This window comes from Leptosomus discolor, chromosome 5 (genome assembly GCF_034619465.1).
Source record: "Leptosomus discolor isolate bLepDis1 chromosome 5, bLepDis1.hap2, whole genome shotgun sequence".
NCBI classification, from domain to species: domain Eukaryota; kingdom Metazoa; phylum Chordata; class Aves; order Leptosomiformes; family Leptosomidae; genus Leptosomus; species Leptosomus discolor.
In genome coordinates this window covers 23,307,695-23,379,160 of record NC_141395.1, presented here as the reverse complement: position 1 = coordinate 23,379,160, position 71,466 = coordinate 23,307,695, and the positions used below count along the sequence as shown (strand labels likewise).

At 45.4% G+C, this 71,466-nt stretch overlaps 3 protein-coding genes across 3 annotated transcripts; 1 reads left to right on the top strand and 2 right to left on the bottom strand.

Annotated features, from left to right (window-relative positions):
• Positions 1 to 21,017: 21,017 nt before the first annotated feature.
• On the top strand, positions 21,018 to 22,333 carry DLX2 (distal-less homeobox 2). Its single transcript, XM_086465903.1, has 3 exons — positions 21,018 to 21,342; positions 21,583 to 21,770; positions 22,022 to 22,333. The coding sequence occupies exons 1-3, from the start codon at positions 21,018 to 21,020 to the stop codon at positions 22,331 to 22,333; spliced, it is 825 nt and encodes a 274-aa protein (XP_086322029.1).
• Positions 22,334 to 30,936: 8,603 nt separating this feature from the next.
• DLX1 (distal-less homeobox 1) lies at positions 30,937 to 32,595 on the bottom strand. The gene is made up of 3 exons (XM_086465736.1): positions 32,283 to 32,595; positions 31,559 to 31,758; positions 30,937 to 31,191 (listed from the first exon to the last, which is right to left on the bottom strand). Exons 1-3 carry the CDS (start codon positions 32,593 to 32,595, stop codon positions 30,937 to 30,939), a joined length of 768 nt encoding a protein of 255 aa, XP_086321862.1.
• Positions 32,596 to 36,677: 4,082 nt separating this feature from the next.
• On the bottom strand, positions 36,678 to 59,161 carry METAP1D (methionyl aminopeptidase type 1D, mitochondrial). Its single transcript, XM_086465968.1, has 10 exons — positions 59,125 to 59,161; positions 58,313 to 58,479; positions 55,607 to 55,756; positions 52,046 to 52,194; positions 51,321 to 51,363; positions 47,393 to 47,556; positions 38,556 to 38,653; positions 37,891 to 37,938; positions 36,918 to 36,996; positions 36,678 to 36,756 (listed from the first exon to the last, which is right to left on the bottom strand). The coding sequence occupies exons 1-10, from the start codon at positions 59,159 to 59,161 to the stop codon at positions 36,678 to 36,680; spliced, it is 1,014 nt and encodes a 337-aa protein (XP_086322094.1).
• Between the last annotated feature and the right edge of the window lie 12,305 nt (positions 59,162 to 71,466).

Genomic DNA, 71,466 nt, shown 5'->3' with positions numbered 1-71,466 from the left:
TTGTACTGGAGAACACAATGATACTCCAACTGATACCAGACTGGACCACTCTCAGTCTGAACAGACAAATGGTCAAGCATAAGAAAAAGGAAGTATTCACCACATTTCACTTTTGGAGATTTGAGGCAAGGAAAAAGCAAGTGGCTTTTTTCAGACCATACTAAATACTTGCCTAACTCAGCTGCAAAATGGACAATCACAGTTCATCTACCCAGACCCCACTATGGCCTTAGCCACAAAATCGTACTTCTTATATGATGAAGGTTTCTTCCAGTATTCATTGTTGTTCAGTAGGATGAATCCTATGCTATCACTACTAAATGTAGCTATGTTAAACATTATGAACTTTTTAGTTATTAAAAGAAAACAAACAAACAAACAAAACCCAGAAAACAGAAAGAGGTGCTTAACATCATTATAAATCAAAGGTCTTTCAGTTGCAATTCAGAGTGTAGGTACCGAGAAATGCAATTAATGTTAACATTGAAGGTCAGAACAATGTGCTTGTGTTAGAAACACTTCCATTTTTAAGCAAGTGCAGGTACATAAGAATGCACTCATTAAATGTAGCCTGTTAGATACACTTAGTGCTGTTAGCTATAGTAAATAGGTTGCACTGAGTTCATACCATGTAGAGATTTTCTTCCTCTTTCCAAACTAGTCTCTCCTACATCCAAAAGTAAACAGACGTGAAAGCCAACTCTTACCCAGCTGGTGGTCTATTGTTATTATTCCTACATTAGTTTCCACCTTAAGCCTGTACAGCAGTTTTCTTTCAGTCTCAAATTCCGCTTTGTCACTGGTCAGCAAAATTGTTCTTTTAATGATTAACTGAATAAATTAGTACCAGAGTCACAGCTGAACATTGTGGAACAAGTCACTATCACAAAGGCTTTATTTTAAACTATGAAAGCAAACAGTTACTCACAGCTGAGGTGAACACTGGTTAAGAGATAAAAGTGCATGCAGTCCTTTTCTTTAAAAAAAAAAAAATCAGAAAACAAAAATTAAAAAGCTTTAATCAGCTTTGCTACTTAAAAATCAATCTTCCAGGGAAGAGACAGCAAGAGATTAAAGCATACCTAAAAATCCACATAACAACTCTAAAGATAATAATCTGCTAATATACAGTCCCGCGTCTTAAGGGCAGCTTTTTGCTACACACATCCATCAACATAGATTCTAAATGAGACCAGCCTGCACCAAAACAAGATCCACTAAGCAGCTTTTGAAAACAGAATAAATATAGCTGTCTATATAATATGAAACCTCTGATAAACTATTGCAAAAGGAAAAAAAAAAATTAAAATGGGCAATGCAGCTTTGCAAATCTGTTAAAGTAACCACATTCGTCAATAGCTATTTAGTGATGACCTACACCTCCTTGCATCTGTCCAGCACAATGCGACCACAGTCCCTAACTGATTCCAAGTTGTCCAGATAACACCATTTTTTAAAAGAAAATTATTACAAAGGAAGCAGACTTTTCTTGTCACAGAGATTTTATATTTCTGTGTTATATAAAACACAAAATAAAGCCTTCCTGGGAATACCCGAATTTCATCTGCAAGTCACTCAGTAGCTACCTGAACCTTGTTTTAGCTGCAGCTCCCAAATTGCTGTGTTTCATACCATGCTGCTGCTTCTGTTTCTTATTTTCTAATCCAGTACAATGTCAGAGTGTGGTTAAAAACTCTCAAACTCTAGACAAGGCAATTTAGCCTTGTTCAACTGGCTGCTGGTCTTAGGTGTCTCAAGGTGGTACATTTCTGTGCCAATAGCTTGCAGGTTGCTCTTCCTGGGTTAAGATGAAGACAGTGCTCAGTTGAAGAGCAATTTTCCTTCCTACATTTAAGCATGCCCAACCCACACATCTTGTCTTTCCTTTAATCTTGGTACAGATCTGGAAGATAAAGTTTAAACCAGAACTCTGTCACTCATTTTAGCTCCCACGCAGCTTTCCACAGATGGGTCAGACACTTCAACCATCCAGCAGAAGTTACCAGTTGGCAGCCACCTCCTGCCTTCACACACCATCACGGCAGGTGCTTCCCAGCTCCTCCCCAGCCTCCCTGGGCTTCAGAAGCATGCTGCTGGAAGTACACCACCCTGCAGTCACATGCAGCCCAAGTGAGACATTTTGGCAGCTAGAGACACTAAATGCTAATTTAGCGGTCTTTTCTCTCCTCTTCATGAATAGCTCCAAGATGGGGCGCTTTCTCTCCTTGCCAATTCTTATGCTGCTGGAGCAAAAAGGTGTCAGCCTCTCTCTGGACTGATTATCATTGCTGCATATCCAGCTCTGTCATTTGGTATGCTTCACACACTGTCCTCTGATCTGGCAACAGTCCTGAGTACAAGCTAATTTACACCTTCAGTATAATGGCTTTTGTGTCTTCTTCTACTCTGGAATATATTACATGCAGCTGAAACAGAAGTAGAGCAAGCCACTGTCTGCCATCATCTTGTAAAAAGAACAAAAAACAGGGAAGAGATCATTTGAATTTTCACACAGCTAGTTTTGTTCCCAGACCTTCTTGAGTCCATGACAGTCTCCTTGCTGTTAAATAGTTCTTTCCTGCACACCCCTGGAAACAACACAGGGAAGGGTACAAATATCAGAGATGCAAGAGATTCAGCATTTCAATTATAGAAAAATGCTTCTGGGTATTAAAATGTCTTCCCTGTTTAGAAAGACTTTGCACTTGCCTTACCGAAAGAAAAATCCATCCTCAGTTCTGTCACTCCAGAGACACAAAGTGCATAAAGAGTGACATTTAAGGAGCCTAGTGTTGAAAACTTAAAAACAACCCTTACAGCTCAAACCTGTGTTCCCAAGTCACAGGGAGAAGCAGCGGGGGAAAAAAAGGCCAATTCTCCCTTTTTCCCTGCCTCCCCTTGTAAAACTTTGCAACACATTTCTCAAAGCTAAGTCTTATGTCTCAGGCCACACAATTGCCTCACTCTGCTTCTTGGACACACCTGAAGTTCTACGTAACACCAACGTGCCAACCGCACAGAAGAATGTACTACTTAAGCGCACCTAGGCTGTCATTTCACTATTAAGTCACACCACTGTATGCACTGTTTACCACAAGTACACTTACACCAGCACACGAAGGTGTCAGTATGTTACCAAAATATTGGATCAATAACTCTCTAAGATCAATTTGTAGGTTTTAGAAAGCAAGGCATTCTTTTATTGCAGCGCTGGGCTCACACACAAATCATTTCGCAAAGGTGAGCATGCCTCTTGGTCTCATGGTTACAGCCTTTATAGACCTTTCTCATCATACAGTCATCATCTTTCCCCGAAAAGGCGGTGTTAGTCTAATGATTTCCCAGAAACGTTTTACAAAGGTTCCTTCCCACTTGCACATGCTCTATCAAGCAGAACTAAATGGGTTGGTGGTCTTTCGAGGGTCTCTAGTGGTTGTCCGTAGCCTTCCTCACTGTGTCCTCTAATTGAATCCTCCTTCCTGAGCACAAGCCAGGGCCCCTTTTCTGATGCAACCTCTTGTAACAGTCAGTCCTGTAGATGTTTGATAGGTGTCTCCTTAACATCTGGCGTGTGTAGATATCCTTGTCTCCTTGATGTCTCCTTCATGTCTCCTTGATATCTGGAGCTTTATCTCCTTGATGTCTACCTGGTATGTATAGCTTTGAGGGAGCTCCTGCTGTTCCTGGGTTCCTGCAGTTTCTGTACATTCCTCTTTCATCAGCAAACAGGCTATGCAGAGTTTCACGACCCAAAGTTTCACGTAGTTTTACAACCTCTAATTCAAATGTTAGCAAAACTAAAATTCGTACAAAAGTAGAAAACTTCACTTCATGAAGTACAGCTAAACACTCTAGGGGAGAGAAACCAGGGGCAGCAGGACCACATTTCTCAGCCACAGTGCCAGCCTCAGCCAGGCTAATGTGACCACAAACCTGAGGTGTTAGCGGGCAAGGGCAAGCTTGACCATGAGAGGAATAGAAAATAGCTGAATTATCTAACGCCCTCACATAACTTGACTTCCTTCAGGGATTTATTAAAGCTTTCTCAATATGCCCTGGAGCCAGTAGCATAGCCTCAGATATCAACAGAGACCCAGCCATGGGAAGAGTCCTGGGGAGAGTTCAGGGGTGAAAAGACTATAGCCAACCTGTGAGAGACCTCAAGTGTCCCTGGGTCTTGCGTTCAGGTATACAAGAAGCACGACATGAAGTGGAAATGAGCCATACAAGGCCAGAGGAACAGACGGGCTAATTGAGGCTGCCTGCCCCCCATGCAAGGGTGAGAAGCAGTGATGCTGGGAGGGTTATCGGTCACTACAAACAACCTGGGCTGAGCACCATGGCCTGGATCCATTTGCCTTTCCCTGCATCACCCCACCCTGCGCAGGAATGCCTCAGCATCGGTTCATTACTGATTCAAACAATCAGGATGACTTTATGGTTGCTTGGGCAGGTTTGCCCTTTGTAGCACAAATACAGCACTGCGATGTCTGCGGGATCCTGGCCAGCTTCAGGATATAGGGAAGTGCCTTGGCACTGCTAAGCGGCAGAAAATTAAAAAGGAAGAGAAATGCCACCTCCAGGGTTTCCATTGCTCTAACTCTCCACCCACACAGCAGACTAGCTGGGCTCAGTAACACAAGTTACTGGGTTTTAAGAGCAACAGGCCTGCTTCTTCCTGCAGAGGGAACATTCTGCCTGCTCTTGGTTTCCAGTGTCCCACCTCGCTTTTCTGAATGGCATAGTCAAGGCATGCGGACTGCAGTTTTTACAGACTGAGCTCTAATGAGGATTCTGTATACCACAACCAACTTTTAACAACATGCACGTGCAAAAACATTCCAAACCAGTAAATAGACCAGATCTTCACCATACTCAGCTCCACGGGCCTCCTCTATTCCTGAACAAAACTGGCAGTCACTGCAACAGAGCAGCTAATTTCCACAAGAAGTTCGATCACCCTGGGCTGGCTATTCATTTCCGCAAACCCACACAGACCAAACTTAGTGTAGCCAAGGATAAGCACGCATAGCTGCACAGCAATGCTGCAGCGAGACAAGCCAAATTCACAGGGCTGCGGGTTCCTTACTTTATTAAAGAACCTTAACTTTTTAATGCCAGGTTGTCAGGCACTGTGATGTGCCATTTAAGTGATGGTGCTTAAATAACAACAACAACATGAAATGAAGTTTCACTCTTCAGACTGAACACAGCAAGATACAGGATGGAAAATTAAGTGCTCTGACTGACAGCATTTAAGTTACTAATCCAGTTCTTTGAACCCAAAAGGAGGGCTGCCACTAATTGAAATAGAACCCAAATTACTGGACTCTATTAGATGTGTACTGCTACCAGGACTGTCAGAGACAGCTGGCTCTGGACAGGATATCTGCAATATTCGAGAAAGATTTTCAGTCATTTCCTGGTAAATACTCTCTGCCTACTGACCGTGTAGGAAGATACCAAATCTTAACAGGAAGCCTAGCTATGCTGTCATGCTCCTTTTTTAATAATGGAAAAGCACATCATTTTCAAACAGATAAATCTTGGGCAGAGATCTCAAAGAAAACAAGATTTTTCTCTTTCTTTTTTTTTTTTTTGTTATTCTTCTAAATGGTCACATTTTAGACACTGTCCCCTAATTACAATGTGACTCTCTAACTTTCCTATTGTTATGATTAATGCCTACACTAGTCCTGGGATTCCTTCTAATTATAGATTATTCCACATTTTGTCAGGCTTTTTTTGCTAAAGAAGTTGGTAGCTAGGCTAAGTGTCAGATAGTGACCAAGACAGATGATCTAATGGTTCCCTTTTGGTTTTTATCCTTAAAAAATCAGGGGTGGGGGTGGGAAGAGATATAAGGTCACTGAACTGAATTAGCTGAAATGGACTTCATGACACAGCCCTTCCAGCCTCTGAGACCTTCAAAAGACTTCAGTATTTGTCTCCACAGTTACATCTTTGTTCACAGCACAGACATCCTGGGACTCTCCTCTGTAACCCCATATGAGCCCAGGCACTGGCATGTAGGACAAGACAGAGCCTGCCAGTGGTTAAGCCTGAGAGGCAAGAGTGAGCTTGAATGAGTCTGTCCTGGAGTCAGCTCTAACATGCAGCACACCAGCTCCTGTTTCCATGACTCACTGCTTCACCCACTACTCCTGGGCAGGCTTTCTGAACAACACGGAGGGGCCCATCTAAACTATATACAGGTAAGGAGGAAGACAAAGAGGTGCTGCAACACTAACAATATGTTGTCTATGCTTCAGTCAGAGTCAGTAAGCACTAGCACAGCTAACTGGTAAGCAAAAGCAAGTAACTGCTGCTGTAACACAACAGAAGAAAGAAACTGCTGTAAGCAGTTTGAAAGCTGTGTTCCTGGGAACCGTTAGTTTACTAGACCCATAGTCCAGATTGTCAGTGGTGGTGGAGTACAATAAAAACAAAGCTAAGAAAAATCAGGCATTTCCTTAGAAGTAGGAAGGGGGCAAAATGTTAGCAAATATACAAGTCAGCAACCTTGGGTAATCAGGCAACACATGTATTTCCAAGTCCTTTCCTTTCACAGAGTAGGGAAAGAGGTTAGAGCTCCCAGATCAGCCCTACTCCACCAACCAGAACAACCCCAAAGAGACTGGGGAAGTAATGGTGTTCCAAATCTGTACATTGTACTCTCAAATATACAGTGATGTTCCAGAATGGTCAGTGATACACCCAAACAGCCAAGAATCTGGCCCATAAAAATCAACAGAGAAGGCAGTCATACGTGGCAGTCGCAAGAAATCACTAAAGACACTACTACATAACTCACCCAAATACCAAAGGAAAAAGAAAATGATTCCTAAAAATTAAATAGGGGAACCCTTCTTAAGGAATACATTCATCCAGCATCTCCCATCCTGTCCCAGAGGATACACTTCTCCCCGAGATGCAAGTTATTTCAAGTTAGTCAACTCTGATGTTTTTCCAGGCATAGCATTATCAGGAGTTACAGCAAAGGTGTCCAAGTTTCATTACACTTATAACACAATTCAGCTTTGCTGGCTATGAGTTTTTGTAGTCTCATGTTGCTGCTCCTCATTCTCTCCCAAAAAGCTTTGCTCTGCAATAGTTCTGACTTGACAAACAGCCCCCTCCGCTCTGCCTGATGTGTCACAGTGGAGCTTAGATGATCCATCCCTTATCTTGTCTTGAGGTGCATCTTCCCTCCTGCCAAAAATCTGCATTTAAACAAAACAATCAGGCCTTATTCACTTAATAAAGACTGTTTTGAGATGAATATACATTGTACAATGCGGATTGTTGCATTCTTGCAACATAAGCCACTTCTCTGAGTCTTCTGTGCTGCATCCATATGTGGGATGTTTATAGTACAATGGCCTCATTGTAATCACACAACTTTGGCCTTGTGTTGGAAAAAAATGAAGAGAGCTTCCAGAATTGCAGAAAGATCACAAGTTGAAGGCAGGCACTAATGACCTAATAGGCAGAGGTCTAAAAGTCAGCAACCCCGCTAACCCTGGAGCACAGCTCTTGGTACACTTGCTGCTGTTTTCAGGTTACTCTTGCATCTTTGTTTCTTCTCAGCTCTCATTCCACATTTTTGTAGCAGATCTACAGATTCCCTTGTTTCCTTAAAGCATAAAAATTAGAATCCTAGAACTTTATTACTGCTCACTCATTGCTCTTTTGCAGTCACACAGTGACCTCATCTGAGGCTTGCAGGAGCCTTCCAAAAAGCAATGTGAAACTGTGGTGTATTAGCCAACAGCAGCTGTTGCCTGACACTACTACCAGTCAGCCTTGAAAGCAAGCTTATCGACAGCTGAGTACTGCTCGTCAGTTTGAACACTATCGGCAACAAAAAAAAAAAAAACAACAAAGTCTTAGCAGCTAAACAAAGAAAAAAAATTCCCAAACAGCACATAACAAAATATACATGCTACCTCTATCTATTTTTAAGCTGTACAGGAAATAACAAGCTATTATTTCCTGCGGCATAGCTTTCTCTGTAATACTAAGATGATAATGTTCTCTGTCTAATATAAAAGATGTTAATGCTCACTGATAATAAGAACTGTGGGATGGAAGATAAAGTTGTCATAGACTCTGGTTGTTCTCAGGGTAGCACTAGAGTGTTTGAATGACCTCACCTGTAAGTTTCTTGAATGCTCCAGACTATTTTGTAAAACAGACTTCTCATTTTCCAGATAGAAGAATGTTTTGGAGAAATTGCTGGTTTAAGTTTTTATAGCTGAAGTCATTAATTATTTTATTGTTGCCTTTAAGTCAGGCCACTGTTTTGCCTAGACATATAGACACATGTTGTGACATCTTTGATCCCATTGCAATAACTAAGATGTATTTGAAGTAAACATCACTGATATGTACAAGAAAAAGGAGAAAAGTGCTATACATCTATATAATAGAGAAGTAGTAATTTAATTTTATAAAAGGAACTTTTTAATATTAAAATATTTGTCAAAAATGTCGCTCTCAAATCACAATCAAGCATATTTTGGAGATATAAATCCACGTAATCTATGTGTACTAGACAGCTGGAAGGATCAGGTAAGAAGGATAAAACTTCTTTTAAGGAATTTGGCAGATGTATCCCAGATAGCTAAGGAAGAGCAAGTTTAGAAAGTTTCTGCTCCTTGTTGTGACTGCTGCTTAGTCAAAATTGGCAGTAGCTAAACACAGCAAGTATTAGTGAAAGTACTCAGGCTCAACAGCTAAGACAATATTACACCAAGGAACACAAGAAAGAAGTTAAACATGCAGCCATCCACTCACACACACACACACATCAATCTCAATCTCTGATGACTCAGCCAGTACTTAGCACTTCATCTATGATAAGCAGCACATAATCTTGTTGCACAATGGTGTAGCCTGTTATTTCTATAAGTCTTCTTCTCTCAGAAGTTTTATACAACCGTGAAGCAGTGTTGTGGAAAGCACGCTGGCAGCAACACAAAGATCTCGCTGATGTGAAAGCCAAAGCCTTTATTATAAGCTGGGTGGTCAGGCTGCCAAGTAATGCTTGTTTGTTACTGCTATGCATTACTAAACATGTTCCTCTATGTATGATTTTTAAACCTAATACAGTGTTTGACGGAGCAATATGTAATAATAATAGATAATACTTGAATGAAGTAATCCATAAATTGATAGCTATGCTCTGCTGTCCTAAGAAGCGATTCTATTGAAACATATTCCCCAATTTACAATATTCAATGCTAGAGATACGAAACAAGTAGAACTGTTAGCACCTATCAAATCAAAACAATTTTCAAATCAGGTGGGATCCAGATCTTTGCCTAGGAACCCATCAGTAGAGATCATACTAGAGATCATGACAGTGCATTGCTCTTGTTTTAATTTTCCTGTGCCTCAGAAGAGGTTGTAACATTTTGAGGCTACTGGAGATCAGCTACATCTTACACAATCAGGAGATTTTGAAAAAAAACACCAAGGGAGAAGAAAAAGATGGAGACCAGAGAAATCTTGCACAACCATCACAAAGCAAACAGGTTTCTTCACCTCCTCGCACCCATCCTTAATGTCTCCGTAGTGCACAAGTCCCACTGGCTTTGCCCCACTTGTCCCCATAGGCCTAGTGCCCTACCAGGGTAGACACTGGAGCAGCTAGCCCTGCTGGGGAGCAGGGAGCATGGTGCAGAGCTCTCCTCTGACACTGCTTTGGCTGGGTTAGATGCTCTCCCGTGACTCCTGCCCAGCCTATGCATGCACCCAAGGGCCAGAGGTGGCATGCCAGGGAGGTGCCTGTGGCTGTACCGAGCTCACATACCCCCTACCCTAACTCCACAGCTGGTTTAGCACCAAAAAAAAAAACGCTTTTGCCCAGAAACTATGCTGAACACGACACATGGACAGACCAGCAAAACCCTTTAACTTCACATTTTCTGTATTCAACACCTTATATAAGAGCAGATACTAAAAACTGGCAGAGGATGTAAGCTGTGGTCCTTTATGCTATGTTCAGGATGGTTTTCCAAAGTCTTGTTCTCACAGAAGACCTGATGCCACAACTTTGGAAACATCCCAAGAAATTAAAAGTTTTTCGAGGTCAGGTGAAGTATTAATTTAGGAAATGAGCCAGGAGAGGAAGATTTTCAAGGTAACATTTATAAATCTACAGTGCAGCCAAGTGGATACATTTAGAAAGCACTTACCCATTAATCAGCTTGTCACAATAGTGATGTTTGTGCATGAGATGTTGCCATGCTCCAATGACAGAGAGAAAATACAAACGCACCAGATACATTTGGTAATAACTTGGTTTGAAGTTTCAGCTTCATGAAGAAGAAAGCTCAGGCATTGCTCTTCTCCTTGTAAGAAGAGTGCAAATACCTGATGCAGACAGGGAATTAGCCAGGGATGTTTCTCTTCATTAATGCAGTGTGCAGATTAAGTCCAAACACTACCTTCAGGCAACCTCCTGAAGGAACTGCATTAAGTCTGCAAGACGGTTGCTATTCCTTCCGCAAGTTCTGCATAGGATCACCTGAGATTTCCTGATATTACTCTTAAGCATAGTTCAAAGCTGCTTCGCAAAACTGTTAAAACTATTTTTCACATTTTTCATTAAGACTGTTGTAGTTTACACTGACTCAAATTTCAATCATCCATTTTCAATAGTGCATAATAGGAGGGAGTAAGGATGGAAGAGTATAACCACTGTTACTGCAAAAGAGGTTTTTCTGCCAGCTTTTGTAAATATACAGCTGTACTTTTCATCTTCAAATACCGTCACCAGGGAGAAAGCCCAATCTTCCAGAACCTCCTGTTAAAACTGCCAGTGCAAACCCCACATTTGTGTATGTGGATGAACTGAGTATTGTTATGTGTCATTGTGCAATTAAGCATCAGATAAGATGTACATTTGTTTTTAAAATAAAATGTCATTTTATATTTAACTGCTTCCTTAACAACTCCCATAAGAATGTGGCAAACCCTCACAGTAAAAAAAAAATAAAATTAAATAACAGTATAAGAAAGAATGGATACAGCAATGAGAATTTAAGACCAACAGAATTTCAAGGGATGATGCATCACTGACTTCCTGGCTTAACAGACACTAGATTCGTATTAAAGACACCACATTAACTCCATCAGGTGAGCTGCTGTCAAAAAAGAAAATGCATGAGAGGCAACAAGAAAACAGCTAGTTGTCAGACATGTCACCTGAAAAAAGGAAGGTCCAATTTATTTACCTCCCTATAATATGCTTAAGTAACTGCTGGGCCACACATCAGGCAAACAGGACAGAAGCTGGCACAGCAGCTTATTTACTTACCATTGCTATCAGTTCACTGAGCAAATCATCAATGGTAATACATTAATTGAAGCTTGGTATTTCTTTGAAGATCTGCTAATTACAATGCAAGGTTATCAATAACCTCTGCAGAGCTCTAAGAAACTTAACTAGTTAACTAGGTCATGCAAACCAGGGATCAACAGAAACACATTTTCAACTTAAAGACAGATACTTTTACAAACTGCTAAATCATCTCTATCCAATCCTCCCCAGAACAGTGAGGACACTTTTAGAATTCAAAAATATTTATTGTCTTCTTCAGACATAAAAAAATGAAGTAAATAAAAATAAAAACTTAACAGTGTTTATGCTTTATGTTTTATGCAATTAAAAGCAAATCTCTGGACTGCAAAACACATTGTTTCCCAACCCCGCTCGAGCAGTGACAGTGCTCTCTCCTTGCCATTCCACCTCCTGAGCCAGGTAAGTTTCACACTCAACAGTACTCTCTCTTCTCCCCTCGCCAGCTCCCCAACCATTGATACACAGTTACTTTTCCAGCACTAAGATCCATACAACGGGATTCTCGATTGGAAGCACTGCTGGCTCTTTACAAAACCTGACCACTCCGAGTTCAACAACCCAGTTGCCCATACATCACCTTTCCAGCTCACAGGTAGCTTGCACACACTGTACTGCAACTCCAGCCTTTCAATTCCAGAAGCACTGTAAAAGTTTTATCTACTTGGTCATCAGCTTTCATCATTGGATCACTTCACATCAGTCAATGTAAGAGCTGAAAGACTAGATCTGAGTCAAGATTTGCAGTCTCTGGATACATAAGAGTCCCATTGTTTTGAACAGTGCTGGCCCCACTAACAACTCCATCAGAGTTTTGTCTTTCATGCAAAACTACCTCTGATGTCAATGAGCCAACTGACTAAGCAGGCAGTGGCAGCAGTAGTATGAATCTAGTCTGGTGGGAATCCTGCACACACTAAAGTGGATGATAGCAGATGTCTTCTTTATAAAAATCCTTTCACACTGGTCAGGAAAAGCACAGATATGAAAAAGCTAACTTATATTTCCACATAAAACACCCAGAATGTATAGTTTGCTGGAAAAGATAAAACATTTGTCTCCCATGAGCCCTTTCAATAAAAAGCATATACAATCATACAGATTTGGCATGTCTTCATGGACAAGAATAGACCTAGTTTATACGTTAACTCAGTGCTGCACTCCAAGCTTACTTCTAGAGTAGTTCTTCTTAAGGAAGTGAGTTCACATTCACCAACTCCCAAGGAAACACCTCTAGGTGAAATGCCCATCATCTGTTGTTTGCAGCATAATTACTGTAGTTACTTAGACAAGTCTGGTCGACAGAGCTATTTAAAATAGGACGGACAATCCAAGCCTGGAAGCTACCAGATAAACAAGACTGCAGAATGCTGCTGATATTGCAGCATTCAATTCAGTAAGAAATATAATTCACAGCTCCTGCCCTGCAGAAGGGACAATCAAAAGCAACAAGTTGCTCGGGGAAGAAGAGTTTCCTATTCAAGCTTTCCCAGAAGGCTGAATAACCACATGCATGTAAAAAAAGTATGAATGTGGACATATGTCTGCCTGTACCCAGCATACAAAGCCTCACTGCATGGATTCCCAGGCAAAACAGGCTACCCAAAATGTTATAGTTCCTCATCTCCTCAAATGACTTCAAAGCACAGGCTATGATTTTCATACGTGCGGAAAATCTGAAGCAACTGGTTATAGTTGCTGTAGCTATAAAGAATTTCTAAGGAAAACATCACTGCCATAGCCTATATGTAACAGCATGGTCTTGAACTCGAGAGTCTGTTTTCACACAAAGTCCCAGTCGTAACATAGAGCTCCTTAGGCTCTGTACTTTTCCCTGCATGTATCCTCGTGCAGCATCACAGAATCACACAGAATCACAGAATGTTAGGGGTTGGAAGGGACTTTGAAAGACCACCTAGTCCAACCCCACTGCCAGAGCAGGACCACCTAGAGCAGATCACACAGGAACGTGTCCAGGTGGGTTTTGAATGTCTCCAGAGAAGGAGACTCCACAACCTCTCTGGGCAGCCTGTTCCAGTGCTCTTGTCACCCTCACAGTGAAAAAGTTTTTCCTTATGTTAATGTGGAACCTCCTATGCTCCAGCTTGCACCAGTTGCCCCTTGTCCTGTCATTGGACATCACTGAAAAGAGCCTGGCTGGACATGGCATCAGCCACAGTCTGGTCCATCACATATGGTACATAACAGAGTTTTGGGACACATATGTTATTCAGAAGCCAGGGTGTACGTTTTATCATGTATACATTTATTTTGCAGAATGCCTCCCTTCTGCTTAAATCAAACCACTTCCACAGTAAGTTACCCTAACAGCCCAACATTACTTTTACTTTCACACCTTAGTTAATTAGATGCTACCAGCCTTGTTCAGACAAGCCCTTAGATAAGTATGTTCCTTTGCTTTCTTAGTCAATCTGCAAACCAACTGCAGCAGGCAGTACTTAAACTGGGCAGAAATTACCTTTCTGAATAAATTCTCATTCTAATTTGAGTGATCAAATTGTAATCACATGGAATGAATAACTGTTACTTCAAAAAAATCAAGTCTTGTCCATTCCCAACCTTTGGAAGTTAAAAGATAACACAGACCTAAAGCAAGCAAGCCAAGCAAAGCATTCCCCTTTTTCCCTTCTCCCTCCATCAGACCAGATGTTAATTGCTTGCCCTGTCAATTAATAAGCATTGGAAATATGAAAATGAACGCTGAACCTCCAACATAAAAAGTATCAAGAAATGTGTCAAGCTTTGTACTACAGGATAAATGGCCTATCAGGATGCATCAGCATGGAACAGTGGGGACATCCTGTGGCCACTTAGATCCTTTACACTTGAATATTCCCATTATTTTTAATCCATTTGTTCAACCACTTTTGCAAATTAGATGCAAAGTCACTTAATAATGTAAGAGGGCCTAAAGGCAATAGAATTCACTTAGCTAACTTCCCACCTACCACTTTGTGTAATCCCTTCTCAGCAGTTGCTGTGCTCTACCTCAGTTTTCAATATCTTTTCTCCTGGGTTTATTTCCAAGTCAAAAAAAAAAAAAAAAAAAAAAAAAAAAGGAAAAATAATAATTTAAGGAGCTTGAGCTGGTCTAGGTGGCAACACTAACCCCTGACAGCCATGCGTACAAGTCAAAAGCAACATTCTAATTTAATTTACTTAGATTTATAGCAGTGTTCATAAAAGCATGTAATTCTCAGATCTAGGCATTCTGCCAACAGGAAAAATACTATCAGATGAAATACATGTGTAAAGCACCTGCCAAAACTGTAAGCTAAGCAACCACAAGAAAACGAAAGGCCAGTAACTCTTGTGAATCTGAACACAGTTCCTTTCATCTGCTTCTCTCCAAAGGAGGAATAATTTCAGCATAGAAACATGTGCATCGTATGAGGTTGAGTGCTCCTCATGGACAACTCACTGCCCAAAACTCCCTGGTTTTATACTTACACGATAGACTTCAGCTATACAAAAGGTCCCCCAGCCTGTTCACAGGACAGCTGTGGTTTCACAAGTCAAGATTCACAACTCACTCACTTCTGATCATGTTAACTTCATCACTTTTAAAAACAAAAAGCGAATAAACTTCAAGGACAACTATTTTTTTGTGGTTTGCACACTTTCTCACTACAGGAAAGAAGAAGATCTTCTTTTAAATTTACATCTTCAAGCAATTCACCTTCTCTACTTAAGCTGCCGACGAAGGCTGGGGATAGCCAGTGTCAAATCCCAGAGCATTGTCCAAGTGTTCCCATGAAGAGCCTCTGCAGTTTTCCATTTAGTTTGACATTCCAGATGGAAATACAGCCATCTAGGACTTGCCCCAAGGGTACTGCAGCTGGATAATCCACTTAGGAGGTCTGTTCTTGAGCATGTCTTCTTTAAAGCAAAACAAATATCCCATTCTTGCAAGAAAGACACTAATGTTTTCCAGCAGGAACAGATCTTGTTATTTGCCAGTCAGAGGAGGTGTCAGCTCAAGCAACATGCTGCAGGGGAAACTGCAGTCCATGCCTCAGGCAGTTCACTGGCACTACAAATCAAAACTTATCCAAGCACACTGAGGTGATACGGCATTTCTCAGCTCCAAATACCATTGTCCACTAAACAGAACCCTTAAAATAATCACACTTAAACTAAAACCAAAGCAGTCTAGATTATTCTCAGTGTTGAACGGTTTGCTTAAACTGCACAGGTAAAGGTTGTACAGATGTTACAATCAAGGAAAAAAAAAATTTGTTCTCCACTACCTGTACAAAACAGGAGTTCATAATAACACAAATGATCAACTCAGCCCAAATCTGCTCCCACAAAATAGAACTCTCAGCTTCTCTCACACTTGTCATCTACAGCAATATTAGGAATTATCTAATGATTCACCTTCAAAGTATTTTTCATGCATGCTCTTACTAAAGATTTTTTCCATCTAAACATTCACACACAAAACACTTTCAACAAAGATTTATCTGTGGGGTGAACCTGAGTTTGCTCAAATCCACTATAAAGTGGGCTCAGAACCACCTGCTCCAGAGTGTATGTGTACCTCTAGCCACAGTTGCCCAGCCTATGGCTGGTTAACATTCCCATATAACACCATTAAAAAAGATTACTTTCTAGCTGTTCTACCAGTCCCCTTCTACAGAAAAAAGCATACAGCTTTTCTCAGTGCTGTTACTTATGATAAAGAAAGAAAAAAAAAAAAAAAAAAAAAAAAGGAGTAAAAGAAAAAAAGTAAAGACAAGAAATATCTGGAAACACAAAAGCTGGTCAGAACAGCCTGAAGGGCCTTACTTAAGTACTGAGTGGGATTTCACAGCCATAAAGGAGACAAGAGAGACTGCTTCGGCGTGCTCTGCTTTATTCCCCAAACCCATGTGCCACACTTAGAGGATTGCTGCCCTACTGCCTTCACATTCTGCACACAGACCTTCCTTCCCCCCACATCTGTCCAATAATTAGACTCAAGAATGTGCTGATTCTAGACACTCGCACCAATGCATCAGGCTGTGCACTTCTTCAATATAGTACAAGGAAACAAATGAGAAACACCTCTGCTAAATGACACTGGACTAATCTACTATTAAAAGTCACAGTTTGTGCTTCAGTCTGCAAAGGTTTCTACTGAAGAAAGGTGCTAAGCTGCCAGTGAATATTCACTGAGAAAGATAATCTGAGGCCAAGACAGCTTAATAAACAACTCCAAAAGGATTTTACAGAGCCCGTGTCTCCTATATAAACGCTTGTATAAGCTGTTTACAACAAGGGGCTAAGAAAGGAAACCTCAGGGAGCCACACAAGGGGGCATATTCTTCCCAGAAAAATTTTGTGATGTTTGGAATGAAGTAATCTGATGCACAGATGGATGAGACAATAAACAGTTTTTAGAGAGGAAAATGGTAACACTGGATTCTGAAACTAAGTATAGCAGGTAGCAAGCTTGCGGATGGGTGTTGAAAAGGCTCATATAATTTCCTAAAAGCTGATATGCTTAATCCCTCAGAAAAGGAAGATTTAACTGTTACCATTACTCCGGAATGTAATACCAGATCACATAGGTACAATGCAAGCATAAACCCTCCTCGTGGCTTGATGTGCCTCATGATTTAAATGACCCTTCTATTATGACGACAAAAGCTCAGGACTATACCATGCATTGTATCACCATAAATCCACTGGAAAGCATTTCATATAGCCATGAAAAGAAACCCATACTTGTTAACATGCCACTGCAGTATAGACTACTGTCCAATTACTTTTTTGCAAGAGTTATCAGAAATAACAGGCCCATTTCCCAAGGTTCACCACATTCCCACTGAAATAAGTGAAATAGTTCAGGCAGATGTGGATCATAATAGATAAAATAGTATTAACAACTATGTCTTACTAAAAATTAATCTCTTTCTTAATGCTGAGTGTGGTTCTCCTTAAGTCAAACTTGACATAAAACATTGTGGAACAACTTGCTCTGTTGATCCCTAGGTTAAATCTATACCATACATAAAGATGGAGGATTCCCAGCCCTTAAGTGCTTTCACATTTTTCTCAGATGAAGTCTGTTTTAGGAAGAGGATCATAGAAATAATACTTAATAAAAAAATAAAACAAAACATACCAGGCAGAAGTTACTGTAGCCATTTCTATGAGTCATACACAATTGGCCTGTTAAAAAAAAAAATAAAAATTAATTAATACAAACTGATCAGCTAGAGAGATGATAATTTTGAAGACTGATGATCCTTTCTTGTGTTTGTACACACTGTGTTTAGCATATTTGATAAACTAAGTATGTCTACAGTCCTAGCAGCATGAGGAAAACAAAAAAGTCAACAACAACAAAGCCAACTCAATTGGTTTGCAACCTCTGGCAATAAGTGCTGTAATTTATATAAACCTCACAACCAAAACTTTTGAACACTGAACTGCTATGCAATGAGAAGACAAGCATCTTTCTCCCATGTGCAATTGAATGACTAATGTCCGTAAGAGATGTATTTTGTATCACCTAAATATTTCTTCTCACAGGACATAAATAATAACTCATGATCTGTTACACCAAAACCAAGCAAGACTGCCAAGTAGTGATAGCAGGTACACAAAACACTCCTTCTCTCCTCCGAATTTTACCTCACACCTCAGTCTCCCTGGGTCCTTTCTAATTACACATCTGGACAACATTCACAATTCCCAGAGCAGAGACAAAAAAATTGAATTATAATTATTAACTTGACATGAGAACACAAAAGCATACACATGGGCCAGCCTAATCCATTATTTCTTTTAAACTCCTCATTAACACCAAGACTGATTCAGAGGAGTGCTTTAAAACATTCATGGTAGTTGAACTGTCTCCTACCCAGTACGATCCTCCTTCCTTCCTGCTGCCTGATGTCTTCCCTCCCTGCATCATAACCTGTTCACCTTCATGGCCTGGAGAGTCATGCCCTTATTCGTACAAGTTGGTGTTTAAAACAACCACCTTACTCACAGGCAAAGTTCAAGTAAATGAGAAACAATAAAATCAGATCTACAAGGTCAGCCATGTGAACATATGCATTAAGGAACTCTCCAGTGGTCATTCCAGCAGAGCCTGTGCCTCCACACAGGCAAAACAAATTGCAGGATCAAAGCTGTAAGACTCCGGAGCAGCTACCATGTGACAATTCACTTAAATGTGTGAACCCTGCACTAACTTACGAGGAATAACTTGCATGAGAAGGACTATTCATATAAGCTGAAGTAAACAAAACTATGCCCTTTACTGTTTATGTAAAATCACCGTGCACATGCATGGTGCTATATAGCTCCAAAACACATATTTAGATTTTTAAAAAAGTTTTGCCACATAGCAAGACAAATTTCCAAGAAAGTCCTTTGCGTTACTAAGTCCTCAGAATGAGCTAATATAATGTGATGTGCCCTTTATCCTTTGTAATCTTTTTTAACAATTTTGCACGCTTCAAAATGTGACTAATGAAGAGCAGCTGATTGCCTGATCCCTGCGGACAGGGACGAAACGCTGTCTGCTTCTCCCCTTGTCCCCGTGCCAATCAACGGCTGTTTCAGGCTGCGGGCCCCATCCAGCCCTGGGCAGAAACAGTCGTACAAAGGGGTACGTTGGGACAGCGGTGAGCTCAGGCTGCGGATGTTACAAACCAACTTTCTTCGGCATCGAATGCTATGTTTGAGGGAGACAGCAGTACGCGAGCCCGCTGGTGCCCTCCCCAAAACCGCCGCTGCTCCTCCCCGGCCCGGCCCCGGGACCCCGCGGGCTCCGTTCGCCCTGGCAGGGCCGGGCTCCAGGTACCGGCGGTGCCACCCCCGGCTCTCGGCACGTCGATTCTTTCAGAGGCTGTACCCAGGGCTTAACGCGGGCCTGGCCGAGCACCCCGCCTCCCGCGGGCCCCGCTCCCGGGCCACCTGCCACCGCCGGCGTCGCGAGGCCCCGGTCCGGCCCCGCTCACCTTCGCCCGGCGCCCGCCGCAGCGCCGCCGCCCCGCCGGGCACAGACGGACAGGCTCCAGCCGCGCCCCGCTTCAAAGCGACCGCAGGGGGGCCGCGGCCGGGGCGAGGCCACCCCGCGGCGGGGGCAGGACGCCCGGCGGAGCCACCCGGCACCAGCACCTGCGCCGTGAGGGAAAGGGCGGGGGCGAGCGCGACGAGGGGGGCCTGAGGGGGCACGCGCCGGGGCTCGTGAGACGGAGCGGCGCGGGGCTCGCGGCGGCACGCGCTCGGCACGCGCGGGGCGCGCCGGGGCAGCCATACCCCCACGGCCCTCGCGAATAATGCCACGGCGCCTGGCCTTTTTTTTTTTTTAACCCCCTTTTTGTCCCACTTGCAGTCACCCCCGCACCAGTGCCCCGCCTCCCGGCCCTCCCCGCGGGGGCCCACGCTGAACACCCGGGAGCTTCCCGCCCGCCCCCCGCTCCAGGACCATCCGCGCTTTAACATCCCCCTGCGAGAGACGCGTTTCCTGACACGACGGTCCAGCAAGAAAAATAAAATATAAAAATAAAAATCAGTGCTGAAGCCATTTCCCTGTGCCTCTGAGACACCATTCCGGCTGGCGACGGCCGCCGCCCGGCCGGCTCGGCTGCCCGCGGCCGCCACGCCGGTTACTGCTGCCCCGTGGCCCGAACCCGGCAAAGGGCGGCCGAGGGCAGCGCCCGCCCGACACCCGCCCCCGATGGCCGGCGCCGTCCTCGGTGCAGCCGCAAGCCAGCAGGGACGGGGCAGGGAGGCGGGCGGCCGCTCGGGGATGCCCGGCACCGCCGGTCCCGCGGTCGTGCCAGGGCCGCAACAACGCGCCGTCACCGGCTGCCGCGTGGAGGGACGTCCCGGGGGTGCCCGTCACTGCTGTGTAAAATACACGTGCGTGTGTACCCGACGGAGTGTCCCCTTCCGCAGAGGCTTCGCTGGAAAGCTCTCCTGCCCCGGCACGGAAAGGCGGGGGCAGCGCTCCCGCCACCGCGGCCGAACCCCAGCGGCCAGGACGGCCGGCAGGGACCCGCGACCGTGGCACCCCAGCTCCGCCCGCCGCTTGCCGCCCTACCGGCGCCCACCGCCAGCCGCGCCCGCGCAGGGATGCCGCTCACGCGGGGGGACGGACTCCGAGGGCATTTCCCTGGGGGCGCCGGCCGGGCGGGGGCACACGGTGGACACGACGCGGCAGAAACGGCCCGGTCGAGCCGCAGACCCGAGCGCTCGCCGACGGGGGTCGGACCGCCCCGTTGGACCGCGCCGGCGGCGTGAGAGGGGCGGAGGGCGTGAGCCGTACGACGGGGCCGGGGCAGTTACCGGTACCGGCGCCGGGGCCGTCCGTGGCGCGGTGCCGCTCCCGTCTCGAGCCCCGCGAACCCGCGGGGATACGGCGCGGCCGGGTGCCCCATTGGCTGTTGCTAGGTGACGTGCGCCGCGCCACGTGACCGGTGTTAAATGCCGTCCCGGCGGCGCGCGGCGCCGCAGAGCCCGTCCCGCTGGCGGCGGCGGGAGCGCGGCTGCCCGCCCCGGCCCGGCCCGGCCCCGCGGGCGCGGAGCGCAGCGCAGCGAGCATGGTGGCGCGGCCCTGACCGCCTCTCCCCGGTGGGGACGGCCGCGCGGCGGCCTGTGCCCCGGCGGGCGGGGGCGCGGGATGACTGGGGTGCTGGAGAGCCTGGTGCCGGACATGCACGCCAGCCAGATCTCCGCCGGCAGCTACCACCAGCACGGCGGCCTGCACAAGCCGCAGGAGTCCCCCACGCTGCCCGTCTCCACGGCCACCGACAGCAGCTACTACACCAACCAGCAGCACGGGGCGGCGGGCGGGCCGCCCTACGGCCCGGTGGGCTCCTACCCCTACGCGGGCGGCAGCACCGCCCCCTACTCCTCCAAGGCCGGCTACGACCTGGGCTACGCGGGCGCCTACGGCTCCTACGGGGCCTTCAGCAGCAGGGCCTCTCCGGCCAACAACGACTCGGGTACGTCCGAGCCCCGGGGCGGCGGGGGGTGGTGTTTGCGGCTCAGGGGAGCCGGCGGGGGCCGAATGGAACCCTCCAGGCCCGGCGAGGAGGCGGTCGGGGCTCGGGGCCCGGGGTGGGCCGGGAGGGCGCTCGTCCCCGGCGAGCCGCCCCGACGGGGCGGGCAGGCTGCCGCGCTGCGGGCAGGGCCCGGGGCGGCGGGGGCGCCTCTCCTCACTGGGGCTGCCGTTTCTGCCGCAGCAGAGAAGGAAGACTGCGAGCCGGAGATCAGGATCGTGAACGGGAAACCGAAAAAAGTGCGGAAGCCCCGGACCATCTACTCCAGCTTCCAACTGGCAGCTCTGCAGCGGCGCTTCCAGAAAACCCAGTACCTCGCTCTGCCCGAGAGAGCGGAGCTGGCGGCCTCCCTCGGCCTCACCCAGACGCAGGTAGGGCTCTCCCGCCGCGGGGCCCCGGGCACGTCCCGCCCCGCCGGGGCCGCTCGTCCTCCGCGGGGTCGAGTGCGGATGTGGGAGGCAGGCCGGCCCGCGGCGCCTCGACGGCCCCGGGCTGGAAGTGCGAGGGAAGCGGCAGCGCCGGGGCCGATCGGGGCTGCGAAAGCCGCTCGTTCCGGCCCCGCCGCGGGCGGGCCGGGCGAGCCCACGGAGGCTGCGGACGCCTGACGCCCCTCTCCCCCCAGGTGAAGATCTGGTTTCAGAACCGCCGCTCCAAGTTTAAGAAGATGTGGAAAAGCGGCGAGATCCCGGCGGAGCCGCCCCCCCACCGCAGCGCCTCGCCGCAGCCCCCCGCCTCTCCCCCCGCCTGGGACTTCGCACCGCACCCGCGCACGGCGGGCGGCGCCGGCACCGCCAGCCCCAGCCCCGCCGCCGCCTTCCTCGGTAGCTACTCGTGGTACCCGCCGGCTCCCGGCGGCCCGGCTCACCTGCCGGCGGCCGCCCCCCCCCCGCAGCCGGCGCAGCCCCCACACCACCACGGCGGCGGCATCTTCTAGGTGCCGCAGAGACTTGAGCCCGCGGGGCCGTGCCCGACGGCCCCGGGGCACTGAGGTGCAGCACCGGTGTTTTGGTGAAGCCTGGCTCCGACCGTCCCGGCGGAGAGGAACTGCTCCGCGTCCCGTCGCGCCGCCGGCGGCGGACCCCGTTTGCGCTCGGCCCCGCGGGGTCCGCCCTCCTGCCGCCAAAATAACCCCGCTGCGGAACAAGCACCCACCTCCCCTCCTTCCGTCCCTCTTCTTCCTTCCCGTCTTTTTCATCAAACCACCGGTGCAGAACTTTGGTTAACTTTATTTTTTTTATTTTTTTAAAGTTGCTAGGTGCCTTTGCGGATGACCTCACTTTGATGTTGGGGATTAAAAAATAAAATGTTAAAAAAAAAAGATAAATAATTTTTATATGTAGATTTAAAACAAGAGCCTCCCGTGTTTAAGTTATCCTTTTTAGCCGTGAACGAAACCATCCGGCGAGGGGGGCCGGTGGCAGGCGGCGGTGCCCCCCGCGGCCGGAGGGCTCCCGCACGCGCGGTGCCTCTAGGCGGGTTTCGTGCCCCGACGGGGACACCCCGGGGCGGGCGCCGAGTGGCGGCGAGACCTCCCCTCAGTTCCGCCCCGCGCCGGCAACCCAGCCACTGGTCCTGTCCCTGCGTCGTTTGATGTCTGGAGTCGTGAAAAAAAAAAAAAAAAACACCAAACCAGGGTATTTTTGGTTATTTATTATGGAAAACTTAAACACTCTTTAATGTTTCTTTTACAATAAGCAGAGATTATTTAAATAAATTATTGTTTCCATGGTGCCCGCGCTGAGTTTCTTTGGGGATGGGGGAGGTTGGGGGTGTCGATCCAGATCCCGGCGCTTGCTGAGGGTGAGAGCTGCGTTCCCTCCACCCCCTCCCCACTGCAACTGTTGCCGCAAGCCGGCAACCTCCCTCCTTCTCCCCCCCCCCCCCCCCCCCCCTTTTCCCGTCTACAATAAAATCTCGCCCCTGCCAGTCTTCTCGGCGAGGCCATGAATCACTCAACGCTGCCTGCAGCAGCCCAGAGCCGCCCCCCCCCCGCCTGCTGGCGCCAGGGACATTTCGCCCGGGGCTGACTCCGGCCGTCTCCCAGACGGGCCAGAGGGGTTTGGGGCAGGGCCGTGCCCGGGGACAGGGGTACGCAGCTGGTCCCTGGGCGGAGCCCTGACCTGGAGAAATTTCGCCTCCCCGGTCCCCCCCGTCCCCCCGTCCCCAGTCGGTTGCACGCAGGCCGGTAGGCTGTGTGGGAGCTTTGCTTTGGCCGGAGCTGGTGGCTGCCTCCGAACCCCTCTGTGGCTCTCTCGAGGGTTCGAAGACACCGGCTGAACCTCTCCAGGATGTGTCCCTGGAGGGCTGGACACCTCAGCATGCACCTCTGTGGGATGTAGCCCTCCAGGCTTCACCCCTCATAGCGAAACCCGTCTGGGATGTACACCGTGAGGGCTCGATCCCTCCAGGCTGAACACCCTTCCAGGCTGCACCCTCTCCAAATTGCACCTCTCTGGGATACATCCCTCGAGGGCTGGAATCCTCCAGGATGTAGCCCTCTGGGAGGCTCCCTGCACCCCTCCGAGCTGAATCCCTTTTCTAGGCTGCACACCTCCCGGCTCCCCCCTTAGGGACGTACCCCTCCGGGCTGCGCCCCTCGAAGCTGTAACCCTGAGGCAGTACTCCTACGGGCTGCAACCGTGGAGCTCCTGGCGGTTGGAAGAAGTAAAGGGAGATCAGGAGGAGGGTGTCTCTGCCCCTTGTCGCCCCGAGGCCCCTGCTAGCCTCGGAGGGTGCGGGGAGAGAGGGACCGGTGCGGAGGATCCCGCTGCAGACAAGACGATGAAGAGGCCCAGGTCACCTCGCTCGGGGCAGCGAATGTGCATCCCGGCCGGGACTCCCACGACAGGCCTTGGCTTGAGAAGCCCGGGAGGGGCCGGGGAAGGCGCGGGGTATGGGGGGGGCGGCCCCACAGGGGACACGCCGAGGTGGGGGGCCCGGGAGGACAGATTGCTCCTGAGAGCTGAGGGATAGCTTTGAGGCGGGGGGGGGTGGGGGGGAGGAGGAGTGAGAAGAGGAGGGGGGATATCGGAGGACGAGAGGGGCGGCTGCAAAGGGGGCGTGAGGAGAGAGTGGGAGAGACAAAGGGAGAAGCGGCAGCTGCCGCATCCGCCGCCCCCGGCGCTGCCCCGGGGGAGCGGACGGGGAGGAGAGCCCAGAGCCACACAGGGGAACAGCAGGGCCGGCCCGTCCCGCACGTCTAGCCCGCGCCATCCTCCCGCCGGCAGCGGAGCGGCCTCAGCCGCCCGCTCAGGCCGAGGGAAGGAAGTTTCCCCGGGGAGGGGGGCACTGAGCAGGGCGGGGGGCAGCGGGGGCCTCCAGAGATAGGGGTACGCGTGGCGGGGTCCCTCGTGGCGAGCAGCACCGCGCAGCCCTCCGCCGCCGCGGTCTGGCAGGGGCTGGGGCCCCGGCGGGGAGGGCTTTGGGGGCGGATGGGACACTCGTCTGACAAGGTGACATGTTTTGCTAAACCACTTGTCCGGGACGCAAGAGAAAACCGTGGGCTCGGGACGTGGCCAGGACGAGCATAGCTTCCCCCGCCTGGTCGTTTTTACAGGCGCTTCTCGCTGTTAAATAAAGTACCCCCAAACACCTGCCCCCCGTCCCCTCCCCGCTGGCCCTCCTCGCCCAGCGACTCCAGCCCGACGCAGAGGTGCCGCGGCTCGGCCCCGTGGGGCCGGGCAGGATACCGACCCCGGCGCGGGTTCCCCGGGGCGGGGCCCTGCCCAGCCGGGGGAGGCCTGTCAGCGGTCGGAGAGCGGAGCACTCCCCCCCCGGGACGGGGGAGCCCGCGGGCCGCCCCTGCTGCCCTCCGCGCTTTCCCTTTCCTATTCAGTTATCTATTATTTTAATATTTATTTATTTATTAGCCTTTATTTGCTGCCTGCGAGCACCAGCTCTCCTTGGGCTGCCCGCACCTGGTGCGTGCGGGTTTTTCGTGCTTCGCCCCGCAGCATTCCCGCAGCCCTTCCAGGCTCCGCATTTCGCCCGCTGCTCGCCCGGGCTTGGGATGCGGCTCGTCCCCCCGCCGGGGACGGCGAAGGCGAGCGGATGCATAGGCGCGCCGCACTGCCGCTCGCACCGCAGATGCACGCGTACGGGTACGTGTGTGCCTGCAGTCTGTCTCCTCTGCCTCTGTGCTGCCCGGCAGGACGGGGCAGGGACCGCTGGGAGCCATGTGCCCCCGCGCAAGGCGGCAGCTACGCGGGGCTCGGCCGCCGGGGCCGGGAAGAGCCGCGGGTCGGGCAGGGCAGCCCAGGGGCGAGAGCTGCCCCTGCCCCCCGCCGCGCCCCGGGGGGGGGGGGGGGGGGGGGGGCTGGGCCGATTCCGCCCCGCGGCCCAGCGCCCACGGCCCCTCCCGTCGGGTGGGGAGGGCTGAGCGGGGCCGATCCCGGGGGGGCAGCCAGGGTAAGTGACAGCTCCGCGGCCAGCCTGGTCCGGGGGGGCCGGCCCGGCAGCTGCCCGGACGAGGGGCACCCTCTGCCTCCCCGGCTCACGGGCGGGGCCGGCGGGGCTTGTGCCGTGGGGAGGCGATTTACTCATTTGCCCCCGTGAAAAGAAAAAGCACGAGAAATTCAATTAAAGCGGCTCTGGCAAAAGGAGTTATTTGAGGCATGAATGTCTCCCCTAAAGCTGCAGCAATCATGTGGCATTAGACACTTCCGGAATCCTATAGCCAACTTGAAAAATCCCAGACCCCTTTTTTCCCTAATTTTTGCTCTGATCTGTAATTTTATCCACATTTGCACTAGTTTGAGCATTCTGGCTCTCCCATCTGAAAGCCTGCAATTACTATATAATTCTTCGCAATTTCACATGTCCTAATATGGACTGTAATTTTTGCGCAAGACAATTTCCTGCTATTTCAAGCATCAACATTGTCAAAGTTGTATGTACATAATAAATGGGAATATCAATGCATAGTTTTTAGCATAACATCTTGACTCCTCGATAATTATATCCGTTCGGAGCCTACGCAGAATTAGCCTGAATTGCATGGTAACTGCTGCTGCTTTAAAATTTTTAAAAATTACTCATAATTTTCCCAAAGATTACCAAGATCTCGAGTGCACAATGTCATCAGCGTAATGAAGAGTAAACATTTATGCTAATAATCTGCAATTTTTTTCATCAGCTATAAAGACAGAGGCTATATAGCAGAAAATTTCAGTCATATTCTGCAAGAGCAGAGCTGCAAAAAGGCTGCTGCGCTCAGAGGCATGTGCATCTCTGGGGGATCTCGATCCACATTTGCACTCTCAGGATATTATTATTGTGCTCGGGTTCTCTTTTTTTTTTTTTTTTTTTTTTTTTTTTTCCCTCCCTTTCTTTCTCCTCCCCGGTCCTCTCGCTCTCCCTCACACTCCCTCGCTCCTGTAACTTTCGTAGCGAAAAGCCGCGTTCGGTCCTTTGGTTTGTTGTAAAGCAAAGACTTGTGCCCAGAGCCTCGGGGGCTGAGGTGGAAGGTAAGGGCGGCGACACAGGCTCCTTTCTCGCGGGGGTAGGTGAGTGCACGGGGCGCGCCGTGGATGGATGTCCCACGCGGGCCGGGGGGGGGGGGTGGTGTCTGGGGGGAAGCACCGGCAGCGGCTCCGTCGGCCGGCTCTCCCCGCAAAACTTCCCGCCGCCGGCGGCAGGGCGAGGGAAGGGAGCGGGGCGCCGGGCCGGGCAGCGGGGGTACCGCCACAGCCCAGCCCATCCGCGCCGCGCCGGGGTATCCCGCGGGCCGAGCCGCGCCGAGCCGCTGAGCGCTGCGCGGGCAGAGCGGCGCCGGGGCGGAGCAGGGGCACTCGCCGCCCGGGGCTTTCGCGGGGGCCGGGGGCTGCCGGGGCCGGGGGCGCGCCCATTTTCGGCGGTGGTTTAGCGGTGCGCGGTTGTCGGTGCCTTGCAAAGGGGAGCGGTGCTGCCCGGTTCCCAGCCGGGACCGGGAGGCGGGAGAGGAGGGCGGCGGCGCGGGGGGGACACACACACACACACGACATCGCACTTTTTCACCGCCGTGAGAACGGCGGCAGTGGCGGGAGCGGGGCAGGCGGCCGGCGGCGGGGCGAGCGGAGCGGCCGGCGGCGGGGATTTCTTGTCCCCCTCTGTCAAACGAAGGGAGCAAATGCCGAATGCAAACGGGCTTGGGCTCTGATACTTGATTTTTTTTCTAGTTTCAGGGGCCGATCTGTGCTCTGCAATTAGATTGACACATGTACAACATCCCCAGCCATTCAAGGGGGTTCGCAGGGACACTCCAAAGGGATTTTTTTTCTTTTTCTTTTTGGGTGGAAGATATTAAAGAGGTATCTGTTGTTTGGCAATTTTGCTAAGTCTGTCTTCATTACTTCAACATTGTGCATTTGCTAATTTGGAAGCCCCTTCCTATTGACAGCTCTGCTCCATACACCTGCAAGCAATTTGCAGAGCTCCAATATAGGAGAATTGCAGAGATGGCAGCTCGCACCTATTTTATTTTTTTTTCTTCGCTTTTCTCAATGCACAGCAAATTTGGCTTTCAGTGCGTTATCTCTTTTGTTAATGCAAAAAGATTCCCTGGGCGAAAAAATTGCTCATAATTACCAGAGAGATGGGGAAACTGCATTAGAATAAATAAACCTGAAATTACTGTAATTATGTTGTGTTTGATGGGCTCGGCTTGTAATCAAGAAGAGAATACAGTGAAATGATGCTGACCCTCTTGGGTTTGCAGCTGTACGCGCACTTTGGGGTCTTTTTTTGCAGAAAAGAGTCATTTTGATCATCATTAAGCTGTGTGTAACCTATTTCAGAAGTGTTTGAAAATGAGGGGCACTTTTTTTTTTCCCCCAACAAGGAAAAAATATATCCCAAAATTACATTTTGCCATTTACAGGCTCATCCATAAGGTTGTGTTTGCGGGGTGACAATTGTTAAAGGTATAATATTCGAAATCAGGACTTAATCATTGTAATGAGGTATTGTTTCAATATAAGCACCTTTGGATTATTCATAGTTTAATTAATATCCTCATTATGAAAATCTTCGAATCAGATATTTGATGAAATACTTGTCAGCAACAAGGCAGAATTAATTAGGCCTGTATTGAGATTAACATTTTCAAATGTACAATTATAGTAGACTCTAACTCAAGACCGCCTCGCTGAGAGAAAACTAATAATTTCTCTATTTGAACTGTTAGCAAGACGTTATTGAATTAGGAGAAGCTAATATATCTTTGTAGCGCTCCGAGCTGCTTGACCACCCCGCTCCTGTCCGGTCAAAGGCGTTTTGGTCTCTGACTGCAGCCACTGCGGGAGCTGCGCGGGTCCTGGGGCGCTGCGGGGCCGCGGATCGCCCCGCTCCCGCTCCGCTCGGGGCTTCGGGCTGCTGGGGCCGGGGCTCGGGCCGAGGCACCGCGGGCAATACGGAGCGGGGAAGTACTTTCCGGGCCGGCCCCAGCACCCCCGCGGGCCGCCCCGCCGCCTCCGCGCGCCCGGGCGGATGCTGCGCTGCCGCGCACCGGCTGCGCGCCGGCCCCGCGCACTGGGGAGCGGGTGCGTAACTCGGGGCGGGTGAGCACTGCCCCCGCGGAACCTGCGCGCAGAGCCGCGCACGGCCAGTCGGCCAAACCCCGCCGCTCTCGGCCCCTCTCCGCCCTGCTGGGATCTGCCCCCAGGAGCGGCCGCGGGCTGTGCCCGGCGCTGGGCCGCCTCGCGGAGTGGGCACGGCTGAGGCCGGCGCTGGGGTAGCCGCAGCGGCACCGGGACGGCTCCGCCGCCGCGGGGATGCGCGGCCCAGGCAGCCTGCCCGGCTGTTGTGCCGAGGGCCGGGGTTGTCCCGGCCCGTCCGCATCCCCCTCCCGGCCCGGCAGCCGTTCCCGGGCCCCGGGCCCCGAGCCGCCCCTCCGCAGAGGGTCCTGCGGCCCATCGCGACGGCCGCCACCGCGCGGCTGGGCCCGACCGGACTCACCCGAGGACAGGCTGCCTGGCCCGGGGCGCGCCGCCACAGGCCCCCGCCTCGCCTCCCGGTTACGGGCACCGCCGTCCCGCCGCGGAGTGCGGAGCCTGGCCCGGGTCCCGCTCCCGGCCGCGCTACGAGACAGGGAGCACGCGTGTCTCTTTTTCCAAACCATAATTTTACTGTCTCAAAGAAACTTTATAACTTATGTACAAAGATTTGTGTGGTTTTTTCCTTTCCTTCCCCAGATACAAAGCAATAAGTTAACATTCTCAATATAAAACTAAACTTTGACATATAGAACACTAAACACAGGCGAGCCCAGTTTATCACATCTTCCGAGTTTCACAAGTAAAATGTCAAGATCTCAGTACACAAAGCATCATGTTTTACAGCCACACGAAACAGAACGGAAATAATAATAATAATAATAATTAAAAAAGGCTAAATTTGTGCAACATGTTTACAGAACAATAATAATAATAATAATAATAATTAAGAATAAAATATGTACAGCGAGTAGCTCCTGCACGTCGGTCGGTGCATTTCGACTTCGGGCCGGCTTTCCGCGGGGAAGCCTCGCCGGGGCTGCGCGGAGCTGCGCGGGTGCGCCCGCCCGCCCGGCGGGTCCCCCCCGCGGCTGCCGCCGCCGCCCTCGGGGCTCTCATTCCGTCCTCCGCGCCTTGCTTCACCTCAGCAAAGCGCTCGGCAGCTGCTGCGATTCCACTTCAGAGTACCAAACAATGTGCATTTATTTCCTTTGTTAAATATGCGAAAAATGCAAACCATTCGGACCAAACCTCTCCACACCAGCGAAGTATAAAAGTTATTGTAAAAGTTAAAAATCGCATCCTTCTCTTGTGGTGATTTATTGGGAGGGGGGCGAGGGGCGGGGGACCGTGTGTGGTTTTGTTTAAATTGTGCGTCCGAGCAGTGCACTCAGGAAGCCGGATTGTCCGTTTGTTTCTAGCACTCTCATAGTGGTAATTTAAATCAATAAATAAAACCCTTGTCCTCCCCTTTTAACAACAACAAAAAATATACACAGATGGATAGTGAAAGGTACAGAAAGTGTCGAGGGAAAGAAGCTCTGGAAATTGTACAGCTTCCTTCCCCCTCGCAGTTGAAGAGACCGTCAAATCGGGGTAGTAAATAAATGACCTACATTTCAACAGACACAGACAGACAGACAGGACAGAGGAGAGGGCTTTCCCCCCCCCCCCCCAAACATCTTTTTCTGATTGTCCCACAAAGCCGCGGCCGGCGCTCGCTCTGCTCCCAGGCTGTTGTGCGGTGCTCGGGGCCGCTCCGTCAGCTGTCAGCGGTGGGAACCGGCCCGCATCACATCTGTGCTCTCCTGCACCGAGCTACAGTGCAGCGTCCAAATGGCTGGATGGGCAAGAGACCTCCTGTTTGTTTGTTTGCTTGGGTTTCTTTTGTGTTTTTTCCTCTTTTTCCCCCTCTTTTTTTTTTTTTCTCTCCCCCCTCCTTTTCCTTTTATTTTACTTAATTTCCTTTTTTTTTGTTTTGTTTTTTTTTGTTTTTATTTTTCCCCGTAATAATTTTAATTCTTTTCGGGACTGATGGTGCTTGCGGTAGGGGAAAACGGGTTTATAATCACATCAGCTGCGGCTGCTGCATAGCTTCTTGGTGGGCCGAAGGATACCACGACGTGTAGCTGGGGATGTAGGTGCCCGGGGTCCCCGACGAGGCCTTACCGGAGGCGGAGGTGGTATTCCACACTGGGGGCACGGGGGGCGAGCTGCCCGAGAGAGCCCTGCCGTTGGTCAAGGCGCTGCTCTCCAGGGCGGCCCCTCCTTGCTTCATCAGCTTCTTGAATTTGGAGCGCTTGTTCTGAAACCAAATCTTCACCTGCAAACGGGAACGGGGCAGGGCTCAGCATCCCTCGGTACGGTCCAGCATCCCTCCCCCCCTCTCCCCGGGGTCCGACAGATTCCCGCAACAGGAGGCCCCCCAGCTTCTCTCCGTTATCCCCCCCGTGGCTGCTGTGCCCCTTGCCATTTTGTGATGCCAAACCATCCGGTAACACACACACCCCCCGCCGCGGAGGCGCAGCCGGTGCCGCGGAGGCCCCCGCGGCACCGGCTGCGCCTCCGCGGCGGGGCAAGCGTCGTACCGGGCCCCGTTGCCCGCGGCTGTGACCTGTCCGCATCACGCGTGAGGTCTCCCACGCCGGCGGTGGGGACATGGAGAGGGGCCGGCTCAGTCGGAGCTGTACCTGGGTCTGGGTGAGTCCCAGAGATGCTGCGAGCTCGGCTCTTTCGGGAAGAGCCAGGTACTGAGTTTGCTGGAACCTCCTGTTCAAAGCCTGTAGCTGCAAACTGGAATAAATAGTCCTGGGTTTGCGGATTTTTTTCCCTTTCCCATTAAAGCGAACTTCCCCTCCTTCTACCACAGTGCTTTTCTCCGATTCGGCCCCTACAAACAACAAATGATGCAGAATAAATAATAATAATAGCAGCAATAGTAATAATAGCAGTAACAGCAACAGCAGCAGCAATAGTAACAATAACAGCAGCAACATCAACAATAACAATAATGAGAAGGGAGAAAAGTGAAGCTCGAGTAATGCTAACAAAGGCTCCGGGCGATTATGGCAGCCCAGGCTTCTTCCCAGAGAAAGTTTGCTATTTTTACAGGCTGCAGTTTAGGTTTAATTACCCTTAATTGCATACATTGTTTATAGCGCTACGCAATAAATAATTACGAAGACTAATACGTGCACATCTGGGTTGATTTATTTTCCAGCCAGGCATTGTGTGCTCTGTGTACTGCTCCCCTGTGATCCTCAGCCTCTCCTGACTAATATTTTGTAATTTAATTTAATTTCCTCCCCCCCGATAGATTTTTTTTTTTTTTTGATACAAGCACCCTCCCTCCCTCCTTGCCTTCCCTCCCCCCCCTCCCCCCCCCCCCCCCCCCCCAAAGCCGAGTGCACCTACCTGTCTCCTCTAACCGGGTCTGAGTCAGGCTGGAGCTGTTGGGGTAGGACTGCACTGAACTGATGTAGGGGTTGGTCGAGTGGCTGCTGACCGAGTTCACATAGGGGTAGCCCAGCGGTCGGGAGAAGGACGAAGCTGTGCTGTACGAGCTGTCAGGCTGAGAGTGGCCCGCGGAGTGTAAACAGTGCATTGAATAGTGTCCGTGGGACATGGGAGAAGGAGACATTTGCTGGCTGGGCGGCCCAAACTCCATAAAGACAGCCTTCCCTGAGACGGGGCTATTTAGACTCTCTGGCATGGTAGTCATGGTCATTTCTTGTCGCTTGGTCTGTGTGTGTGTTCTCTCTTCAGCTTGCCTTTTTGGGGTCTGTTGTGTTTCTCAGGACAGGAAAGAACCCAATTTAAGCGGAACAGGGTTTTTCACTTTCCATTCATAAGAAAATGGAGTTTGTCTCTTTGAAAAGTCTAAGCATGATGCTGTAGATCTACACAAACTCGCCTAAAAGCTTTGACTCAGCCAAGTCTATGAATATTCATGAACTGGCGGAGCTGATTGGTCCGCCGTCTTGCATAATCGCTTTGGATTGGTCCGAGGCGCTCGGGGCTCGCCCGGACCCCGGTGAGCGCGGAGAGCGGGACTGGCAGCGCCGCGCGTCCCCGAGCGCCGGCCGCACGCCCCGACGGCACCGACGGCACCGGCGGCACCGCTCGGCGGCCTCCGCCCCGCTCCCCGGCCGGCCCCGGGCGAGGAGCCGCCCGGGCCCCCGCTTCCACTGCGGGCCGCCCGCTCCCGCCGCCGGCCACGGAGATCGCCGAGCCGGAGCCGGGCAGGAGGCAGCGCGCCTCCCTCCGCCCTTCTCCGCCCCTCGCCGCGCAGGCGGCACGGAGGGGACGGCAGCCGCTCCCCGCCGGCCCCAGGGACCTGCGGGGGCGCTGGCCCGCCGCGGGCCCCGCTCCCCGCCCAGCTCCGGCAGACAGAGCGGGCGGCCCCCGCCCGGCCGGCCGCGCGCAGTCCGCGGGCGCGCAGGGGCTCTGCGCTCCGGCCCGCGGGTCCCAGCGCCGCCCGCAGCCCCGGAGCTCACCGCCCGGTTGTTGTCGTTACTGTCCTTAAAGGGGAAAAAAATCCAACGAAACAAAAATCGCCCTGAACGGGCCAAACGGCGCATTTGAGCTTAAAATGAAAACTTCCGCGTGCGTGAGCGGTAAATGAGGTGGGACTTGGGAGATCCTCCCCAGAAAGCCCACGATGAATCCCAAATTACTTTGTTAGATAATTAGAAAGTGTTGATAATTATTTCTTTCATAATTCAGCGGTGTGACTGTAACAGGAAAATGATCTTGTGAAAGTTCACACGTGCAGATGTATTAGTTACTGATTCATTTGATTAAATGCTAGTCTCAAGTGCTCTGATCCACAGCTGAAGGCGGCCCCATTAGCATAACACTGATGTTTAATTTTCATACGCATAATTAGCCATATATTTAACACTAATAGCAACATGCAGCCTTCCAGCATTAAACAGCCTGGGATTTGATCTGGCCTGGGCTGAACTTTCCCGGTTACACCTAGGCTGTCTAGGGTGCGCAGTTATCACGGCACCACATCTATGTAATCAAGCAGACTTTGGCAAAGGGAGAACACCAATAAAAGTGAACATTCAAAACAAATCGCGGCGCTGATACCGCTAGAGGTGTTAGCGCCGACCTGCCTTCCTCCGCCGGCGGCAGGCACTCCCGGCAGCGGGGCCGGGGCACCCCCGGCCGCGACCGCACGGTGCACAGGCTCCTTGGGCAGCGACGGTCCCTCAGCAACTGGCTCATGACTGTGCAAAGCTGACAAGACCGAGCCCCTCTGCTCTTGATCTCTTTTTTTTTTTTTTTTTCCTTTCATTAGTGACTCTGTCGGTTTTAATTGCCCATTTCCTAACGCCTCGTTTACTTCCTCTCTCCCCTCCTTTTTTTTTTTTTTTTTTTCCTTTCCTGTTGTTTGTTTTGCTCGCGATGCGCAAAGTTCATTTTCACAAGCCCGCGGCGGCGGCGGTGTGTCCCCACACGGACTCCTCCGGTAGCCGGCTCTGCCCCCGGCGATGTAAGTGACCACCCGAGCGGGTCTGCGCGCTTGTCCGAGGAGGGGACGGGGCGCCCCGACAACTCGGGCCCAGCGACTGCGGGGAGGGGAGGTTGGTCCGTACTCGCCGGCTCTGCCGCCACCTCCTCCGGTCGGCCGGGTGCAGGCAGTCCCGGGGCGAGCCGCAGTTCTGCCGGTCTCGCCAAAACTCCGCGGACCGGGAGGCGCGGCTCTGCTCACACCGGTCCTTCGGAGCAAGGCCTTCGCCGCCGCCCCTCCGTGCAATGCCCGGGGCGGGCAGGGCGGGTGCGGCGAGCACGGAGGGGCCGCGGCCGCGGGAAGCCCCGACCCCGCGGGGGCGATGGCCCCGTCGGGACTCTCGCCATGCTTGCCCGGCAAGACCTCTTGCGCGAAGGGCTTGTGTGAGGCGCTGGCTGTCCCCGCACAGCCCGGGCGGCTCTTCTTTTTAGTCTCTTTCATAATTAGGATTACAAACGTGGGACATCGATGCCAGCGCCTGGATACCACCGCTCTGCAGCGGCCGGTAAAACCCGCCGTCCCGTCGGAGTTACCGGCGGGACCCCAGAGCAAACAGCGACTGCCAGGAGCTGCCAGCAGCCCCCTCACGCCGCGCTGCGGGTGGGGTTTACTGCTCCCCGCTGCTCCGTTACCCCCTCACCCCACGCCGCCCTCAGCGCGGGACAGGAGGAGGAGGTGGTCCGGCAGAGGGGCAGGGGACGGGGACAAGCTTAGCACCTGCGGTGCCGCCCAGGGGCTCCCGGCGCGGCCAAAACCCTCGGGAGCCGCCCCTGGTGTGGCCCCGAGACGCGAAGGGACACCCGCTGCCCCTAGGAGGGGGCAGCGCGGCCGGGCGGCGGGGTGTTGGGGAACAAAATACATCCTCCCCCGGGCAGTGCTGGGTGCCTCTCGGCTCCCACGGCTGCAGCGCGCTGTTGAACCTCTGCGTATTTGTAAACTTGTTGGCTGCATCGTTTGTTTTCACAGGTTTTAAGGCCTTCCAAGCTCCTCTTTGGGAGGAGGGAGCTGAGCAGCTGCCCCGCGGTGTTAGTCGTGTTCGGGGGGGGTCCTGCTTTTTGAAAAGATGCTGTTAGAAACTATTAGAGCTGACAGCTCGCTGTACTCCAGTGAAAACAAACAGCAGAGTAAGAAAGTGGCTTACTTCTGCCCTGAACCACTGAGGGAGCCGGTGCTGAGCACCCCGGTCACCTGCATGCACAACCGGCCAGCCCTCGGCACAGGACCGCATCTGCCTACAATTAAGGGCAAGTTATTTGTACCAAAACCGCACCGCTGCTGCCGCGGGTCTGGGCCACTTCTGGATGTCACTTGCTTATCTTCAAAGCTACCTCGCATTTCACAGCACCGGCTCTTGCTCTGGCAGCCTGTAAGTACCAAGGCCAGACCCGGGGGGGGGGGGGTCAGCAACGGGCTAATTGCAAATCAAACCTTCCACCCCCGGCAGGCCCGGGGCCGGGCCGCAAGTGAGCGCGGGGCCGAGCGGGACCCGCAGCGAGCGAGAACCATCAGCTCCAAACTCTGGGCAGGAGCCAGTGGTCACCATCCAGACCGCAAACTCTTTCGTTTCTGTTAAACGCTTAAGCTGCGGAGTGTCTCCCTTAACTAACGTGGGCACTGCAGAGCAGTGATTATCCCAAACCGGCTAATTCTTCAAGCAGGGCGATTTTTGATCTCCAGAGAAGCATGCTTCGCATCTCATTTTAATCACTTTTTGTGCTGTGCAAAGAGAAATTAGCCGAGACAGGAAGGAGGGGACTGCTGCTGGGAAAGCTGCGGGGGCAAGAGGCTGTTGCTGCTGCCTGCCACCCTCAGGAAACTTTTTTCCATCCTAGTAGAAGTCACAGCCTGGAAAACGGCACTGTGCTAATCGCAGTGAAGACAAATTGACTCCATAGCTCAGCTATAAAGGGAAAATGCAACTTTCCTCTGTCCTCTCAGCTGAACAAAGACCGTGTCATCTGATACGTGTTTGTCCCACATAGGATTTGGAAGAGAGGGGACCCGCTCTCTACCCCTCACCCCAAATAACCCAAACCCTTTGCACTTGTAGGCTGTAATTGGCTGCTTCCAGGGCCACAAACAAGCCAAAGGACTTTTATTAAATACTCACCAGGTAACACACAGAAAGGACTATGTCCAGAGCTGACCTCTCAAGCTGCTTTTTCTGTCCCCTGCAGCAACTTACGCAGCACCTATTCCCCACAGAAATAACAGAAGCCCCCTCTCTGTCCCGACTGAAACTGGAAATCCCAGAAGTACAGCAAGTCCCTCCACTCCTTGCTCCATCTTTAGACTTCTTCCACCAGTTTAGAGAGGACTTCTGCTCCCTCTGAGGTAATCACAACGGTATGTTCAAACTGCGCTGATCTGAAATGCACATTTTGCAGTTATTAGGGGGCAAATGCATCCACCATGCCTGTAAAACTCACCTTTTTTTTTGTTTTTTTTTTTTTTCTTTTTTTTTTTTTCCTGGCTCTCAGTGATCAGTTCCACAGCTTAGGAAAGATAAAAAAAATAAAATCGGGCACCTTTTATTGTCTACAGAAATTGCAGTCCATTTATCCTTCAGAATCTTAAATTTGGGGGATCCTTCCATTATTATTGGCTCTGCAACAAAAAAAACCCAAAGCGTATCTAAAGTTAGTTGCACTCCGGTGCGGACTGTGAAGCAAGCGAGAAAGGGGGGGGTGTTTCCCCACAGGTAGCTCCCCTTCCGCACAGGTCCCATCCTCCCTGGGCCGGCACTCTTGCAACTGAAGTGTGAACGAAAGACGAAATGCCAAGGTAGGAAGTTGCCCGTTCCTCTTTTGTAAAAGCGGGGAATTTTAATCAAGCTTTAATTAAAACCCCGTGGATAATAACCAAAGCACCAACCACACTTACAAACAGCAGATAGTTTTAAATATTCGAATTTTTAAAACCAGCTTAAAATGTTCATTAAATCAGCAAAACAACAATTTTCTTATTTCCCTCTAATTGCCGCGCCATTTAGCCACACAGTGAGAAAGAGGGCTTTTCCCCCAGCAGCTCTCCATGATTGGTATTTAGCACGTTCAGGCTGCGGGGCGAGGCTCTAACTGGTTACCGCCGCTGCAGTCCCCAAACCAAAACAGCAGCTCTGGCAGGCAGCAAATGAGGCACCGGGCTGCTCGCTGGTGAAGCACGGCTTCGGGGACACAATCGCGTCCTTCTCGTCCCCCACAGCCCAAGCGTGCAGGCAGAGTCTCCGCCTCGCCAAAAATACGTTTCAAACATGTCATCTAATAAGATGTAGAATGAACATTTCATTTTCTAAATATTGTCATTTCGAAGTTATTTCACCCAATTGGTTCCTTAACACATTTTTTAAAAAAGGTATTTTAATTCGCTTCCTAAGGGGTCAGTGTCGCCGACATCCGCCTATCTGCACAGATATTTCTATATCCCGATAAAGAAGCGGTACGGATCTGGGCTGCTCTGTGTGTGCTTTTTTAGAGAAAACCATAGCAGGGAGTTACTAACCTACTGTGAACGCCATTCCCTCTTCCATTAACAAATCACTGTCATTGGCTACAAAAGAAAATAAAAATGCGTTTATGGCTGTTGAGGCGCTTTTTTTTTTTTTTTTTTTTTTTTTTTTTTAAGGTTAAACGCAACCAGCACTTGGTTTAAACCCCTTTTTGGCTCGCAGGTACCGCGCACGCCGGTCCCCGCTGTGAACGGGAGCGCCGCCGAAAGCGATCCCAACCCCGGCCGCAGCCGGACCGCCCCGACGGCGGCTCCGTCCAGGCCGGGTCCGGGGGCTTTAACATTCCAGCGGAGTTTCTTCTTTGCCCGTGACAAACTTTGCCGGCGTGGTTAGGGCGCGGGCGGGGTGTGGGGGTGCGGGACACGGCGGCTGCTGCCCGGAGCGGGACGGGGAGGCGGTCCGCGGGGCCCATCTGCCACGAAAACTCCGTTAAACGAGGGATTTGTCCCTCAAAATACCCGCCCGACTCTCAGAAAACGAGGCCGGTGCTGTCCGCCAGCTTCCAAGCGTGGGAAGCCCCCCCGGCATCCGCGCCGGGACCGGCAGCGTGCGTGGGTGTGGGGGCCTCTGCTCGCGTACTGCCCTCCTCGGGTGAGTTCGCCGCCGGCGGTGCAGCCGGCGCGGGGGGAGACGGGTCCGGCCGGCGGGGGCCGCTTACCATGGTGCCACACCTCGGGGTGCCCGTGGAAGTACGACCCGATGCCGTGGCCGACGAAGGAGGGGCAGACCTGGAAGCCACTCCGCTGTGCCACAGAGCTGCGGGGGCAAAGAAGACAGTGTGAGGGAGCATACCCCAACCACCACCTCCCCCGGGCCCTGCCACTGCACTGGTACCTGCAACGGCAGCAGCATCACCTAGCTCCCGCAAGTTCTCACTCTTGCCCCAGCGCCGAGTCACCACTTTGAACCCATTCCAAAAGATGGCAGCCATCGGAGCTAGCACTGGTGAGCCATTGATAGGTTTCAGAGTTAACATGCCTGCCAGTGGAGGCTGTTAGCTCCTGTGCCAGCCCTGCTGTCTAAGCAAAACAGCAGCGTGTCATCTTCCTGTGTGATGGAAGGTAACCTCTTCCATGAGCACACTGGGAACTCATTTTAACATGGGACAGCTAAATGGCAGCCAATTCGTGCAGCCGAGGCCCCAGCACACCACCAAACTACAGTCTCTGCTGAGTCCTCCCTGGGTGCAGAGCCCGTGCTGGGCTGTGTACTCACTGCCTGCACCAGGTTTTCTGCAGAAGAGGGTCCTGCTGTCAACAGGGAGAGTTAAGAGCCCTACTGCTTCCCTTTCAGAATATTGCAAACATTCAGTACTAAAATGTATTGAAACTCCATCAAACCTGGAGTTTCACACTAACTAACAACATATTTCTAACGAACCTATCACCACAGTAGCAAAATCAAATCATAACAATTTTGGCATTTCAGTTGCCTGGGAGATCTGTCCTGTCCTGTGACAGCTTGCCTCAGGCAGGAGCGTCTCTGAGAGCTACCTGCAGGAACACGGCCCAGCACTGATCCCTATCCCATGTTGGGAAAGCAAATTTCTATCCTGATCCCTAGAAACTGGAGGGCCTGGAGATATGTGGGGTGTCTTCTGGCCGCTGGGCCACTCTATGCCTGCAGGCTTCACTCTCAGGCTCTGCCCTTACTCAAGCAGTGGTGGAGGCAGCAGTGGAGGGGGTAACTTGAGGCAGCTCAGTCAGGAGGGCTGCCCACATCCGAAACAGAAATGTGCAGAGATTTCGGGGGACCTCGAAGTGGATTAGAAATGACATAGAAGTTACCTCTGTCCCTTCATATCATTGCCATGCTATTTCTAAAATCAAACAGTAGCAAGACAGGAAGACGCTTAGCCTGAAAAGATTTCGCCTAAAATATTAAAAGCTGAATTTGTTTTAAATCAAGATAGGCATTTAAAAACTTCAGGTTTGCCTATGTTTACACCCGAACAAATGCCTTCTCAGAGTTTGACTACAAGTGGAAAAGTGGCAAAGTTAAGAAACTCAAATAAACCTGTAAGCTTTCCCAGCAATTAAAGCATGTTAAACCCCATGGGGAGGCTCTTATTCAGGTGCAAAGTGGCCTCAGCTTGCTGTGGCAGTAATCCCTTTGCACACCAGGCTTCACAGACCCTGCAGTGCTGGCTCCAGTGCCCGTGGTTCACTGTCCAAGAATTTAATGCCACTGCAATTGGGGGACATGGTGATCCACCACAGCAAAACAGCAATGACATAGAAGAGTTGGGTCAATGGTTAATAATGCTGCAGCATTCAGACCTCAAGAACAGGTTTTAACAGGACTTGTATATTAGCTTTTACCTACCCATTGCCATGACACAAAGACTCATCACATTTCTTTCATTAATTCTGGAGAAGAATGGAACTTTCAAGTTTAGCTGTCTCCAAACGCTGAAGTACTGGTAAAGAGGGTTACCGATAAGGCTAGAAGTTGGGTCTCATTTGGTTGTATTCAAAGTCCAGGCTTTTACCTTATACATAATTTATGTGGAAAAAAACCCATGAAGGTTTATGCAGCAAAAAATCCTACTACAGATAGAAAAGACTTTCTCCCCCTGCCTTTCTATCATGTCACCCATGTCTGGTTCAGAGACTTGGCCCGCTGGCTATGATGACGCTGAAGGCCAAGGAAGAAGTATGGGGAATGGGAAGGAGTTAGAAAGCCACATTACTCAGAAACATACACAAAACAAAATGGAAGATCTCTGGTGACCAAGCCCAGAGCAATGCAGATAATGATTCCCATATGGGTGAAGTGATTCTCTGAAGAGAGATGGGAGAAGCTGTCCATGCAACATGCGATAAACTTTTCTTTCACCTTCTTCTGCAAGTCTTTTTGCAAAAGCATAAACAATCCCACTGACTATTCAGCTTCGCTGATGTCCTTACATAGCATCCCTGACCACTGAAAAAGAATGGTAATTTTTGAGATGTTTTGTATTATTACACCATTTTCCCCCTAGAAAAATCCACCTTCTGTAGTAAGACAGAAAGCTTTTTTCTGTGCAGCTATTCTTGCAAGCACCGTAGCTACATACTCTCCTGCGGGGAGGGGAAGCTTTCACCCCAGCACTCAGCTGCTGCCAAGGAGGGTGGCAGTAGCAGCAGCAGCTGTGTGCTGGGCATCGGGTGCATGAGCACAGGGGCACACAAAAGGCAGTGTTAAGACAGTATCCTGTCCTCACACAGTGAAAGAAGTGGTTCTCGTGCGTTTCAATGGTGAGTTCTGCCACCTTCTTGCCAAACAGCTTGAAAACAACTCTGTTGGCACCAGTACTTCAGTAGTCACTGTCTGTAATCAAAATAGGGGATCTCGGAGCTCACAGGGCTTTGACATCTGTACTGACAGACGTCCATGCCCCTCCTCCTTCCCACTTAATAACGTCTACATACAGAGCTCAGGTATTCTTTACATAAAATGTAATGTGGCCAATGAACCTGAAGTGACACACAGAAAACCTATGGAGAAAATAAGCTGCAGGTATGAAACTCAGCCACATTCAGTCTGGTTTTAGTATTTTCATGTGCTTCAGAAGCACCTTATGGGGAAGTTCACTCCACAACTACTAGCTTTACTTTGGAGTATTTAAAAAATCCTAGTGAGTTCTTACAACCTTGTGGAGTTAAGGGTAAAATACCCAGCTTTCATAAAAAAAAAACAACGCTACTAACTCCAGCTACAACTTGCAAAGGTAATCCTGTAAATGTACATATTGGCTGTAAACGCTGGCAGGGAGGACTTTGAAACAGCTTTGAGAAGTGTGAATTGAACTGTTGATGTTGGTCAGCCTCTCCAGCCTCCAGGACTCCCAGGCTGCGGAATTCGATAAAAAACTCAGGATGCCATGGAGTGGAACATTTTTGCACAAGTTTGCCATTTGCTGCTGACAGCGGCTCAACATTTTGGTCTCGCTGCCTTATTGCCCCGCTCAGGATCTGTCAGCAGTGGCCTTTCTTTCCAGCTTTCCCTGGAAGGCAACCTTACAAGATTGCAGCCCCAACTCCACACGCTGCTCCTTGCAGACAGGCAGCATGAGATCAGGCAGCCAGAGGAGTCCTGATCGCAAGCAGGAAAGCAGCGAAGGTGGGAGGCAGGAGTCGGCATGGCTGAGCTGGGCTGCCTGGCATCTGCCGTGGGAAAGGAGAGCTGCACTGCTGGGTGGATGTGCCAGTCTGCCAGTTCAACTCAGCCGCGGGGTGTGCCCCAGCCAAATTATTTCCAGAGCAAAGGCTGGGGCAGCAAAGCCACACCACACTGACAGCATCAAGGGAAAAAAAAAAGGTTCTTCAGAATAATCATTACTAAAAATATCCATTGACAACATTTATCATCACACATTTTATTCTTTGAGCCATGTTGCATGCTTGGGCAGAGGTGAATTGGGCAGGATTAAAAGTATAATAATTTAATGAGCCCAGTACTTGATTTTATGTTTTGCCACCATGTGTTCCAGCCCAGTGGCTGTGGAGTCAAGAGTACCTGCACTGCTGCTCCTCTTTTGCTGACGGCAAAGCCAGGCAAAGTATCTGGCATCGGGATAGGCCGGCAGCAGCTATGCTAGTAAAGGAACATTACTGAGGGCCAGGCTGTTTGTCTACCTAAACCCATAGGCAGAGTCTCTCATATGCTGGTATCATGCTTCTGAGAGTGGACAGAGACAGGAGAGTTTGGTGCCAGTACCCTCCTGAGCACCCTCTTCCCATGTTGCCAGACAGCTAATTCCCTGAAAGGAGGGATGAGCGTGGAGACATGCATTGCTGTCCTGCCAGCAGCCCAACAGGGGAATTGCCACAAAGCAGCAACAGGCAGGACTGACTCTCTACAAAGCTCTCCCCGATACTCTGGAGCCTCCCCTGAAAGGAGCTCTTGGGTGAGAAATCCCTCCTGCTAAGAGCTGAAAAGCAGGTTGAAAGAATTTCCCTTAGGGGGCTGGCCCTGTGCAGATAGCCTCTAGGAGTACCTATGGGATAACAAGCATCCCAGCTCCAGGGGAAAAAACATTCGTTCATTCTTAGGACTGGAACTCCCTTTTTTTTTTTTTTTTTTTTTTCTTTTGGGGAGGAAACCCCCCAAACCTGCATTTTCTTTTCTTTTTAACAAACTTTGTCACGTTTTCCTCAAGGCAAGTCTGGTCCAGTATTCTCAGCCTTCACTGAAGAAGTAAAGTGGAAAAAAATCCCATTTTCAGCATTGATAGCAACTGCTTCTCTGGGCTTTCTGGTGGCACAAGGGAAGAAGTTGGCTGATCAGACAAGATGGCACAGACTGCTTTGCTACCCACGCTGAACATCCCGGTGAACTCATTCACAGCTAGGGACACTGCTCCTGCAGTGCCAGCTTCTCTCCCCAGGGATGAAACTTTATCGAGAACAGTCTTGCAAAGCAGCATGACATGAATGGCTGAAGTTGCTAAACAAATCTGTCTTACGCTTCTGGGCAGTGAAACACTGAAAGAGACAACAGACCTATGATAATTGTTTTCTTACCTAGGGATCCAAATTAATACTTTTTTTTTTAAAATTAGAAGTGATCATGTTTTTCTTAGCTATATTGTTAGCAAAATGACAACTGAATGGCATATTACCTTTTTTTTAAAAAAAAATTTCTTGAAAACAGCATCAGCCTAAACTAGGTTTGCTTGTGATAAAAATATCTGTTTTGAATAGTACTGTATTATCTAATATGAGAAATTACAAAATTCTACTGGGAAAATATTAAGGTGTTTTTCTCTTAAATAGTAATCCTAGACTGAGGGAATGCACAAGTTCAGGAATTCCCTATAATGACAATAAATGTTGAGGTATAATTAGTAATATTTTTGAAAGCCAACAATTGTTTTTTGAAAGAAAGGTACATTTTAGTTTCAAACTGCAACACAAATTACTGTATTTTTCTTACAATAGTGCTGAACTTTTATTTGAGGTTCTCTGTTACTGAAAGCAGACATGATGGATTGAAATAAAAGATAATTTATTGCAATGCTTACTCTCAAGTGCAAAGAGAAGCGGTGTAATTGTAATTTACAGTAGCTGTCAAGGAAAATCTATCACAGATGACGTTAAAATGACTTATTTTCCCTGAGCCACTTATTGTTTAAATGTGCATAATCTGATAGAAACAGATTTTTTTAAAAATCTGCTTTATATTGTTCTAAATTAATATCAAAACATATACTTATGAGTTAAACACTTTAAACCATTTATTAATGCTTTCATCACTACTATTTTTTCCTAGGAGTTGGAAATTGGTTTATTTAACAATATCACCTTCATGGTTTTTAGCTCTGTACACTCACGACGCTTCCATGTCTCTAAACTCACTGTCTGAAAAGTAGATTTCAAACTAGATTTGTTTCCATCTGAAAGAGAAGTGTCAGAAATGGTAGAAGAAAATGGAACACAGGGCCCGATTCTGTTTGCACTGGAGCTGACCGACAGTTTTGTCACCACCTTCAATAAGAACAGGTTAGCAAAGGTTCATTTTTCTAAGCAAAGTAACTCATGAATCCATGCAATCTTTTATTTGCGCCTGGTAGCTGATGGGATAGGGAACTGCTATACATGAAATACTCAGTGTCAGCTATTGAGCTTCCATAACAAAGACTGAATGCAAACTTACCTCTGCGATATAATTATTCCCAAACCTATTGTAGGAAGGAAATGTTCTGATTATTTGTGCATAAGATATGTTCTGCATATTACTTGAGTGCCTTATCAAAATAATTCTGTTGGAAGAAACCTAGACACATTTCCATTCTGATGGGCCTAAATGTTTTCAGCTTGTAGGTGCTTGTTCTCAGGTATTTATGATATCTAACTCTTCTGAAACTTAAGATTTTTATGTAGGTAGGTATTATATAGTCTGTCTGCATGCAAATGTCAAATGACAAATAACCAGAAACATACAGCTTCACCAAACCAAGGCGATCTTTCAGCAGAGGCAGTGTTAAAGTAGTTCTAAACAAATCATCACATTTAAATCGTCGACACGATAAAATCTTGAGAAATAAAGTTAATGACCTGCTATTTCATATGTAGTTTTGAACAGCTACTAGCTTTGATTAATCTGCTTTTCAAAGGGGGCACTGACTATATATTTACACTTTGCAAGTAAACTGACCTCCGTAACAACACAGCAAAAATCCAATGTCACATTCAATTCTCTTCTTCTTCTTTCTTTTTTTTTTTTTTTTTTTTTTTTTTTTAATACAACTAGAATTAATGTAGTGAATCTGTAATGAAATGCATTATCCTGCATGGAGATTTATCAGATTTTCCAATTGAATGCCATGCTTTGCTAGCACTAGCTGGAGTTCACCTGCATGTTGGTGTGGCGTGTGGCTCTTTTTTGTAAAGAGTTAAGTTGAACACAAAAAAAGGGAACAAAGGTCAGCACCCAGCCGCCACTTGAATGTGAGATTTTTCTTTTTATTCCCCTTGATGTATACTAGGCTCTGTGTTATTAGTCTTAATGATGGAAAATTGTAGTGTTGATACAAATCTTTTTTTCAAAGTAGTAGGCGGGAGCTCCATTTGTTAGTAAGTTTTTTTGTGACTAAAAGCCACGGACAGTACATTTATGTAGCAGTAAAAGGCCTAGATGCTCTTTCCATAGCAGAGCTAATTATTCCTACTGTGACCTTACTGATCTACCCTGTTCCTAGTACATCTCATCTGCACGCCTGTTCCTCTGTGTAGATGGTGTCAGAGAATATGAAAAACCCTATAATGAAACCATTTTCATGATGGAGAAAGGCTACTGGAGTTGCACTTGCTACAAAGAGGCTCAATTATATGAGTAATTGTGATAATTTTCTACATTCATAGCCTTCAATGGGGAAAAAAGAATGAGAGCCACAAAGGAAAATTACTTTAACAAGAAAGTACAGAGAGTAAAAATGGAAGAAGAGACAAAAAAGGGGAAAAAAATAACCAGAAAAAAAGTTTAAAAAATAGATCTGGAGGGAGGAATAGTAAGACAGGGAGAACAACAGAAATGCTCAAAAAGCCTATGTGCAGCTGTGTTGCACAATTAAATTGAATTTTTTTTCTGCAGTTGATGAATGTGACTACTGCAAATGTGCCTCTGTAGTTAGCTATCATTTGTTGTTCCGTGACAGGAAAAGGATAATTACCTCTCAGAGAGAATCAAAGGCTGACATGCCCTTTAGACACAGCCATGAATGCAGAGCTCGATAGAATGCTTGAATAAGAATCCAGTGTTCTGTGCCCCCTTCTACTCAAGAATAAATTTTGTTAAAATGCAAGAGCACCACCAGTAAATTTGTTGAACCCTAGGTGTTCAAAAATATGAGGTGCATCTATCGACTCATCCCATTTGCAAAAATAAAACTACATTTTGAATTCACTTCTATTATATTCATGGACAGTAAGATAGTGAGATATGCATTAAATTTCTTTTCCCAGTAGGGGTCTGATTCAACATTTCCTATGAAAGAACAGAAAGACACTATCCTTTTTCTCCAGGCTAGTTAGCCTATAATTTAAAACTGTCAAAAACACAATTTTATACAAAGTCTTCAATAAAAGCTTCTCAGATATAACCCAAAGAGGTTTTACTAAAGTTTGATTCAGACTCTGTTACAATATTTTTAAAGCTATAAATATGTCTAACTGATATTTTGCCGTTCTCCTTTTTCCTTAAAGTATTTGAAGATTTACAAAGAGAAAAAAGCAGCATCCTTTCAAGGTGACTAAGCCTTGCAGCTTTTAAGTAATCAGAATGTATTCAATAGCATGTTGGGACCATTAATAGTCCAGAGAAGTATTGCTTAATGAAATGCATACGATATATGTCTATTTGTTTTTTTTGGCAAACATTTTAAAATAATCCATAGGTACCTTCAAAGAACTAAGCCTTCTTCCCGTATTTTTATTCAAAACTGCCAGCATAAGAGTCATGACTACATTTAGGTGAAGACTAGAGAGATGCAAAATAGGGAAAAATTTCTGAATGTGAGCTCTTTTTTCCCTGTGACTTTAGTATGCACTGCTCTTTATAAGATCACAAGCTCTTGAGTTAAATATTTTTGTTCTTTTTAAACAGAGACTTACTTATGTTGACTAATTCCTTTGTAACATTTGTTATTGCTATATAATGAAAACAATCGTTTCTAACCTTCTTACATCATTAGAGAGATAGGGTGTAGTTTCACACACAAATAAAAAAATAAACAAAAGACCCACTGCAAATCACATTGGTTAATTTAAATCTATCTTATGAATATCTTTGACTCTTTATACAGTTATCTTTGCTGACTCTAGTATAATTCACTTTAAAAAAAAAAAAATCTCTTACCCAAGGAACAACATTATAGCTTGGCAGTTCACATACTGATATCAGACTGAAATGATGGTTTTGAATCATAAAACATGTCATCAGCTTTATACCAAACCACCAATAACCTTTGTCCCATTTGCCAGCCCTCCCTTTACTTGTCAATATAAGGCTTACCTGATTGTGTTTCCAATTACAGAGAAGGGAGCCCCTGGTCTGCAAGCTGCAATTGCTTCATCTCTACATTTCCTGGCAACCTCCACTAACTTTTGACCAGATTTATCCACATTGCCCACCAAAAAGGTTTCAGAAGTGTCACCATGGTAGCCATTGTAATACACCTAAACATATGCAGAAATGTGAAGACATTTTCTCATTTTGCATCCAGAAACAGATCATCTCCTTAATTAAATCTATTCTTTTTAGGAAGGAGCTATATATTGCAAGAGATAAACCATAGGTAAGCTGTATTTGTGAGAATGAGACACTGGAAAAGCAAAATATTGCAGGAAAGAAAGAAGCATTAAAGATTTCAAGGTGCGTAAGTGTTGCCAATTAAAAATTCAAGAAAAGCAAAAGTTGTGCATTGCTGCCCAGCAGTGCACCAGACGATGACATTGCTCAGCTACAGGACGTGAGGTTAACTGGGTTGTATGCACGAAGATGTGTGGGGGCCATGAATGGGCTAAAGGGGGCCTTGGAGGCTGTTGAGTGCCCACCCACCCCGGCCACCTGCCCCTGGGGCCAGGGACTTGCTTGGACCCCACAGGAGTAGGGCATCGAGCCCTGGTCCTGGCCATGGGCACTAGGAGACCCGTTGGCATCTGGCAGGGACACCCGCACCTCTGCAGCCAGGATCCCCTGGTGGGTTTTTGAGGTGATGCTCTGCACAGCTGGATGAGAGGTGTACACTGCTACCAGCGTCCAGAAGGAGTCCCACAGAAAGCATGGGCCAAATCCACTGCCAGCCATTGCATCTTTTCTTTAATCTCGTTTTTAATCTATAATGTGGCATTAACATTGGATTTTACTTCTGATTTTCAGTGATGAATTTTGAAAGAGAATAAATGTAGCATTCTGGCACTGCAAAGTTTCACATGCTGAAAACATAGCACCCTGTTGAATTAATTACATATTGGGTTGTTTGGGTTTTTCTTGACATTTCATAGGTTTTAAACTTCAGGTCTCCAGAACCTCTCTCCTGGGCACAGGAAACCCTGGCTATGCACCATGGAGCTCTGCAGTGCACCATTAAAATGGGGCTTGCAGCTCTCTGCAGTATGGCAGGCAGGCACATAATTGTAAGACCAAGTCAAATTTCCCTACTGAAAGACAAATTATAATGCTGCACAGTTTTGATCTTCTAAACATTTTTTCTCCTCTAAACAGTGGGCAACTATCCTTCTAGGACTAATAACTCACTAAGCTTGAAGCACTGAACTTTTGCCACTGGCAAGCTATTTGTGAAAGACAGACTCACATTCTTTTTGTTTGATCCCAAACTAAAAAAAAAAAAAAAATTGGCTACAGACAGTTTATCCCAAGGCCAGGTTTGTATTCAGGCTGGGAGGTGAAGCATACGCAGGCAGTTAGAAGCCTGGAATGTTTTAAAGAAAGGTGAGTGCCAGCAAGGGCCCAACCATGTTGCCACTGCTCTGGCAGAGAACAGCTACGATCCCACGCTCTACACACTTCTGTCAATCCAGACTGCCACTAATTTTTTTTTTTTTTTTTTTTTTTTTTTAATTCTAATGCCCATTGGGCAGGTAGTTCACATTTAAACTGAACTAGTTCATTTTTAGCTCTAGCAAGTACAATACACAAAACCCCAGCATTAAACATCATCATCCTAGAAAAGCAAATACAGATTTAAAGCATAGAAGAGCTTAAAAATAGTAATAATATTTACTGCGGCCCATCAACTGCAATTACATATTTTTTGACGTTAATAAGCTACAACCACAGCAATTGTAGCACACTAATTCCTTAAAAGTCAATGAAAGAACCAACTTGTAAGAAACATTAACCTGGTAACGGCAGGCTGAAAACTGCACTATGCTGAGGATTCAGTGATGGCTAATGCTACTGTTTCTACAGCAAAATACATTTTAAAGGCTACATTATTCAAGCCAATAAAATCTGTATTTCATCTATTAAATACTACCATCTTAATTGTGCAAAACCGGATTTTTTCTTCAAATAATTTGTACATAGCACGAAGTGTTTACACTTAATAACCAGAATATTATTTAATCATTTTATAGAACCTGTACACAATTGTAAACAATTTGTTGTGCAATATTTACTTTGATTTTTCTTCTGTCCACCTGTGAAATGTCCCAGTTTTGCTCATTAAAAATAGGCTAAAAGATGAGTTAGCAACACTGAAAAGTACTATTTTTTCCTCAGCTATTTTGGAACTGAGCAATTATCAAACACAGCACAGTTCAGTTTTAAACGATAAAAAAGTCTTAGACAATCAGCAATTCCCATCCTTGCAGGAATCTTCACATTCACTGAAACGTCAAGATTTATTTTATTTGATGAGGGTAAACAGAAAAGAAATAAAAATAGGTCTTAAAAAGACCAGTAACACTTAGTCAGCCATTATTTGTAAAGCAGAGCGGACAAGATATGCACACCTTGTTAATATAAAAATGTTTCGTTTAGTTTATCATGGAAAGTATCTGCGAAATGAATCTACACTTTTTTTTAATCTAAGGCGTCATTACTATCCTGACAGTAAAAAACAAAAAAATAAAATGAACCTTAATGAGATACAAAGAAATCAGATGTTAAATCCTTAGTTGTTGCAAACTGATTTAATCTAATAAAAAGCAAAGCTACATCAGTTCACCAAAGTAAAAATGTATGTCAAAAACATACTTTAAAAATGACAGATCGCACTGTGTAAAACTGATAGTATTCTACAATTTGAAAGTATGGAGATGGGAAAGACTTTAGAAAGATTAAAAAACCAAACCAAACCAAATTCTAGATCATACGTGAGTATACCATGGGAAGAAGGTCACTGACCCTGATTTTAATAGAAAAAATATTTTAGAAAGCTTCAAGCTCATGCTCAGAGGTAGGTCTGCTGGAGATTTCTCTGCTCCTGCCTGAAATTTGGGCCCATGGAAAATAGTATCAATTTGCCAAGAGTTTCTTTAACGATTAAAAAGGCTTGTTTTTATGAGATGTTACTCTTTTGTATGTGCTATATTATTGCAAAATAATGGTGGGATCCAAGACACGCCCGTGTGCATGTTAGAAATAAACAGCACTTTGGGAAAATAAAAGCATGCACAGTAAAAAGAAAAAAAGCTTCTGCAAGAGATGAATAATATATTTTTTTTAATAAATGAAACGAGAATTAGGTTTCCAGTTTCCGTACTTTCCTGCTCCTAAGAAAATCCAGACAGTGCTTATTTAAATAGCTATAATTGACCATTCTCTGGAAATATTAAGTCACAGTTATATCACACTATTTCTGTTTCTGCGCAAAAGGTTCAGGGCTTTTATACCAGAAATGGAACACAACACTACCTTCGGGGATTTTAATAAATGTAGGGAACACTGCTAGCAAAAGAGTTGCTGTCCAAATAGACTGACATACACAGGCCAATGTAGCCTCTAATGACAGAGTAAGATAATGACAGGCCCCACTCAAAATCAGCAGGAAGAGGAAGATCAATCTTGGCAGAGTGAAGGAAAAATGCTGGCTTTCTTCATGTTAGCTCATCTCATACATATCTATCTTCAGCTGCTGCCCAGTACTGTGGTGCTCTGCATTAACTACACAGTGGATCAATAACAATTACACCTTCTCAAAAACATGACACATAGCAGGATTGGGTTGACATTTCACTTAGGCCAACATTGATCTCAGTGCATCTGATTCCAGTCCTAAATTCAAGTCAGGCCTGGGTCTAGCTGGAATAAACACACAGTTAAAAACAAAAAAGGAAACCAGCTGCTTGTGCCTTGGCTCAGAAGTAAACAGCACATCCATCTGTGCATCCCCCATCTCCAATCCACTATTCTTCCTGTTGCTACTAGTGATTCTAAAGTTGATCAAAGACTATTTTTTATATGAATTACTCACCGTGACATCAATGTTGATAATATCTCCATCCTGAAGAGGTCGACTGAAACATAAACAGAAAAAAAAAATAATGGTGACAGACAGTTCCCAACAAAGGGAATATAAGAATAAACACCTAATGACACATACATAAAAAAACAGGGGGTAGATATTTTGTGATGAAGGAAGGCAGAGGCAAACAGAATAACCATTTTTAATGTTCAGCTCTCACTACTTAGAGAACAAGTGTAGCTGAATATAAAATAATGAGAAACAACTACCAGAAAAAACATATCAACACCTGAAAAATCTACCATTATATTTATTCTTTTTCTCTCACTAGGGTTCATATTTTACTTTGTGAGTAGCTGAATGTATTGCAAATAAAAAAAACCCCCACACATAAATTCAAATATATTTATTCCTTACCCTATACTTATTTTGCTGGAGGGGAAAAAAAAAAAATAAAAATCAGACTCTACTGTTTGGGGCTTTTTTCTATAAACTCTAAAGGCATTACACTATTTTTTTTAGTGTCTGGACAAACAGGGTAATATTTTTTTTTCTATTTCACACACATTTCTATAACATCTGTCAGCATGGTGCAGTAACATGATATGCATCTGCAATACATTTACATACAACATCTAGTTAAGCCGAAGTATGTTCAATATTAAACACAATTTATTAATTCCAGTTTAACATTTTCATTCCCGGTGGTAAAATGCATATTATTGGGGAAATACCTGTCAGGAATACCATGACATACCACGTTGTTTACAGAAGTACAAACAGATTTTGGAAAACCTCCATAGCCCAGAGGTGACGGATAGGCATTCTGTCTGATTATTTCATGATGAACAATGGAATCTATTTCTTCAGTTGTCATGCCAACCTAAAATATCAAACATAACATCCTGCTAAAAAAGCAAAGATAGTTTCTCATATTTACCGAATGTTATTGCAGCCAAGCATTTCAATGAAATCTTGGATGTTTCAAATACGCTGCTTTGATACAAAACACTGATATACTTCATTGATATATTGGACATTTTTTTTTAATGAGAAAAAGGTTTTAAATAAAGCAAGCAGTAGAAACGAGCACTCAAAGGTTCCTCGAAAACCTAAAATACTGTCTACTTCCTTTCCGTTCTTTTTTCCACATGTGCTTTCTCAAAGATAGCAATTTTCCATGGCATCTTGTTTCAGTAGCTCTACAGAAAGGTTTGGTTTCAGTGCTTTCAGTCCTTTAAAACACAACATTACTTTCCCTTTTTATTCGTAAAAGAAAGGATCTTAATTCTTGTAACTGCCTATTACATTTATCATAATGTATTTGTGTATTTTATGAAATTGTTTTCCAAGTATTCTTTAATTCTATGAAAGATTTAAATATTTGGCTTCATATCTCAAGGATATTTTACTTAAAGTTGCCATAGCCTGGATGATCACAGTGAATCTACAAGCACTTATCCATCATTTTTAGAAATCTTAATTTTTATGCTTTACATTTTCTAGATTCATCTTTTTCTCACAATTTTACATATTAAAAAAAAAACCCCTCTCATAAATCATTCAGCCATTTTCTGAGTATCCGTGGAGTGGAAAATGCATACGCTTAAAATAACATTCTTCTCGCGTCTCTTTCGGATCAACTCTGCCTCTGGAATGGTTAGAGCTAAAATCTGAAATTTGGTAGGGAAACCTCCCTCATTGAGAAGAAGTGCCTTTGAGGATTCCTTTGCAAATTGATTTTGATTTGAATGAGTTTTGAGTCTTTGAAAGTCATACTTCATACACATCCACTACAGTGGCTGTGATTTCAGAGGAATTTTTAGTAACATGGAATACAGGTAGGCTGCGGTGCAGGAGGGATGCTTATCCCTATATTGAAACATTCAGTGATCATGCACAGTGAATACAGTGAAGTGCACTAACGTACTGTGCTGAGGTTAAAACCAGGTCTATTTGCTCAGCCTGCATCTTGTTCAGCACGAAAACATGGCTGGGCAGATGAGGAGTGATGAGCCCACTCAAGACCAGGATTTGGGGTTACTGTGCAACCCCCCTGCTTTGCAGTAGCCATTGCAGCCTCTGCGCTGGGGCAGCAGCCACAGCCTTGGCACACGGTCTGTATTGGATACTGCAGCCATTGGTTCTGGATAAACACAGGTTTGTTGCTCCCTCCTTCGCTCACCCGTCTATCATATTCAGCCCACAGACAAACTGAACTGCTGTGTACCAGACTGGGTGCTGTCTGCTGCTGCTCTGCTCAAGGAGTTCGACATGGCTTTTGGACACTCAGCAGACAGATCTGTGCTCCCTGCATGGCAAGCTTACATGCTACAGAAAGTTCTGCTTTTAACAGCATCTTCTTTACTTTTAAAGGAGCTTTTGCTAGCTGGGCAAGGTTGAGGAGGCACCTATTGTGCACCTCATACCTTATTTGGGATGGGGCAATATGATGGTATCTAATAAAATATTTCCATGTCAGTCATAGAATTTGCTGTTTTATTCCCAAATCTTTAACTCAAACCCAGGAAATGCTATCATATGTAATACTACATTGTATTCTTAAGTCCCACAGGAAGTAAATATCAAAACCATGCTCAGATCAAATGTTGCCTCTCTGCATCAATGCATTATAATGCACCTTTGTTATATTGGGGGATGTTACTGCCATTAGCTAAAGCACAGGAGAGAGCTGGTTTGGAGGGTTGTGTGCAAGGCACGTTCCGCAAGACAACAGGAACAGGTAGAGGGATGGGACTCTTCAGATACAATAGGAATGCAGAGTCTACTTTATGAGAATAGCCTAAAAGAGTTCCGTTTGTTTAGTCTGGTACACTGAAAGCTGTAATAGCTCTATTATTGTGTGAAGGGGACAGACTCAAGGAAAGGCAGGAAGCTGTTTAAATTAGAGTGATGCTGGCACAAGAACAAGTGGGTATAAACTGGCCACACACAGCATCAGGCGGGAAAGCAGAAGACGCTCGCTGTTGATGAGGGAGGGTTTTGGAGCACCCTCCCAGTCAGAGGAGTCTTGGCCAAACACTTACTGGTGTACAACAGAGCTCACCACCTGTCTGCAGCTGACCTAGACAGCAGTCTTGGCACCACAGCCCCACATGCCACCTCCCTCCCAGTCCACAGCTCCTGGTCACATAATTCTTACTTTACACACTTTCTTGTTCCAAAACTTTTGTTACATGTATGTAATATTTTGCTATTATGTATGATTTGGGCACATACTATGAACTGCATCATAAGCTGCACACATATGTATTTTACACATGCTAACAGCCAAAGTGAAAAGCTGCTCTCACTCAAAACCCACATTGCACCCTGATCCTTCAGAAACACGTATACACCCTTAACTTCAGTAAGTTTTACTGTACTGGGAAATAATTGCATATAAAGAAGTTAAACACACACGAGCCTATGTAAGATTAACACTCCATGCAGTTTTGTTATTGGCCACCGCAGCTCCAGAATTAAACCTCTGGGACAGTGTGATGATAGCTGAAATAAAAATGCATGGTAAATTGATAATTTTTCCCCCTTTTAAATCAATGGCATTGACCTACAGTCCCCATCTATCTCTGCATCTCATAGCTACTCAACCCATTTTACCCTATCCAGTGTGCTATTACATGTAATACCAAGGCAAGGCTAAAAAAGCACTCCTTCATCTGCAAAACCTGTTAGTAGGCTCCTCCCAGTACATTTTAACTTGGGAGGTTTCCCAGAAAGCATACAGTAGAAACATTACCGGAAACCATGAGGCTTTATTATCAATGCACTCTGGAAAATTGTGTGGAATTTGGCAGCTGTTTTTCCCAATGACAGCTCTACAAGTCATGCCAGACCCTGCAGGACAGTGAGGGGCCAAAGGATGGACAGGAGTAGAGGAGGCAGCCCAGCCCTTTGGACTTGCACACATGTGGAGCATGAAAGCATGACATACGAGGAAGATGAGCCATGAAAGGAAAGGAAAAAATGTAGTGTGGGCCTTATGAGAAACTCACCTCATTTGGCATAATCTGAACAGAGGGTATTAGAGAGGGATACTACACCTGAGCCAGCAACTCATTCTAAGTACTATATAGGTCCAAAACACAGAAATAATTAAACAGGCATATCATGTACTGAATCAAAAGTTAATAAATCCTTCTTTTTTCAGGATCTAACTTAAAATTGGATGCAAATTAAGCGAAAGTTAAAAAAAAATAAAAGTAGAAAAAAAAACCCAATAAGTGAAAGCATAAAAGACATTCAAGCTATTATGGGACTTGTGTAATTGTTACCTTTAAGCCCTTTCCAGCCAGAAGCAGGACATGACGGGCCAATTGACAAGCTTGACGAAGCCCTCGAATCTGATCTTCATTCTTAATTTCTATGTTGTCTCCCCAGTCTGGTACAACGCCTGTCGTCACATAGTCTGGCTTCTTTATGTGCTTGGAGAAAAAGGATTGAAAATGAAGATCAGAAAACTGAGCATGACAATGGGATCATTTTCTCAGATACTGCCTCCTGCTTCATGGCAGCTTGCCCTTTCTGTCGTAGTATCGACCTTCCTAAGCCATCAGGGCAAACCCTCAAGGCTGCCTCAGTATTTCTTCCACTGCCCTTTTGAACTTAACATTGCCTGTTACTACTGACTTATACAGTCTGTTAGCCTTCCAGTGCTGAAACCCCAGATACTGCAGCTGACTTCCAGCACAGACAGTCACAAGTTTTGAAATTGTGAGAAAGAGACTTAAACCCTCTTAATTTTCTTTTGCAAAGAGGTACATTTTCTGCACAAGGTATCTAAGCACTGGAACTGATGGGACAAATATACAGAAGGAGGCTCAAAAATAAAACTGATCAAATCCTCCATTTCTTGCTCAGACAAAACTCCTATCAACTTCCATGAGGTTGCTTTTTGACTGAGAACCTCAGGATTTAACTTATTTTAATTTAGAGGTTTTTACTTATCAATGTATTTCATATGCTGTGCCCAAATTTTTCCTTCTACAATGTTATGCAAGGGTATTTGCTGAGTCAAGGAAAGTGTAATAAACTTCATTTTTTCCACACATAAATTTATCAGCCCTCGTATAGAGGTGAAATTTCATTTCTGATTTTCTGAAATCCACAACAATTTCACAACACATGTATAAACACAACAAACTAATGATAATGGTAACATCTCGCACAGAGATGGAAATGTACTTTCTCTCAGAGGGGCCTGGGCTGTTTCACTGGCTGGGGAGGAGTCTCTTTGCCCACCACAGCTGGGCTGATTCTCTGCCACAGCAGCCCCAGGTGGAGTTCTGTACTAACTTCAAAAAATACAGAATCAAGCTGGCAAGCAGAAAACAAAGTGGGCACTTGAGCTGCACACAACAAGACCACGCAACAGCAGGGTGTAGGAGTAAAGACGAGTGGGGCAACCAATTAGCTCTAGCAGGACTTCAAATAAGATGACTATTGTTACTCCTACAGGTATTTAATTTCTACTCCGATAAAAAGTGAAACTATCTTTAGTGGACTTACATCAACAGATTTTCAGATTTACACTTCGTTCAAATTAATGGCATATCAACCTTAACAACAACCTATTGCAGTAGTTTGGGACTTAATTTAGAAAAAAACCCACCATTTGCTGGATTAGCAACTCCATGCACAGCAGCACCCTCGCTTTCCCCTTCGAGGGTACTTATCTAGTAACTGCTGAGACTTGACCCTGACAACCTGTAAGTTAAGTGAGAAGCCCAAAGCAGCATACATACAAATGTCTGTGTATACAGTTTTGCACCCATATTTTGAAAAACCCCCATGTTATTTCAACGGGATTTTTGGCATACTCTGTATAAAGTAATAACTTTGCCCTCAAGTTTTCAGTGTTGAAGAATTGGACTGATCTTTAGACAGCCTGAGAACTCTGATCTGTGAAGACAACTTTTCAGTATGACAATATATTTCTCCCTCTTTATCCTAAAAGAAGCATCTAAACACAGAAAAAAAGGTTGTAAGTTCTAAAATTTTTAAACTTTTGAAAATATACAAAGCATGCAACCCTATGTTCTCCCTGTACACAGAGCTTCCAGCGCCTCTTACATGTAAGAGCCCTACATCCAGCATCCTTAACTGCTCTCCTATCTAACAGCTTTTTATTATTTCTGGCCCATAGAAATACTCTATATTTTGCATAAGAAAGCTATAGTGAAATGAAAAGTAAAATTTAAAAAAGTACTAATACAGTACTAATACACATCCTGAAAAGCACTGTTTAGAAAGGGTACTTTGGTTTTCTTTTGGCTAAAGGAAAGATACTAAACAACTAATCTGTTTGCTCCAATTAAAAGGAAAAAAAAAAAGGGAAAAAAAAAAAGGGAAAAAAAAAAAAGAAAAGGGAAACCAGAAGTGAAACACATGTTAAAATTGCATGAAAAAGTTCCTTTTGGCTCTAAAGTAAATAAAAATAAAAGTATATGTTACAAGAGAAAAAAACACAGTAAAGGTGAGTTTAGAATGTGCAGTGGGGTTGTGGGGCAGCTACCAGCAGGTATTGTACGTTCTCTTCCTAAATCTGACATAACCAATTAACAAAACCTTCAGCAAAATATAAACATTTTTATAATTAGCTTGCTAGAGATTTATACAGAAAAGGACTCAGATGATCATGAATGATTCCTACTGACTTTTGGTAGGACTGTCTATATTTGTCCAAAATGAGAATCTGGACCCAGAAGTGTTAAGGGTTGACAGATGAATATTCCACATTTATACTAACATAACTGAACAAGCCCCAGGTTTAAACTCCCTGATAACCAGATACCTCACTGTGTTTAATATGGTAGGCAGCTGAAAACTTCTTTCACCAGCGCTCCTATTTCAAATACCAGACCAAGCAATAGGACGCTGATCCAAACCCCCAGCTGTTGGACAACACACACACTTGATCATGCCTGCAGTTGAACTCTGTATTGACTGAAGAACAGATTAGATAACAGAAATTGCAGTACCTTAGGAACTGGATGAGCTGGAGAAACTGTGGCTGGCCAAACTATACTATAAGCAGTATTTCTTTGTCCCTGAAGAAACAAATATCTTCGCTGTTGATTGCTTGACTGCCTGTGCAGGTAGATATGACTGCATGAAGAAAAGATTACGTGGCAGCCAGTCACAGAACCTGTTAAGACATAAGTTAAAAGTGGTTAATATTTTTTTCTACTACCACATCACAAAATGGAAAGTATGCAAAAAGAAGGGCATCATGTCAAACAAACCACAGAACTCGTGTAGAGCCAAGGGTAGCTCAAATTGTTCAAATCTTGTACCATTAAAGAGAGAGCATTAACACTGAAAAGTAACAAGAACAAAACAAAGCTTTATAAAATACCAGATCCTTTTTGGTTCGATGTGTTAAAAAGTAGGGTGGGTAAATTCCCCAAAGCTTACAGTCAGAAGTGACGCTCCAGCTGGCGCCTGCTTAGAGCAGTTTGCACGGCTAGAAGCTGCACCGTTCAAGGCTTGGCAAAACAGTCAATAAGTTACAACAGCAAGGAACGACAAGAGAAAAAAATGATCTAATGTTGATTTCGGACAGTATTTTCAGCTGTAGTTTTGCAGAATTGGTCACAGATTTGAGTATAACCAAGTTAATGTTGCTCTTGTCATTTGCAACAAGACACAAGGAACGGGGTTCAATGTGTCCTGCCTAGCAGGGCAACAGAACAAAATTCAAGAGGTATTTTTAATCTTGGCCAAAGGCAATTGAAGGGACTAAAATTTGTAATCGACTTGGAATATTTGAATCAATTTGCCTTTAACTCACATGGGAATTCAGGATGACAATTCATCAGAGTATTCATTGCTCAGACTTAGTTGTCGGGCAATAACATATTTTGCCCCCCCTTAAAACAAAACCAAAAAAAACACAAAAGAAAAAAAAAGAAAAAAAGGGGAAAAAAAGGGCACTGAGGCCTAAAGGTTGCCAGAGACACCAAAAACAAAACAATGCATCACAAAAGATTATGCTAGCATCGAAACTGGGAAATATACTAAATTCAAAAGGATTATTGACACTGCCAAATTAAACTACAACTACACGTAGTGCATATTTCCATTACTCAAACATTCTACAATCCAAACAGAGCTGGTTTTTGAAACATAATTTTTTTGAAACATAATAGTTAATCCGCTTCTGAAAAATGTCATATGTATACAAACAGAAGAGCAATCTTGTGGCAAGTTACCCATATGAATAATTACTCTTTAGTAAAAAGGAAGTATTTTTGTTTAAACAGAAGTAACTAAACATTTTGTATATGACAGAAATTAAGAAATTAACCTATTGCATGTTTTGAAACTATGTAAAAATGATTTTTTTTTTTTACCAGAAGAAGAGTTTCTTCCACATCTTGCTTTTATTTTGTTGTAATTTCCTTCTTTTCCTTTGGATACATTTATCATGTCTAGATGGAGAAATTATACTTCCACATGCAGACCTGGCTTCATAGACAGCCCGTTTACAACATTCCATGATATACAGGAGATTCGAGTTACGCACCTTTTTTGGAGCCCCAAACCCCAGAATGAATGAAATAGTTGCACGGGGTTTGCTTCAGAAGTGTACCCGACTGTCTCTTTGCACACTGATCAGTGTACATTTAGTTACCAATATCTGAAAGGTTGTAGAGGCTTTTATTCAATGCAAGCAAATTTTTACTGTTTTTTGTTTTGGTTTTTTTTTTTAAATTATAGGTAAGTAACAAGGCAGAGTTGGGAGAGCAAGGCTCAGATCAAACTCTTTGTATGACCTAGGTACCCCAATGGAAGTTGCCTGCTTCAAAGGGAAATAGAGTGTCTCCATGGAAGTGGAGCTGCTCGATTAACAGAGGGCCAGATTGGTTTGGTGATGTTTTAATTATAATTTAATCAACAAACTCATCATCTACTGCTTTCCTAGGGTCTGCTTCACAAGAAAAAAATAATTGTCCAATTAAAAAAAAAAAAATTCCGGGCCATCTAACCTGCAGAATGTATAAGTGCATCCAAAGAGGCCAAAGCATCCTACAAACTTCCTGTCTGGTTTGCACTCATGTCTGGAAGCTGGAAGCATAGAATCTGCTGCAGCAGCAACTCTTGGGCCATCAGAAGTAGCAATCAAGCTGCCACTGTAAGCAAAAGTAGCTCTTTTACAGAGTGCAGTGGCAGTACTTTGTTCTTACCACAGCTGAAGGTATTATAAATATATTGAAAACCCACACTCGCTGATGTGGTCAGCTAACATGGACATCAATATGTGATCGTGTATTTCAAATGTTCTCCTTGACACATGGCATGATGCCTGGGCACTTTGTCCACTGTGCAAAAGTTTAATTGGGGAAGAAAAGTTGCAAGTGTACTTGTCGATTATTCAACAACAAAACTCCAAATGTCCCAAATACACACTCTCAAATACATTAAACCAGTTTATATTAATGGGTGCATGCCTATCGACTATCCCACATTCAGAAGGGATACCTTTTTATTTGGAATAAAATTTTACCTCTATTCTCCCAAAGATACACTGTAAGTGTTGTCACAAGATAACAGGATAATAAGGTACTGTAGTCTGTTGTTACTCTACTAACTACTCATTATAAACCAGATGCATACAAAAATATCTACTACTTGAACAGGTGAAACACGACAACCAAATAAATATCACCATAGTATAATACGACTCCTACAATACATTGCAAGAATTATAAACTCAGAACAACTAAACCTTTATTTGAAATACAAAAAATTATAACAGAAAACATTCTCCCACAAAGTAAAAATAAAATTAAATAAAATGGCATTAAAATATAATGAAGTTACTGTTTTATAATGAAAATCTGGACTCTATCCACACATTTCCTTCCTTAAGAAGGCCTTCCTAATGCCTCCACAGCTCCTTTTATTTTTTAAGCTCTCATATTCACAGCTAATTTGATATAGCAACATCATCAATCACCAGAGACAGGAAAAAATGTCTGTATTCTCCAAGTCTGTCTCAGATATTCCCTCCTCCCCATCCGTTACACCTATCAAAGCTTTTCTCAGTGCCTTATTTACTGCTGCAACACTGGTGCTCAAGCACATAATATTTGTTACGTTTTCTGTGTATATTCATTACTGTAAGACAGTTCATAAATGCAGGATTTACGCAGCTTCGAGCAGAAACTGCAGCCACCAGAGAGCCCAGAGTTTGACACCGGGTAGCCTGGTGACACACCAGCACAGCCAGGATGCAAAGTTGATCCTTGACATGTTTCTTCTCTTCCCCAACAGCAAGGCTACGTCACCTGCCACAAGTAACAGAATATTTACTATCAGCTGCAATAAGGAGAATTATTACCAGCGTTTTACTGAATCACACCACCAGATACGACATACCAAGCACAGAAAATTACAGACAACTGCTCCTCTGACTCATCAGTGAATTACACCGTGCAATCTGTATGCACACATGTCCTGCTGGAGCCGCTGGATTCCTCAGCATACCTTCCAGACCTTAATTTGTATTAATAACATAAATATGGACTGTGAGCTTCTGTGAATTACCAGATAAATTTATCTTGTGTGGAAATTACATTTCCTTTTTCTTTTAAATGAGTCAGCCAAAGGGGTTGAATACAGAATTCAAGTATGATGATTGGTGGGAGCATTTTAAGTGACTGATTTTGCAGCACAATGTGCCCTATATTTATTAGCCTTTTACTCCAGGTCTATTTTAATTGTTATCTGTTCATGCATGCTACACTATATAATGAAATGCTCCCATTTCACTCAGAGTAGAGAGTTTTTTATGTGTATCTCTATTAATGACCCTTAATTAACTTGATTTTAGTCATTTAAATGTGATTTTCCTCTGGTCAAGAAGTATTTTTAAAGGGAGATGTTGGAAATGAACTCTCACATAAGCCCTTTTCTAATGCTTCTTGTTTAACAGTTACAGCAATTTATCAGCTATGTTTTCAATGGATAAGCAGTGGGGTAGCTGTGCAAAAAACCTCATCTACATGATTTGTCAAATGTGACTGTTAGCAACCATTTTTTTGGTATTTATTTATGAACGACTTCAAATTTCCAAGGAATTAGCAAAAACATTAGCAAAGGATAAACTTCATGACAGTTCTAAGCTACAATAAATACAAGGGTACATCTTAAAAGAGTGAAAAAATAAAATTAACATATTTTAAATTAATTTAGTCATAGTATCAACAGAAGCACAGGACCAAACTTACTTAGGATTACCAGAATTAACATGCAACCCATTTAGGAAATAAAGTCAACTTGCTCTTGATAAAGTAAATCCTACTTAATATATATGAACAGTTAATAACATCAAAAGCATTGTTCTGATCATGTATTTTGAAAAGAGTTAATTAATCTTTTTTTTTTAAAAACTGAAAAGAAGGACTGTGGAGATTTTCTTAGTACGTACGCATTTGAGGGTAAAACACTAGAGATCTTTAATTTGCCTTGTCAAGTCAATTTAATATTACACCATAATTTTGCTTCTTGTGCAAATATTTATTTTGCTGAAACTTCAGAGGAATAAAGTTTAAAGTGAGGTATTAAAAGTCACTATGAGTAATAACATGTGGAATCCAACCAATGCAACTAGGTAAGACTATATAGCTTTTTACTGTTAATTACCAAATGTTCCCATTTTTTAACCTGAAACAATTGTTGTGGTTTGAAAGATCTTTACTTGTAATTGTAATTCTTTCCAAAAAAACACTGACTTTGTAATCCCCATGTTGCAAAGGTACATCCAAGCTTCAAAAATAGGATGAGAAAGATTAAAGGTTCTCTCCAACTCTGTGTAACCTGTGTAGCAGAAGAGCAGCTCACATTTCACAAGCAATAACCTGTGCATTTGATAAAAATAAAGGGGGGGTAAAAAAAAAAAGAACAACATAGGGAAATGCCTGAGGCAGAAGTTGAAAATGATTGGGCAAAGTAGAAGGACAAGAGCCCCTGAAATTAAACAAAAGCAAATTCATTCTGTTGACAGATGTTGATTACATCAAAGCCATGAAATAACTTTTTTTTTCCTGTTTCTTTTTTTTTTCCTTTTTTTGCAACTAATACCTCCACATTTTCTGTACATTAAGGATATAACATATCTTAATCAACATAACCCAACATGTAATAATTTTTACATTTGGTAAAAGTATATTGTAATGAGGTCTTAACGACAGGCTTCTCCAAACAAGAGTGTATTCACATGGTCATGTCTGCATACCCGTGCTGGTCACGCCATCATCAGCCCCTTACTTCCAGGGGTTAACTGCTCTGGCAGCCAAATAAAATACAGAGAGCGCTGTGTAATTATGGAGACAGTCAAAGGGCAGACTCTATTTTGAAATCTATTTGCACAGACAAGGTCTTCCAATTTCGCTTACAGGAAACAAGCTGGTAAAGGGGGTCTCCTCCTCTCCAGATGCTTTCCACACGTTTTTCCCACATCAGGAAATCGTGGACATGGACACCATGCAGCACTGTTTCCTGGATTGCAGGACTGTGTCATTACAAGGAGAAGAGCAAGTCCATGCTTGTGAGAAATATTTCCTCCTAATTGCCCATATCAGGGGAAGGCAAAACCGACAGGGACTACTGAAAATGTGACTAGCAGCAATTTGTAAACAGGACGCAGCCACAGCTTTCATGATGGTACTGGAAAAAAGAAAACAGAAATGAAAGGGTAAAATACTCTGTTTTTAATAGCATGATTGGGGAAATGAAATATTTATCAGGATAGATGTGACTTCAGTTAGAACAGCAACACATTAGTGAAAACCTCAACAACAGCATGCTTATATGACTGTACCCTGACAAACTGAAACACAGGCCAGTATCTTGCAAACATTATATTCTAATTGGCATTGTTTTATTTAATTATTGAAATTAACTGGAAATTAATGACAGAAGATGTGTAGTTGATAAAGGCATTAACAGAACTGGTGTTCTCGTTACTCTCAGAAGAGGCAATAAAGTAAAACAATGGCCGAACACTGACCAACTCCAAGGAAGCAGAGTCAGCCCTTCTGCCGACACCACTGGGACTCCTCCACGACACTGAAAAAAGTCAAGTTTGGCCCTCAGGACCAGTTATGGTCCCTGCTAATAACAATTGTGCCCTTACTTCATGGAGAGCGGAACCGGGCAATTTGTTTGCTGTATGCCAAAACAAATGAGTTTTTAAATTGAGTGTAAGTTTATAAACTATATGGAAATACATTCTTGTTTGGCTTTACTTATTATGACTTAGTCTAGACCAGCACACTAAAATGATGAATCAGTGCCTTCTGGAACAGTGCCGTTCTTCTAATTCATTATTCAGCCAAACTTAGGGCCAACGAAATAGCTGTTCTACAAGTTGGTAAACTGGGAAACCACAGAGAATCAGAACCTCTTCTATTTACAGGAAGGATGACAGCCTAAGGGTACTTCATCCCAATAATAACAACATTCAAGTAACGGTGCCCAGGTCATGACAAGCCATGACCCTCCCCATAGCTCCTTCAGGAAGCTGGCTCAGTGCCACCTTTTATCAGCAGCAACCAACAGTGCAACTTTATCAAACAAGAAGAAAAGGAAAAAATAATTTTATATCCTCAAAAACCCCTTCGACCAGTTGAGCAGGTGTGTGTGTATATACATATATACAGACACACACACACAGAGTCACACCAAGCCAGTATAAGAAATAAATTCACTGACTGAGTAAAATTCTGGTATCATTAAACAGCACTTTCCTATTTTGTCATAGGATTTAAAAAATAGAAGTCTAACAATCTAACTATATCTGAATGATATTCACTCATATACCAAAGGAAAAGAACTGTCTATTACAGAAAATGGGACCAGGGTGTACAGGCTTAACTTTGGGAACAGGGCATTGCAGTTCTCCAATAGAACCTTCTATCCTAGTGTTATTTCTACTACATTTTCTCTCTCCGATAGAATAACACAAGTAGAAAATAAAAAGGAAGTGTTGCCTAAAGCACTATCACAGCAAAATGAAAAAAGTCAGGTACAAAGCTGAACAAAGCAATATTAAGAGTTTCACAGATAGTTAATATCAGGGGAATTTAGGCTCCAGATCCCAGCATCTGGCAAGTTTCAACTTCTGTGACTAGCAAGAGGAACATTCCTCTTACATTACTGCATTCCTATATTGAGTAAAATAATTTATGATAAAGTGAATAAATTAAAACAAGAAACATATCTGCTCAGGTTTGCATATTTAAATACACATTTCAATCCCTTTCTATCTATCTTTAGTTTTTTAAAAGATCAGAGAAATTACTTTAGCTTGAAGGATTGGTTATTATATTCATTATTTTGATTTTGTAGGGAAGTAACAACTGTTGGAACAAGTTACTCAGTTTAAAAACTAGCCGTTGTTTCAGATTAAAATAATAAGCTATTCAAACAGTCCTTACACACACACACAATACCAAATCTTGTTGTTAATATGCACCCACCCACAGCTTCAACATTCATCATATCCTACTGGGATAAAATCTTTTCAGGTGCTCAGTGAAACAACTGTTTCTCAACTGGTATGTTTATGTCCTATATACACATCTGATACAGAATTAAATGTTAAAAATAAACCTTTAACCTCTTAAATTTCCACCTGAAATGGAAAAAATACCCCTGAATCACCACAAAAAATGTTTCCTACAGAAACCCTTTCAGTGGGTGAGCAAGGCTGCCGAAATGAGTAATCTTTGCATAGAAAATTTAGGAGTGCTCTGAATATTTTAACAGGATTTTCTGCTTATCTTGAGGCATAGGAAGAGAATGGTCAGTTTTTTCCCCACACAAAATGTAAGACCTATTGCAACAATTATTTTCAATACACCTGCAGCCAAATCTCTAAGGATACAAAATGATTTCTAAATCATGAGCCAGATTTAAATCAAAATTTAAAAAAAAAAGTGTACACTGCTAGCAATTTTAGGATGAAAACCTTAATGAAATAAGATTACATTTTACTTGGTAAAAATGACAGCTAGCAGTGTTTCTTGCCTTGTATTAAATGTTGTTAACTACTTGTATTGTCCTGTTTTCACATGAAAACACAAGTTACATAGGACAGTGGGTCTTTACTGAGAAAATATATACATGTCCTTCACTAGAATGAAGAATGTAAGGTTGGGGAATTACATCCTATAACCTGGACTTCAAAGTATATGAGCAGAATATATTAAGAATTTACAGCTGTTTCTACTAAACTACTGTGCTGGTGGAGAGAAGCTCTTCCCCCCTCCCCGCCCCGAGAAGATGCTCTACGAAAGGAAGACATTCCAATCAAGAGCTTGCAGCAGATAACTTGTAGCATCCTTAATAAAACATTTATTTTTAAACCCATCAGTCATCAGTATGTGCTATTAATGTGTAACTTGGAAGTTTATTCATAAATATGTGACATTTGGGCCACTGAATGAATTATAATTATAGGATTATGGATCGAATTTGGAAGAGTATGGTACGTTTGGGAGCTGTTTCAATGTTTTTTTTAAAATACCTTTCACTTATCTCCTTGCTTAACATTTACAAAGACCTCTTTCTTATCATAATAGTTCCTGTTTATCAAACAGTGATACAGGAAGAAGTTGTTTACAATTTCAGAAGTACCAACATACATCACTTATGACAAAAAAAACAAGCACTCCATAAGAAATGCTCAATCACTGTCAATCATACACACTAAAATATACATAAACCAAAGCATGTGGTGTGAACTATATTAAATTCAAACTGAACACAGAATTACAACTATAACAAACAAAAAACAAATAATTACAAGTGACTCATAGGCCTATTTACACAACTCACCAAACTGCTGGAAAGGCAGGTAACCATAGAAACCTGACAGCTTAAATTCAGTACTTTAAAATTTGTGTTTAGTTTAAAATGCTGAAAATGATGTTTCTGTTTGATGAAATCCATATTTTTAAAGGCTTCAGTTTTTGCTTTGGTACTTAATAAATGCTTAAAATTATTTCATCTCTTGGTTACTAATAATTTGCCTTTTAGATTTAATTTTATGCATGTAAAGATTACAATTTACTCTTTGCAATATAAAATGTTAATACACTTTAGTACCACAATTAATATTTCTAACATTTCTTTAACAACTGAAATTAAATAATGATATAAACCAAACACTCCTGCACTTACTATTAAGTGTTTTGCATATAGACTTTTCTAAGCTGCACACTAGCAAAAAAAAAAACCAACTCAAATTAACTGTTAAAGCTGAAATGCTAATAGCCTTTTCAACTTATAGTTCTTTTTCACTGACAATTACAATTTGCATGGCTTAAAATTTAATACTGTGATTAGTACTAATGTCCTATATTTTACTTCATAATCTAAATGAGTAAAATATTATTTTTGTAGTTCACTGGCTCTTACATTTAGGCTGTAATGTTCAGTGTGTATTTCATTATGCAGATGAGCAATGGATGTCGTCTAACATGATTTAAATGGGTCAACAGTATTTTCCTATTCACATTAATCATCCAGACAGCCACAAAAAAAAAAAAAAAAAAAAAGTGCCTTGGAAACTAACCTAGGAAATCTCTTTGTTATCACCAACTCTTCCCACTAGTCAAACAACAGCAAACACATACTACAGGAGACTGGAGCCTCACAAACTGGGAAGCCAAGGCTGGGCGCTGCTCCTCTCGCTGGTGCACAGCTCCTGCCGCAGCCAGGGCCAGCAGCACTCCCCAGGCTGCCCACGGCCCCATGCCAAGAATGATTCTTGTCCCATGAAGTTCAATGGGAGCTGTGTGTTGACAAACTGAGCAAATCTGAATCGGCAAAATTCGTTCTTGGCACGGGGATGCGCAACTGCGCTGAATGCAAAGGCGTGCTGCCCGCCGACACTGCGCTGGCAGCCAGGCTATTCTTGCATAAATACACTTGTCGGAAAACTCCCACTGGAGTCAAAGGACACAGGATCAGGCCATTTATTGCCGATTGTTTATAAAACACATCAAAATTAAGGGCTCTGTTCTCAAGCCATGTAACCATCATCTATGTCCCATTTCATACATGGCATAACACAAATAAAATGGCAATTTATAAATAACATAGCGTTTCTGTGGAAAAGGGAAGCTGTTCTAATAAATGCTTAAGGGAAAGAACATAAGTACAAAACAGGCAGAAAGTAACAGGATGATCAGTAATCAAACATTCAGACTAATTTATTCAATAAATATATTCTTAAGATTAAAAAAAAAAAAGAAGCAATCAAGGTTGTCTCAAACATGAAAGTAGTGGCTATAAAGGCAGAGATGACACATTTGATTATACTACAGTGTAACAGGGCTGGCAGAGCTGGGCTGGGAAACCCCACACTGTTCACACCACGGGGCAGATCCTGCTGGACAACACCGGAGAGGTCCAAGCTCCTCAAAGATGTAATGCACAGGCTGCAAGGCAACAGGCAGGCGGGCGGTGGGACTCGTTACCTCCTCCCTTATCACTGCTGGACATCCAGCAATGGATGGTTAAGCTTTATCAGTGACTGCTCTCCGCATCCATCCTTATTTAGACACACTGACATCAGCACAACCATCAATATTTCAGTTTATTTTCTAGTAACAAACTTAAACCCTTGAAACTGGTTTGGGTTACCATTGAAAGTAGCTGTTATTTGCTAAATAGGTGTCAGTGATACAGCACACATGACATCTCTTCTCCAGAATCTATACTGGCCGCTGGCTTGACAACACAATCCCAAATTACTGACTTTGAGATATGAAACCAAACAATATGGCTTGGGCACTGGCCACTGTCTTCCTCTGACAGCCTTCACCGTGCCTCCTCTTCCAATCCATGGATGTAAATGAAGGGGGATAAGGACTGAGCTTCAGCTTTTAAAGTAAACTAATCGACATATGGCAAAGTAGGATGTTTCCAACTATTCAGACCTCACAAGACTTCATTTGCAACACTCATGCCCTGGACAAGTGTTTCATGAGTACCTAATAAACAGCTGGGTACAGCAGGCACCTTAACTGGATGCAGTAACTGTTCAGTGCAAAGAGCTAAAGCATCTGAGGGCACTGACCTGGTGCCTGATTTACAGTAAATTAAATAATAACCACCACTATGACAACTAAGGTTCAGTTTTTGCCATGACCTTTTCTAGGTGTCGAGAACATGGAGTAGAGGTTAGAGTATTTCATGGTGTGACAACCCATGTGCAGGTCAATTGCTGACATGCTTGTTTCCCCTGTGGCCCGTCCCGTGTAATGCACATCAGGAGGCGTTAAGACAACTAACATTCAACATCTGCAAGTTTCTAAAGCACGTCTTTGGGACTGGCTCCAGCCCTGTCCATCTAGCTCTCTGCTTTGCAGTGAGCAAACATCATATTTGGATCCCAAGAACTAGATGGGAGCCCTGAGCAGTAAGGAAGGACCTCTGGGTTTTCCCATTGCCCCATACCTCACACTCAACACCCCAGCTACTGCTACAGGAGATTTCCTGGAGAACTGCAAGCAGCACTCATCTTATTGCAACAAAGACAATAAATCAGAAATTACAGCAGCTGCTTAATCCCTAGAGAGAGGATCATGAAGTCCAGTTGCACTCTAGTCAGTGCCTCTCACCTCCAAATCTTGACCTTGCTCTCAGTCATTTCTCCTGATGCACACTTTACTAGTATCAGCCACCCATGTAACACCTCCCTACTGCATAAGGTGCTCCAAGGACGGGCACGGCAAGGCCCATGATAGCCACTCCCCACATAGGCCAACTTAAAAAAAATAGAATACTTCATTTCTAAACAATCTTCACCAGGCTATTGGACTACTACTACAGTTTATTGGACTACTCCACCATCTGATTTTCTAAGATAGACAGAGTAAGCAAAAGGTCTTCACAAGAAATTAGGTCTCCAACTCCTTTTTCTAGACTCAAAAGGGTTTACATAGCTGTTTTCTGCACAGATAGTAAATCTACAAGAGGCAATAAATTTTTTGCTTTCCACAAGATGAAGATAATCTAACTTGCTAGGTAAATATGACAGGCAATTCTTCAGAGCAGGCTTAGATACCTTGTCTGCAAAGCTGGGCAGTAATCCATGAAATTCTCCATGGGGACATCCCACTTAACCAATTACTGACTTGCAAACTCAACTCAGAACTTTTAGAGTGTCTCGCATGATTTGTCAAACATCCACCTCAGCTCTCTTTTTGTTGTTGTTGTTACAGGTTTGTGGTTTAAATATACAGATTTGCAACAACATTGCGCACTGGAGAGACAGACTGATGTGAGCAGCAAACTGAGCCAACAGCCGATCTCCCAGATGATCTGACAGGAGCCAGCTGCTTGCAAGTGGGGAAAAGTTTCATCCAGAACACGGCTCACCTATGTATTTATTTATTTGGTGCTTTGGTTAGACAGAAAGAGCTCTGGATGCAGAACTGACACGAGAGACAAAATTTGTAAAGACTTCATAAACCCAAAAATTTTTGCAAAGGCTTCCCATTCACTTTGATACAAAAAAAGGGTATTTTTACTTCTAAGTAAAATTTAACATTACTGGAAGAGAAGGCTGCATAGCTGTTTGTGTATCATGCAAGACACACATTTATTGCATCCTCACAGGAAGGATTGAAAAAAAACAAATAAAAAATGGGCTAGTAGTAAAGCCATGCATGTGGCAAGAAGCACACGTCAGTGCTATTAAGAAAGGCCAGCGATCCTGGCAGCCCCTGGTAAATCCAATGATAGTGCAGACCCCTCCTGACAGTGCTTTACTAAACCTGCAGATCTGCATGGGAAAACACTGATGTCTCAATTTCAGTGCTGATTTAAGCTCCAAAGGCACTATTTTTCTAATTAAAAGATCACATCAGTGAAGTTGTTCATTAAGCCTCTCTCCAGACGTGATTCCTGATGCACCATAAATTATTCTGAGAATTATAAAATAGAGCTGGACAGAGAGAGTATAAAAGCCTCAACTCTGGGGCGAGCGCGGGTGCTCCCACAACTTTCTGCAGAAGCCCAGCCACTGAACCAGGGACCTTCTGTGTTCGACTTCATATCTTTGGCCTGTCTCTTGGAAGACTTGGGTTCAATGTCTGGAAAAATTCTGAGTAAA

Coding starts and splice junctions, on each gene's coding strand:
- DLX2 (XM_086465903.1), top strand. CDS start 21,018: ATGACTGGGGTGCTGGAGAGCCTGGTGCCGGACATGCACGCCAGCCAG. Junction 21,343..21,582: donor TCCGGCCAACAACGACTCGG/GTACGTCCGAGC, acceptor TTTCTGCCGCAG/CAGAGAAGGAAGACTGCGAG. Junction 21,771..22,021: donor TCGGCCTCACCCAGACGCAG/GTAGGGCTCTCC, acceptor CTCTCCCCCCAG/GTGAAGATCTGGTTTCAGAA.
- DLX1 (XM_086465736.1), bottom strand. CDS start 32,595: ATGACCATGACTACCATGCCAGAGAGTCTAAATAGCCCCGTCTCAGGG. Junction 31,759..32,282: donor GACCCGGTTAGAGGAGACAG/GTAGGTGCACTC, acceptor TGTTGTTTGTAG/GGGCCGAATCGGAGAAAAGC. Junction 31,192..31,558: donor TGGGACTCACCCAGACCCAG/GTACAGCTCCGA, acceptor TCCCGTTTGCAG/GTGAAGATTTGGTTTCAGAA.
- METAP1D (XM_086465968.1), bottom strand. CDS start 59,161: ATGAATACTCTGATGAATTGTCATCCTGAATTCCCAT. Junction 55,757..58,312: donor CAGCTCATCCAGTTCCTAAG/GTACTGCAATTT, acceptor TTTTTCTCCAAG/CACATAAAGAAGCCAGACTA. Junction 51,364..52,045: donor TGTCATGGTATTCCTGACAG/GTATTTCCCCAA, acceptor TTTATGTTTCAG/TCGACCTCTTCAGGATGGAG.